Genomic DNA, 70,147 nt, shown 5'->3' on the forward strand with positions numbered 1-70,147 from the left:
ACAAGTCCCCATTATTTCTTCAATTCATCGTACAGAATAGCTGTTACTACTTGGCTTTCAACGGTGAATCGTTCCCGTGCTCTTTCTCATCCAGGCAGAATTCTGATAAACCTCTTGTGCACCCACCCTCTCCAAATCATCCACATCCTTCCTGTAATGGGGCAGCCAGAACTGCACCAAATACTCCAAATGCAACTTTGCCAACATTTTATAAAGCCCCAACATGACTACCTGACTCTTATACTCAATACTCTGACCGATGAAGCCAAACATATCATATGCCTTCTTTACTACTTGTGTTGCCACTTTCAAGGAGATATAGACCTGGACCCCATGATCCCTCTATACATCAAAGCTGTTAAAGGTCTTGCCATTAACTGAATACTTTCCCCTTACATTCAACCTCCCAAACTTGCTTGGATTAAACTCCATCTGCCATTTATCTGCCCATATCAGTAACTGATCTATATTTCAATGTATCCATTGAGAGCCTTTCTCACAGTTCACAACTCCACCAATTTGTCTGTCATTTGTAAGCTTACTAAACAATCCATCTACATTTACATCCAATTCATTGATACATCACAAACAACAGTGGTCCCAGCACTGATCCCCGTGCAACACCACTGGCCACAGACCTCCATTCAGAATAACACTCTTTTACCACAACCCTCTACTCTATATGAGTAAGCCAGTTCTGAATCCAAACCATCAAATCACCCTAGACCCCGTGTATATTAATCTTCTGTATACGCTTACCATGAGGGACTTCAACAAATACCTTACTATAATCAATGTAGATAACATCTACTGCCTTATCCTCATCAATCATCTTATTTCCTCAAAGAACTCAAATTGGGTTTGTAAGACATGGCCTGCTGCAGTCAGTCATGCTGACTGTCCCTAATTCTCCCAATCTCTTCCAAATGTGTGTAAATCCTATCATTAGGAATCGTCTGCAACAGCTTCCCTACCGACCAATGTGAGGCTCACCAGCCTATAATTGCCTCGATTATCTTCATTTCCCCTCTTAAACAAAGGAACAACAACTGTCCAGTCCTCCGCCATCTAAGTAATTTTACTTTGATTATAAAGGTGTAAATGATGTGAAAGTGAAAACAGAAACAGAAAATGCTGAAGGCAGACAAAAGTGCTGGAGAAACTCAGCGGGTGCAACAGCATCTATGGAGCGAAGGAAATAGGCGATGTTTCGGGCCGAAACCCTTCTTCCGACTGATGAGGGGTGGGGGGTGGGGGGGGGGGGGGGGGCGGGGAGAAGAATGGAAAAAGGAGGAGGAGCCCGAGGGATGAGGGAGAGTTAAGAAGGGGAGTTGACAGCAAAGGCAAACGGAATTGGGAGAATTCAATGTTTATGCCACTAGGGTGCAGACTACCCAAGCGGAATATGAGGTGCTGTTCCTCCAATTTCAGGTGGTGCTCACTCTGGCCATGGAGGAGGCCCAGGACAGAGAGGTTGGATACGGAATGGGAGGGGGAGTTGAAGTGCTGAGCCACCGGGAGGTCAGGTTGGTTAAGGCGGACCGAGCGGAGGTGTTCGGCGAAACGATCGCCAAGCCTACGCTTGGTCTCACCGATGTAGATCAGCTGACATCTAGAGCAGCGGATGCAATAGATGAGGTTGGAGGAGATGCAGGTGAACCTCTGTCAGGAGATGCAGGGGTGAAGGCACTGTCGGTCAGTCAGTAAAAGTGGAGAGGAACGCTGAAATAATGTTTCAAATTCCAGGCTTCCAGACCTGAAATGTTAACCATCTCTCTTTCATGGATGTTGCCTGACCTGCTGATAGTTTTCAGCACTTTCTGCTTTTATTACGGATTTCCAACATCTGTGTTTTCTTTCTATTTTCATTCAAACTGTACACAGATGTTAAATCACACGCAAAATATCTTCGTTTTATTCCACATAGGAACATATGAACTGCCAGACCAAAAACAAGACAAAGGTTGGCTTTTGCCATTCAGGTGGTCACACAATACAAACGTAATGGAGTTCTTTAGAATCGTAGTAATCAATACCAATCAATTATCCTACAATAGACCTAGTCACGACAACCTCTATGTGGTAAAAAGCTTTGCGAACCATTGTCACCTGTTCCTGCCAGGAATATTACACTCACCATATTAAGTTACTCAAACAGTGTATCAAATGTCTACATTCTAATTCTACTTGTGTGAGATAACCTGAATGGAAACCATTTGCATGTGTCACCAACTGATGGAAAAAGTACTTGTCCTTGTCTTTTCGCCATAGCAACCTCTCCTCTGCCTCAAAGCTGCTTAATTCAATGTAGCTGATATTTCATAACATTGCATTTTGATTCTGTTGTATTATATATAAAGCTTGCTTAATACACATCATGAGGTAACACTTTTGTACCTGCATGAAATAATTTATCAGGATTAGTGTATCCGTTACATTCACTCATTGCTTGTCTGAAGATATTTCCAAGGCCTTGATCTCTTTATCCCTGTGTACTTCCAATAGTACAACGACCATTTCCTGTATTTAACCATCACTAGCTGTGCTTTCAGCTGTCTGGATCGCAGGCTCAGGAATCCCATCCCTTAACCCTCTTCCTGTTAATGCACTCAATAAAATCACCTCTGATCAAGCTTTACACATTTGTTCTTTTCTCTTTGAATTAATTTCCAGAATATAGAAACTGGCCTGCCTTTATTGTCTTTGGTAATTCCTTCTGATCAGATAACTTGCATCAAGTTTTTGCCTGACAAGGCCCCGGTCATGTAAAAGGCAAGTTATCCTTTCTTTGATTAAAATGAACATTGCAGTAAACCCTCGTTTTAACTGACCTCTTTATAACAGATTTTGGTTATAGCGCTACCCACGCCATCCCTGGTTTGCGCTGCCTCCCCCTTCCACTTGCAGAACCAGCTGCCCGCACACCGCCCCTGGTTCGCACCCCCTCCCCGGCCACTTGCAGCGCCGACTGCCCCCGAGCCCCTGCGGCTTGCGACGTTTCCAGCCTGCGCCTGCCACTGATGAACCTTGTCTGCACTCCGGCTGCTCATGGGCCATGCTCATTGACTCCACTGATACTCCCCTCGCCATTGTCCACAAGCAAGCCGGGGCCGTCAACTCACCTGGATTCCACGCCAAGTTCTGGACCAAGCGTCTGAAGAAGGGTCTCAATCTGAAACGTCATCTATCCATGTGCTCCAGAGATGCTACCTGACCTGCTGAGTTACCCCAGCACTCTGTGTACCAGCAACTGCAACTGAAATGGGGGGGACTATGTATAAACACAGCTGTAATTTCTACATGATGAAACCAAAATGTATAAAATTGGCTTTTAATAACCTGACAATGTGTGCTTTAACCACATGTGATTATTGGGTCTGTCCCAAACATTATGGGGGGCACTGTGTACATGTGCGTGAAGTTAATATGTTCTATAAATAATCATACTATTTCTTTAAACGGCTTGGTGCCTTGTGGCTGACAGATCAGTAGAGGACAGTCAACACCCAAAAATAGGCACATTGACACAGTAGCTTTTGTGGACTCGGTGTTGAACCAATACAGTATTAGGATTCTCAACTTTTTACACACTCATTAAATCAGATCATACCTTATGTGAGTGGTGTAATAACAGGGGAGACAATTTAAGAACCGTTGCCTTTTAAAAGAATTAGAAGTTAATGAATAACATGATAAAAAGAAAACTGGCAGAATTTGGAAATCTTTCATCACTATTGCTAGGTATGTTGCAATTATTATTGTGGGTTATGTGGAGGAGAGAATGGATTTAGCTATCTGTGAACTAAGGGCAATGCACGAAAAACAATGCTTTTCTTGTGACAATACCTCAAAAAGTTAAAAACTAGATTTTCTTGATCTTTAAATATTACTGAACTAAAAAGTCAATTTTACATGTTTTAATTATTAATTTATTAAATTAGAAATAGATTGGAAACAGAATCGAAATGGAAGAGGAGGTTATATTGATGGGAAAAAATGGTGATAAATGTAGATTCATTTTTAATTGTGTACTGGTACCTTTATGTCCACAAAAAAGCACTGACAAAAATTAGAACGGATGATGTATTGCTGGCTATCATCTGCAGACTGGTAATTGGAAATGCGCCTCCTCTTGCTTAGAGTTTGTCCACGATCTTAATTAAATAAGGACCTGCCTCAATAGAGACATCTGGTTCAGTGCATACAGCACCAAGTCCTGCCTTACCACCAAGTGTTTACAGTGTTCAAGATTAAACGGAGTTCTTTGTGTTTAAAGGTCAAGGGATAATCTGATCTTGTTGTTTGAATGATAAAAGGTAGATACATAATCTTATTTTATATGGCGGGATAATTTAGAACAGTGCATACAACTAGTGGAGACACAAGAATCCGCAGATGCTGGAATCTTGATTCAAAAATAGAGTGTAGATACAAAATGCTCGAGAAACTCAGCATCTATGGAGAGGAGGAATTGGCGACTTTTCGGGTCGAGACCTTTCTTCAGACTGATGTCAGGGGAGGGGGTTGGACAAAGAAAGAAAGTGCGCAGAGAGAGTGGGACTAGTGGGAGGACTGGGAAGGGAGAGGGACGGAGAGAGAGAGAACAAGGGCTGCCTGAAGTTAGAGGTCAACGTTCATACGGCTGACGTGTAAAATAGTGTGCTGGAGGAACTCAGTGGGTTAGGCAGAATCTGTGGAGGGAATGGACAAACAACATTTCGGGTCGGGACCCTTCTTCAGACTCATCTTCAAATTCAATGTCAGAAGGGTCACAACCCGAAATGTCTGCCCATTTCCCTCCACAGTTGCTCAACCCACTGAATTTCTCCTGCACTATTTTTGTGCGTAAGGTTGTTGTCATCCCAATCAGGAAAACATAATGTAATGGCATCTGTGGAGAGAATGGATAGGCAGGTAGACTGTTAGTTTCTGAAAAAGGATCCCAACCCGAAATGTCACCAGCCCCTTCCCACCACAAACGCTGCCTGAAGTCCCGACACCCCTTTGCTCCACATGGAAAACGACTGCTGGCATCCATCCAGCCAACTGAGACAAAAGCACACTGGATAGCCACCAAGTGGTCACAGGAGTGGAAGGCAATCTCATCTCCATTACACGGCTACATCTCTTCACCAGGTAAAAGCTGTCCAGGGTCTGGCCTCCCCAGAGGAGCATGGGTGAAGCTCAACAGACTTCATACTGGAGTTGGGCGTTTCAATGCCAGCATGTGGAGATGGGGACTCTGCCAGAGCCCAGCCTGTGAATGCGGAGCAGAACAACAGACAGCCAACTGGTACCCGTTCTACCACCTACCAAATGGAGCTCAGGGCGTGGCAGACCTTGACGCAGAGACAACAATCTGACTGCTCAACACCCGGCTTGAGATCTAACTATTCCTTTGGTTTATTTAAGTTTCATTCGCAAGAAGAAGAAGATGCTGCCTGTCCTTCTGAGTTCCTCAGCACTTTGTGTTTTGCTCAAGATTTCAGCATCTGCAGTTTCGTGTGTCTCCACATTCTTCTTCATCCATGTGATCTATCTTCATCAGCGAGTCGAAACGGTTGACAGGGAAAAAGTATTTTCAACAATCGATGGGACGACAAATTGCATCCTTCACTTGCAGGGTCATCATAGATCCACTTTTCAGCTGAAGTCAGGAATGGGAATTTCAACCAAATTCCTGCTCCCACCCCCATTCTTCCCTTTCCAGGATCTTCTCACTCGAGGGCCGTTGAGACTAAAATAACGTCAGAACATTTTTTCTAATACAATGATCCAACTTCAAAAAATCATTGTTACCTTGCTTATAAAGCAAATGACAAAACTGTTTCTTATTTAGAAACATGTGCCTATAAAGTTTATTTTAGAAATGAAGTCAAAATAATTCAACTCATGCTAAAATATCCGCATTATAATTACTATCGTAATTTGGACCTTAATGATGCAGTGTAATACTCTGATCTAGCAAATACATACATGTCTGATAACTTTGTAAACAGTCCACAATGAATATTTTTCAGTCAATTATGTTGCAAAAACATATGTAGTAAATAGCTGCTTTTCCTTAAATAAAATGCTTCTCGTCTCTTTTGTAGCTTGGACTTGCATCCTGAGAAACTGTGGAATGTCTTGGTCAGCCATTACGATGCTTTCTCATGGCCAATTTGTTCGGGTTGCTCTTCCTCCTCAGAGCTACTCTCGACATCGCTTCGCTCATCTTTAGATACCTGAACATGAAGGAGATCACACTTTAGGTATAAATCAAGAGGCATTTATAAATTCTTCCAGTGTTTCAGCGTGATTTCAAAATGAATGTTCCATCACTTAGTCAATCATGTTCAAGTTATGGATAGGAAAAGTTTAGAGGGATATGGGCCAAACACAGGCAAATGGGACTAGCTTAGGTCAGCTAGTACGAGTTGGGTTGAAGGGTCTGTTTCCGTGCTATGTGACTATATTCTGCACCGCATTCCATGGGCCCTATATGCTCTTATTATACTATCAATTTTTTTTTCCAGTGTTAGATTAGATTAGATATAATTTATTGCCACACAGCCAGGCTGGTGGAAATTTGGGTTGCATTTAGAATGCATCAAGGTAAGAATGGCAATGGTACATTGCCATCAATGACCTGGTATGTGGCAAAGAAATCAGAGAGGAATTGATGGGAATGCTCTGGTATATAGCTAAAAGAAAAACAAGGAGAGGGGGAATGAGCTGATGGGATTTCTAAGTTGGGAGCTGGTACGGATGAATCTGTGGGCCAAACAGCCTCCTGTGCTATAATAAGTAATTAGAGAGATGCTATATGTTATGTGACAAAAGAATATGCAGTTGAGAGGTGTTGACACATTCAAGGGCTTTAAAAAAGCAAGTGCAATTTTCGGACCATACAGAATCTACTCAGAAAAATGAAAATGAATAAACTGCAGAAGCTGGAAATATGAAAAACAAAATCTGTTGGAAACACTTAGCTGGTACTTGGAGCTTAGAAGAATGAAGTGTGACCTAATTCAAACATATCAGATCCGAAAAAGGCTTAATGGGGTTGATGTTGAGATATCTTCACTCACGTCACAAACAAGGAGACATAATAACAAAATAAGGGAGCAATGATTTAAAAGGAGGTACGTGGACATTTCTTCTCTCAGAGGGTGGTGAATCTCTGGAATTCTCTGCCCCAGAGGGTGGTGTTGTCAGATCATGAGATATATTTAAGTTGGAGATAGATAAATATTTGAAAAACTGAAAATTAAGGGTTTTGGCGAACTGGCAGTGGAAGGAAAAGCCTCCCACCTTGTCTCATGGAAGGACGACTTCCCTTTCTCTCATTTTCCTCTTCCTCCACTGCATGTGTTCTTGAGATAAGGCTTTCCTCTCAAGAACATCAGGAAACATGGATTACCCAACCCCCACTGTGATTGATGGAGCCCTCACCCGCATCTCCTCCATTTCCCGCACATCTGTTCTCACCAGCCTTGTCACAAACTGAATAGTGATGGAGTCTCTTTCATCCTCAACATTCACTTCACAAACCCTTGCATCAAACACTTCATTCTTCGACATTTCCGCCAGCTACAATTTGATCCCACCACTTGTCACATTTTCCCCAGCCTACCTCTTGCTGCTTTTCGTAGGGACTGCTCTCCCCGTGACTTCCTGATTCACTTCCCATCCCTATGCACCTCCATGTTCACAACCATCCAGCCACCTAGGTACCCAAACTGCCCATCCAGGTGAGGCAAAGATTCACCTGCACCTCCTCTAACCTTGGTACACAAAATTGCTGGGGAAACTCAGCGGGTGCAGCAGCATCTATGGAGCGAAGGAAATAGGCGACGTTTCGGGCCGAAACCCTTCTTCAGACTGATGGGGGGTGGGGAAAGAAAGAAGGAAAAGGGGAGGAGGAGGAGGAGCCCGAGGGCGGGCGGATGGGAGGGTGGGAGGAGACAGCTAGAGGGTTAAGGAAGGGGAGGAGACAGCACGGACTAGCCAAATTGGGAGAATTCAATGTTAATGCCATAAGGACGCAAGGTCCCCAGACGGAATATGAGGTGCTGTTCCTCCAATTTCCGCTGTTGCTCACTCTGGCAATGGAGGAGACCCAGGACAGAGAGGTCGGATTGGGAATGGGAGGGGGAGTTGAAGTGCTGAGCCACCGGGAGGTCAGGTAGGTTATTGCGGACTGAGCGGAGGTGTTCGGCGAAACGATCGCCCAACCTACGCTTGGTCTCACCGATGTAAATCAGCTGACATCTAGAGCAGCGGATGCAGTAGATGAGGTTGGAGGAGATACAGGTGACCCTTTGTCGCACCTGGAACGACTGCTTGGGACCTTGAATGGAGTCGAGGGGGGAGGTGAAGGGACAGGTGTTGCATTTCTTGCGGTTGCAACGGAAAGTGCCCGGGGAGGGGGTGGTGCGGGAGGGAAGGGAAGAATTGACGAGGGAGTTGCGGAGGGAGCGGTCTTTGCGGAAGGCAGACATGGGGGGAGATGGGAAGATGTGGCGAGTGGTGGGGTCACGTTGGAGGTGGCGGAAATGGCGGAGGATTATGTGCTGTATTTGCCGGCTGGTGGGGTGAAAGGTGAGGACCAGAGGGACTCTGCCCTTGTTGCGTGTGCGGGGATGGGGAGAGAGAGCAGTGTTACGGGGTATGGATGAGACCCTGATGTGAGCCTCATCTATGGTGGCGGAGGGGAATCCCCGTTCCCTGAAGAACGAGGACATTTCCGATGCCCTGGTATGAAATGTCTCATCCTGGGAACAGATGCGGCGTAGGCGGAGTAATTGGGAGTAGGGGATGGAGTCTTTACAGGGGGCAGGGTGGGAAGACGTGTAGTCCAGATAGCCATGTGAGTCAGTGGGTTTGTAATGTATGTCGGTCAGGAGTCTGTCCCCTGCGATGGAGATGGTGAGGTCAAGGAATGGTAGGGAAGTGTCGGAAAGCGTCCAGGTGTATTGGAGTGCCGGATGGAAGTTGGTGGTGAAGTGGATGAAGTCAGTCAGTTGTGTGTGGGTGCAGGAGGTGGCACCAAAGCAGTCGTCAATGTAACGGAGGTAGAGGTCGGGGATGGGGCCCTGGCTACGCCTCTAACCTTGTCTATTTCATTCTATGTTCCCGATGTGGCCTCCTCGTCATCGGTGAGATTCTTTCCTACATGCACCACTCCCTGTCGCCCTCTCACCCAGCTTCTTTCCCATCAGCCACACACTCCTCCCATCAGCCCACTGTTCCCATCCACCCACCCCACTGCCTTTATTTGGTCCCACACTCTACCTTCCTTTCCCATCAGTTTACATCATCAGCTGGTTACTCCACGACTCACGGCCCAGCCTGTTGTTATCTCCACTCTTCACTCCACTGCCTGACCATCCACCAATCCATCCCTCCTCACCTGCATCCATCCATCGCTTCCTAGCTCCTACCCCACCCCTTCTCTTTATCTTGCCCCACCGCTCACCTCTTTATATTGGGTACCTCCCCTCCACTCTTTCAGTCCAGAGGAAGGTTCTCAACCCAAAATGTCGACTGTCCATTTCCCTCTACAGATGTTGCTGGACCCGTTGCGTTCCCTCAACACTTTGTGATTTGCAATGGACCAATAGACAATAGACAATAGGTGCAGGAGTAGGACATTCGGCCCTTCGAGCCAGCACCGCCATTCAATGTGATCATGGCTGATCATCCCCAATCAGTACTCCGTTCCTGCCTTCTCCCCATATCCCCTGACTCCGCTATCTTCAAGAGCCCTATCTAGCTCTCTCTTGAAAGCATCCAGAGAACCCGCCTCCATCGCTCTCTGAGGCAGAGAATTCCACAAACTCACCATTCTCTGTGAGAAAAAGTGTTTCCTCGTCTCCGTTCTAAATGGTTTACTCCTTATTCTTAAACTGTGGCCCCTGGTTCTAGACTCGGAACATGTTTCCTGCCTCTAGCGTGTCCAACCCCTTAACAATCTTATATGTTTCAATGAGATAGCCTCTCATCCTTCTAAACTCCAGAGTGATCCTCAATAATTGGCCAGCTGTGGAGTCTCAAGTTATCTTTACCTTCCCATTGATCACAAGAGTAGTCTTTTTACGAATCACAATGTCAATTTACATTGGTTCAGGAGCTGGAATGGAAGGACAGATAGGTAGGCAGGAAAAACGTTTAGAGGGATATGGGCCAAGGATGGGCAAATGGGATAGCTGGGATGGAGCATCTTGGTTGGCATGGATGAGTTGGGCTGCAGGGCCTGTTTCTGTGCTGTATGGCTCTTTGATTTCACTAATGAGGTATTATGAAAAGATTAATAACCTCCGCAGAAGAATGGGTATATGACACCTCTACACCTCTTGGGATGGGTTTGAAACATTGCTGAAGTACAAAAGGATATATTTTTTAATCCAGAGAGAAAAAATATTTTTTTAAATCGTCCATTCCATAGTACAGTTACCTCTCGTCATTATCAGTGCATGATTACACTCTGCTCTGCAAATGTACAATGACAACTCAGTGTAAAGAAGTTCATATTTTGAGTTTTTTTTAAACTTTCACACCTATCCCCAAAGGTAGTAATCCACTAAAGATTATAAACTCATCATTATCCAGGGAAGATGATTTACCTTTCCTTTATGAAATGCTTTCAGCACCATACGGATGATCAGGTAGGACCAGTAGACATGCATAATCAGCAGCGTGATGAGCAGAAGATTGATAAAGCCCCAGATTTTGAATGGTCCTATGATCTCCCAGCTTTCAAAAAACACAGACCTGATACTCCTGTAAAGAAAACACATCACTGATTTGGAAATAGTTCATAGGTGCCACTAAATTTAAACCAGGATGAGAAAATGGGGCAGATTTTGATCCTTGCTAATCGAGCTGAGTGGATCACTTGTTCTCTATTGAAATCAATAGAATAAAAATCAGACACTTCCTGTGTAGTTGGGGATATTTGTGGCCAAGTTGCTGCCCAGGCAGCGATAATGACAATTTGTGCTCATTATTTGCTTCCTAGTCATTATGCAAATTTCTTGTGAAAATCAGATGATAAACTAAAATCTCACTTCCTATCCCATGAATGAGACTTATTTACCAGTGAAATGTTCAAAATAAAACACATGAAGTCATTAAAAATGAACATATATGCATTATCATCTGCTAAGTTTGAGGCTATGGCATGTCATTAGGCTCTTGAGAATAACAGGCTTCTTGCAGTTCCTAATGAACGGTTACGAGCTTTCAGTGCAAGAACAGATTCGCATGATTGCTTTCCCATCTCAATTGCTGATCACGTGGAAATAAAGAGACTCATGCAACTTTGCAACAGTTGTTCATTGGCATGCAACTTAAGGAATAGCTTAAAAACACTCATAAAAATGGAGCAACCTAATAACAATACGCCCAAGAACTAGTGAAACACAAAGCTACGGCAAGTGTATTTTCCTGAACTCAAAGTCACAAACGTACTCTTAAATTCATGGCAACTTTTGAATTTCGTTCACGGGATTTGAGGATAACTTTTTCCCCTCTCCAGTTGTGAGAATTCTGGAGTGGGCGTCGTGGGAACCACTGATTCTTGAGTCAATGTGGGAATCTTCCACAAAAGATGGCTACAAACTATAACAATCACATTTAGTACATGTGATGAATTATAATCTCATTGGCTTTTGTAGCTTTTCACCAAACCTAGTTTATTTTAAACCAGTCACTTGCTCCCACTGGGTCTGCAGAGGTGCCATCATACTTGAAGTACAGAAACAGGACGATCCTACAGTCTGGCAGAATATGTACACACAAAAAGCTGGAGTAACTCAGCGGGACAGGCAGCATCTCTGGAGAGAAGGAATGGGTGACGTTTTGGGTCGAGACCCTTCTTCGGAATATGTGCTGAATTAGCTAATTTGGGGTGGGAAAAAATAGCGCTGTGCTTTGAGCCTTGAATGCCGAAGAGTTGATGTGTCTGCAAATTGGATGAGATTTGGATTAGGCCCAATGTGACATCATAGTCAAATAACCTGATAATATTCAGATGTACATGAAGTCTGAACATTTGTTCAAAGTATGATTCAGCAGGTGGGGTTTATGAAACCATATGCCAACACACTCAAAAGGGGAAAGAGAGACTTAAAAAAAGGAATAATCTTACTTCCCTATTGCATGACATAGTCTAAATGTGAGAAGTAAACTTAGGAGGATTTTACTCACGTGATTGGGTATATTACCAGACGGGTCACAATGAACACCACAGCAAACATCAGGAAGAAGATGTTGCAGAGCTTTTGCCATTTAGCATAGTTTGCCATTTTAGCAAGCTAGGTTGAAAGGAAAATGTAATTGGTATCATGAACCTATCAATAAATTTGAAAGAAACATGTTCATGTCCAAGCACAGAAGCATACAACTGGCAGGAATTTATCATCCTGGAAAAACATTCTTCCCAACAGCCATTAGGCTATTAAACACTACAACATCCAAATAAGCTCTGAACTAAATAGACTATTATTGTTTGTTTGTTATGTGTGTGCGCCACCGTGCGCATATATGTGTGTATATATATATATATATATATATATATTATAATATATGTGTGTGTGTGTGTGTGTGTGTGTATATATATGTATGTATATATATATATATATATACTAGACCAAGTGCAGACCCGTTGGGTCTGTTCCCCCAACGTGCGGTTGTGGGGGGGGGGGGGGGGCGGCATGCAGCGTCACACACACTAACTATCTCCCCCCCCCCCCCGCACTCACGCTAATTGCCCCCCTTGATATTATATTAATATTATTAATTTTCTCCTTTTACCCAATAAACACCCTATCTACTGACGCATAGCCCCCAACTTGCAGTTACACCTAGAGAGGGGGGGGGGGGGGGTAGAGAGTGAGGGCAGAGAGAGAAGGGGCAGAGACAGAGAGAGAGAGACAGAGACACAGAGAGAGGGGCAAGAGGGAGAGGGGGGGTGGAGAGGAGGAGAAGAGGGAGGGTGGGGTGAGGGGGGAAAGGTGGGGGAGGAGGGGAGAGAGAGAGAGGGTGGAGTGAGGGGGAGATAGAGGGGGGCGAGGAGGGGGGGAGGGGGGGGGGGGGGAGAGGGGGAGGGGGGGGAGGGAGGGGGGGGGGGGGGGAAGAGAGAGGGGGAGGGGGGAGGGAGGGAGGGAGGGGGGGGGGAGAGAGAGAGGGGGAGAGAGAGAGAGAGATGGGGGAGAGAGAGAGAGGAGAGGGGGAGGAGAAGGGGGAGGGAGGGGAGGGGAGGGGGAGAGGGGGAAGGAGAGGGGGAAGGAGGGGGAAGAGAGGGGGAAGGAGGGGGAAGAGAGGGGGAAGAGAGGGGGAGGAAGAGAGGGGGAAAGAGAGAGGGGGAAAGAGGGGGGAGGGGGGAGAGAGGGGGAAGGGGGAGGAGAGGGGGAGGGGGGGAGAGGGGGGAGGGGGGAGGGAGAGGGAGGGAGGGGGGGGGGGGGGGGAGGGGAGGGAGGGAGGGAGGAGGGGAGGGGGGAAGGGGGGGGGGGGGGGGGGGGGGGAGGAAAAGGGGGGAGAGAGAGAGGGGGGGGAGGGGGGGGGAGAGGAGAGGAGAGGGGGAGAGGAGGAGGGGAGAGGGAGAGGAGGGAGAGGAGAGGAGGAGAGGGAGGGGGAGAGGAGGGAGGGGGGGAGAGGAGAGGAGGAGGAGGAGGAGGAGAGGAGGAGGAGGAGAGGAGAGGGAGGAGGGGAGAGGGAGAGGAGAGGGAGGGGGAGAGGAGAGGGGAGGAGAGGAGAGGAGAGGGGGGAGAGGAGAGGAGAGGGGGGAGAGGAGGAGAGGGGGGAGAGGAGAGGAGAGGGGGGAGAGGAGAGGGGGGAGAGGAAGAGGGGGGGGAGAGGAGAGGGGGGGAGAGGATGAGGGGGGAGAGGAGAGGGGGGGGGAGAGGAGAGGGGGGGGAGAGGAGAGGGGGGAGAGGAGAGGGGGGTGAGAGGAGAGGGGGGGAGAGGAGAGGGGGGGAAGAGGAGAGGGGGGAGAGGAGAGGGGGGGAAGAGGAGAGGGGGGGGGGAGAGGGGGGGAGGAGAGGGGGGGAGGAGGGGGGGAGGAGAGGGGGGAGGAGAGGGGGGAGGAGAGGGGGGGAGGATGAGGGGGGGAGGGGAGGGGGGGGGGAGAGGGGGGAGGAGAGGGGGGGAGGAGAGGGGGGGAGGAGAGGGGGGGAGGAGAGGGGGGGAGGAGAGGAGGAGAGGAGAGGATGGGGGAGGAGAGGGGGAGAGGAGAGGGGGGAGAGGAGAGGGGGGGAGAGGAGAGGGGGGAGAAGAGGAAAGGGGGGGGGAAGAGGAAAGGGGGGGAGAGGAAAGGGGGGGAAGAGGGAAGGGGGGGGAAGAGGAAAGGGGGGGAAGAGGAAAGGGGGGGAAGAGGAAAGGGGGGAAGAGGAAAGGGGGGAAGAGGAAAGGGGGGGAAGTGGAAAGGGGGGGAGAGGAAAGGGGGGGGGGGAGAGGAAAGGGGGGGAGAGGAAAGGGGGAGGGAGAACCTGAAAAACATTTTAGAACCAAAAAAGACACATTCTGCAAGCATTGTAGAACCAAAAGAGACACTTTTTACAAACATTTTAGAACCAATAAACACTTTTTGCAAACATTTAAGAACCAATAGACACATTCTGCAAGCGTTTTAGAACCACTAAGGACATTTGAGTAGACATGTGTTCAGTGTTATTCACAGCTCAGAGAAACGTGACCCTCTGCCTTCCTCCATCTTGAAGAGACTGTGAGGCACACCACTTCCTGGTTTTATAGTCCCTCCCCCCTGCCGCCAGCAGGGGCAGCAGAGAGAATGGGGAATTTTGTAAAATCATTAATATCTCTGTCATTTTTCATCGACGGGAAAAATCCTCGGCACACATATGGCGGAGGGGGGCTCTGAGCAAGGTGGCCAAAAATGACGGCCGTAGGTGGCGCCGTTCTCTTGGAAATCGCAGCGCAGATGGCCAAAACCGGTCAAGAACAGACTTTTAGTAATATAGATATGTGTGTGTATATATACATACACACACACACACACGCATATACATGTATATTTACAGTATTGTGTGTGTGTTTGTATGAGTGGGTATGTGTATATACACACACTGAACTTTTTTTTCTCGTTTATTATGTTGTTTACAATGTAATATGTTTATATATTCTGCTGCAAGTAAGAATTTAATTGTTCTATCTGGGACATATGACAATAAAACACTTGACTCTTGACAATACTCAAATCATAGAGCCTGAGGTGAACAATTTGGACTTTTGCGAACCACAGGAAGTACACAATTGCACTGGAGACAAGATTCACAAAAACATTGTAGAAACAAGGACCTGCAGATACTGGCTCATGAAAAAAAGACCCAAAGTGCTGGAGTAACTCAGCGGGTGGGTCAGGCAGCAACTGAAAAACATAGATAGGTGACATTTTGCTTTGGGACCCTTCTATAAATTGAAGAAATTCAATTACTTGTGTCTTTCACAAGAACATTGCCTCAGGTAGAGCATTTCAGTCGTGAGGGGAGAGTGGATAGATGGGGTTTGTACCTCTGGGCAGAGGAAACGTAAGCAAAATTATGAAGTGCATAGGCATAAGCGATAGTAGGAGATACAAGTATAGGGCCTGTCCCACTTAGCGATTTTTTCAGCGACTGACGGTGTCATATCAGTGTCGCCAAAAGATTTTGAACATTTCAAAATCCAGCGGCAACAAAAAAATGTTGCGACACTTGAAAAAACACCGGGCGACAATATGTCGTCACACCGCATCACGCCGCAAATTTTTCGGTGACCTGATACGTCCGTCAATGATGCCGGCAGTGGCCAAAACAAATCGCCAAGTGGGACAGGCGATATCTAAAATTAGAAAGCCTTTGTTTAGGGGAAAATATAATAGGATTAGAAGGATCCAAGTTACAACTTCTTTGCCGCATTGCCTGGCGGGGTGGTGGAGACAGATTTCAGAAGTATCTAGACAAACACTTGAACTGCCGAATTATGGAGGGCTATTGTCAAAGTACTGATAAATGGTTTTAGTATAGATGGCTACCTGATGTTCAGTATATGCCGGATGGGCCGAAGGACCCATTCCCATGTTCTAAGGCTCCACACAGCATGGTCTTTCAGCAGATAGAAAGAATGGAGCGACTGGGCTTGTATACACTGGAATTTAGAAGGATGAGAGGGTATCTTATTGAGACATACAAGATTATTAAGGGATTGGACAAGCTAGAGGCAGGAAACATGTTCTCGATGTTGGTGGAGTCCAGAATCAGGGGCCACAGTGTAAGAATAAGGGGTAGGCCATTTAGAACAGAGATGAGGGAAAAAAATTCCCCCCGAGTTGTGAATCTGTGGAATTCTTTGCCTCAGAACGCAGTGGAGGACGATTCTCCAGATGCTTTCAAGAGAGAGTTCGATAGAGCTCTTAAAGATAGCAGTCAAGGAATATGGGGAGAAGAACGGGGTACTGATTGTGGATGATCAGCCATGATCACAGTGAGTGGTAGTGCTGGCTCGAAGGGTCGGATGGCCTACTCCTGCACCTAGTATCAATTGTCTATAGACACAAAAAGCGTGAGTAACTCAGCAGGGCATGCATCATCTCTGGAGAGAACGAATGGGTGACGTTTCGGGTCAAGACCCTTCTTCAGACTGAGAGTCTGCCGTGGTCTTTCAGTAACCAGAAATCACTACTGTTTTTGGACAAATTACATTCTTCCCAAACTTAAAGCCAGTGGATGACCCAGCTTTCAATTTTTTTCCCCCACTGATGGTGACAGAAATCAACCCTTATTACATTGGGTGTTCATGAAGCCTCTAATCTCAATTAAATATCAAATAATACTCAGACTGGTTAAATATGCAACCTAATTCATAAACCATCTGTCAATGATGCCCTCTCTCAATAACCAATTCAGTAATGCACCTTTTTATTGGGCCACTTCTACTGTACTTTTTGAGTTGATGCAGGAAGGACAATACACTGCTGAATGAAGTTGCTGATCAAATAAGCAAAGCAAAGACTAGCGTGACAAACAGGAATTCAATGGTTTCTGATAACTGCCCTCTCATATGCTCTAGCTAACCACTCAATTTAATTAGATTAATGGTGTGATGAAATCAATTCTCCAAATCTATTGTTAAAAACGGCACGCACAAATGCATCTATCTGAATAGTTAAATACATAGAGTCTCAGGTGTCTGAAGGGTCTCGACCCAAAACGTCACCCATTCCTTCTCTCCAGAGATGCTGCCTCTGCCGCTGAGTTACTCCAGCATTTTGTGTCTATCTTCAGTTTAAACCAGCATCTGCAGTTCCTTCCGACACACTCAATTTAATTATATTTAGCGATGGGCAATAAATGTTGGCCCAGTTCAGCAAAGTCCGTGGTTCACAAATAAAAATAACTTGTATCTATGCCATGCCTTAAATGTGACGTCTCCGGCTATTTTACAGTAATATTATCAGTCTGACTTCCATGTAAAAAGCTGTAAGGAACTGAGGATCAAAGACTAATTCAAGAAATTAGCATCTTAAAGGAGGAAAGAGGGGAAGTAGGGTTTATGCGAATGTGATAAGCGATTTAATGAAAAGGATTAGAGCAGTCGAGCTATAGATTAAATATCAGAAGAAGTGGATGAGTTAATGACTTCCTTCGAAAACATCATAAACAATGATTTTTTGAAAAAGTACTTTAAAGGATTACATCTTCAGTTTGGTTGAATGAAATCAACACCTGGGACTATGTATTTAACTATTCAGGTAGATGCATTTGCGCGTGCCATTTTTAACAATAGATTTGGAGAATTGCTTTCATCACGTCGTTAAACTGCAAGTGATACGTGTAAATGCATGTGCCATGTATACCTCTGTGGGAGTATCTGTAGCGCATCAATGCAAAAGCTGCCGTGGGGAAATGCTATGAACTGAATAAGAAATGTTACTAAACGATCCCCATTCATTTACCTACCTCTAGGATTATGTCAGCAGCATCGTGCAGGAGGAGAATAACTGTTCCTGTCCGTGTCATGTTAGCAACATAGGCAATTGTCAGCAGCAGGATGGTGACATGATGATGGACACACATAACCACAAAATCCTAAAAACAAAGAAGCAAAACTTATCCTGGATTATTTGGACGTAAAGATTATTTCCAGCAACATTTCATGGCAGGCACTAAGTGATGCTCCCGCAATAAATGTCACGGACAATAGACTGTAGTGAAGCCTCGTGTCCCGAGTTGGTCACCAGTTCACACGCTCTTGGCTCGACTTGGTGCTTTTATTAAATTAAAAGTTGAAGCACATTTTACAGAAATGTCCAGTCATAGCATGGAAACAGGCCCTTCGGCCCACCGAGTTCATCGGCCATCGATCTCCACCAAACCCAACACCGCTAGTTTGCCCCAACTCTCTGCCAAATGTGAACATTTTTTAGTTTAGTTTAGAGATGCAGCGTGGAAATAGGCTCTTCAGATCACCAAGAGGTGTGTTATTACCTTGTCTGAAGAAAGGTCTTGACCTGAAATGTCACCCACCCATGGTCTATAGAGATGCTGCCTGACCTGCTGAATTACTCCAGCATTTTGTGCCTCTCACTAGACATGTTGTTTCCTATGGGAAATACTAAATATTAGTGTTCTAACTTTTTTGCCCCTTCATTAATCTAACGGTTTAAACTTTAACCAAAATGAATGCCTCTGCAGATGTTAGCTAATTCAGTATTGACAGGAATCAGGCCAGGAAATTCTTGGTCTACATCACACACAACCCTACTAGAATATTAATTATCACATTTATACATGTACTATATAAAAGTAGCTTTATCAGAATAAATAAATTCATTTGAGGGCAGCACTGACGTGAGCAGTATTAAGATTATGGTGATATTCGCTCTTTTCTGGGAAAATCATCAATTGGTTCGCTAGACACTGGATTCCTGCAAATGACAATTGATTCCCTACCCTGGTTTGTGGTAGAATACTAAAGTATTTAAAGAGATGGTAGATATATTTTTGAAAGGTTGTGAAATTGAGGGTTATAGAGTCATAGATTTGTAACACACAAAAACAGGGCCTTCAGCTTACTTTGTCCATGTTGTCCAAGTTGGCATAATGGAAGTCCCATTTGCATGCATTTGGCCTCTAGTGTTCTAAACCCTTCCTATTCATATATCTGTCGAATTGTTGTTTAAAAGTCGTAATTGTATCCGCTTCTATAGCATTGTCTGGCAGCTATGGACCACCCTGGGAGTGAAAAAGTTGCCCCTAAGGTCCCTCTTAAATATTGCCCCTCTCATCTTGAAGGAGACTGAGGGGTGATCTGAAAGAGGCGTATAAAATCACGAGGGGAATGAGTGGGATAAATGCACAGAGACAATTTCTCAGGGAAGGGGAATCAACAACTGGAGGGCATAAGCTTCAGGTAAGATGGGAAAATTTTCATAGGAACTAGAGGGGCAGCTTTTTCTCACAGAGGATGGTGTGTACATTGAAAGAGCTGCCAGGTGAATTTGTTGAGCCACGTAAAATAACAACATTTAAAAGACATTCAGACAGGTACATGGATAGAAAAAGTTTAGAGGGAGGTGGGTCATAGGCAGGCAAATGGGACTAGCTTAGACGAGGCATCTTGCTTGGCATGGATGGGCCGAAAGACCTATTTCTCTGTTGTTTGATTATGAATTATGGAAGCTCCACTGGATATCAACTGTGAAGTGAGTGACTTAGTGATCTTAATGCCAGGCTTGTCCCTAAGTCAGTCAACAAGGTGCTTTAGTGTAGGAAAGAACTGCAGATGCTGGTTTAAACTGAAGTTGGACACAAAATGCTGGAGTAACTTAGCGGGACAGGCAGCAGTCTGAAGAAGGGTCTCGACCTGAAACATTACCCATTCCTTCTATCCAGAGATGCTGCCTGTCCTGCTAATTTACGCCAGCATTTTGTGTCTACTAACAAGGCACTTTACATGGCTTTACTAAGCATCCCTTTGAGTTACGTTCCTGGACAGTGCTGGTAAAACTCAGCCAAAACATTAGAAATGAGAGCTATTAAACAACAGTCACTTTCATCATTATGTCAGAGGAATGTGAGTCTTACCTTTCTTTTAACATCAAAAAACTGTGAAAAAATCAGAGACCCATAAAAAGCAAATTCCATCATGAAGTGTATGTAGACTTCAAATGAAAGTTCCTTTGAAAGAAAAGATGACATAATTTAACTTTCAAATCAAGCAACCTTTGTTTTCATGAGAAATGCTAATATTTTCATTAAAATGGAAATTTAAAATAGCATGCAAATTGTCATATATAATTATTGCCCAGAAAGTCACACCAAACGATAGCAGGAGACTATCTAAAACAGTGGTAATGCATTCCAATCTGCCTCTAAAATTCTGCTCGAAATACTTCAATAGAACTGAATTGGGTCAGTAGGGTTGAATGTGAAGCAGCTAGCTCGTAGCCTAACCAGAAATAGGTGCGAGTCAAACCAGGGCTTTTGACTACTGATCTGTAAAACGCTAATCATACAAATGTTAAGTAATCAGTAGGTCAATAATCACCTGACATTGTATTCAGTTTCTATTTGATTTCTGATTAAACAGACATCAAAATCAGATTAAATCTCTTTCTTTTCATTATGTTCCAATTTTTAAATTGCAGCACTTTTCATGCATGAAATGCAACATCAGCATTTAATGCAAATCCCAGAGTACATGCCCCATAGAAGACAAAACTCTCTATACTGAGGTCACACAACATTCCCATATTGTACAGCTTTCAGTTGTTGACATGCTTGCCCTTGAGCCAAAAGTTGAGGAATCAAGCCCTACAATGTGAAGCATTCAAGCTTAAAATATAATTAAGTTGGCACTTCAATGAGATGCTGTGGAAGTGTTCAGCCAGTGGCATTTACCATTGCAACTAACATGGAGATCAGTGCAATCCTGAAAATACAGTGATACTCCAACTAACACTGACAAGCAGATTGCGTGGTTTGCCTTAATTGCTCTTTATGGGATGTTGGTGTGTTCAAATTGGCATTGGCCTGATTACTTAACAAAACTGACAACACTTCAAAATTATTTCATGTATGAAATATTTTGTGATGTACTGACTACACGATAAGATGCCATTTTTATTGTTTAAACTCAGACAAAAATACTTTATGAGTATATATATATATTTTTTAAATGTTATGCAATCTTACATTGCCAATGAAGAGTGGTTTTGTGGTGTTGGCTTGGCATTCACCATAATCTATTGTGAAATTACTTCACATAAAACCAAAATAATCACCTCTAATCTATTGCTTCACCTCAAGCCAAAACTGGTTGATAAAATGAAGACACTTTCACAACGCCATCCGGATTGATCACACACCATTTTTCATAAAAGCATAAAGTCACCCAGTCCCTTCTGCGTTTGATCAACGTGAACAAAGCTGCATAGATGAGGATTCATCAATACCATATCCGGTGAGCAAGCGTAGTTATCCGATACTGCTTGTTTGCGAATTTATTCTATACTACACTCTTGGACAACCACATTAAACCCTTTCTTGGATTTTGCACAGATGTTCTTGTCACCTTTCATTTGTATTTAAATGATGTTAATATTAACATTAAATTTATCCTGCAGAAATAACATGTTAAATATAGTCTCATTAAAGGGCATTGTTTATGCAGTTGGGAGGGGTTGGAACAAGACAGCTAAGCAGCCCACTGCACTTGATGTTGGAAGCTATAGCAGGTAAAACTTGCTAGTTCAGAACGAGTTCAACAATTAACGTTTTCGTAGGAGCACAAATTGTTTGGAAAGTGGACACAGGAGGTGTCCTTTTGCAGATAAAAAGAAAACTCCATGCAGAACAAAAATATCAATTTAAGTATAAATAACAAGCTGAAATCTCTGAAGGGGCAATCAACAAATGATCAATAAATTGGGAAAAGTAATGTTTATAGTGCACTGTGCAAGTATACGGAGAAAGTACAATTCTAACTTGCTTGGGTTGAGTTGGTAGTAGTTCTTTATTAGCAGGGCTGGATTTACGTATAAGCTAGACAAGCTTCAGCTTAGGGCCTCGAGATCTCGGGGGGCCTACTCACCTCATTGCCTCACCGGACCCGTCGAACCTCGCCGCCCCACCGACCATCCGCCCACCGGGACCTCCTACTCTTTGCCCGCCGACCCTCGCCACTCCACCGCCCTCCAGCAGCCCACAGCCGTCACCTTACTTGCAGCCTGGACTCAGCACCGGGCCTGGAGTTTCCACGCTGCAGATTTCCGCTCCCCTGGGTTTGACAGCACTGGGTCCTAGTGCTAGCCCCCCCCCCCCCCCAACTCTGGTAACCTCAGTGGCTGTTCCACTGGGTCTTCCCCATTCCCCTCAAACCATGTGACCCCAGCTCTTCCCCACCCACACTACAGTCCTCATACCCCCCTACCCCCTGACCACCCACCACCAGACATCGCCTCGGCCTCAGTCCACTCACCTGCCTTCCTCTGGCCCCAACCCCCATCCCTGCCATGTGTTCACCATCCCCCCTGACCTCCCCCTCTCAGATACCGAATGGCCTGTCCTCGGCAGAAGCCTCACCTTTGTCCCCCTCCGTCCCCACCGCGATTTGGAGTTCTTCTTCCGTTGCCTCCACCGTTCTTCCATGGGAAGGAGTCCTCGCCCCCATTGATGATCCCTTTTCCCATCTCCAATGGACCCCATCCTCTTGGACCCCCCCCCCCCCCTTCATGGTCATTGGTACAATGAAATTTGGAGGTCACCATCTGACGTTGGAACGGGAGAACATTCTCAGCGACTTGGACTTCCGAATCGGCCACTTCCTACCGGAGACCGCGGCTCCCAAAGTCCACAGTCTGAGCTGTGTGGAGATTCACGCTGGCGGCCCTCGGCAAAGGGTTCCCATGGCTCCGCGATGTTGAAATCAGCGCGGCCCGAGGCTGGGAGCTCCGCAAACCACAGCTCCATGATGTTGAAGCAGCAGGCCCAACACTCCAGAGCTTCAAACGGCGATCCAGGTGAGGCATCGCCCGCTCCGCGGTGAATCCAATATGTATTTTAAAACCAACTGTTTAATGACAACATACAGTAGGATCTAAAAGTGTCACACTGTCACTGCCGGGTAGTCATGGTCCTCTAGTCGTGGGGGTGGGGGATTGGGAGGGGGGGGGGGGGGGCCTCACAATTGAAATAGCTTAGGGCCTCCCTTCATCTAAATCCAGCCCTGTTTATTAGACTTAATGAGCATGCAGAGGTGACCGCTCTGATTAGGTAATGAAATACAATTTGCACATTGGACTGACCTGGATTTAAGCTGCACTAAGCAAAACCAGATCACAAATGTGATAAAAGCTCAAATTGTTTGTTTTAGAAATGCGGTTCAATAGGGCAACAACACTGCTACATTCTCTGTCTCTTGTTCTCATGAGCTTGCAGAGTGACATATAAATTCATAATTCTGAATCATCTTTTCCAGGTTCAAGAGAATATCGAATGATTCTCCTCCCAATGTTCATAATTTCCTCTATAATCATAAAGCCATTAATAGAAGCCCATTCTCATCCAGTGTCACAGGGTGCAGTCCTTCGACATTATGTCACTTATGTTAATTAACGCATAGGAAGACAATTCTCACGTGAAAAGGATAGTTGTACCAGCACTCTCTGCTATCCCACAGCCAAGGACTCTGGAAAAGTATACAATGAAGACGAATTTTAAGAAAATCGTCACATTTCACTCGGTAAAGTACATTTAATTCAAATAATCTTTTTCTAAAAGGCAGTTGCAAAAACAGACACAGGAATAACGCTGAGCAAAACGAACATACAGTACTGGCTTCAAAACTAATCACAAGACAAAGGATTAAAATGATCAAAGAAATAGGACAGTGTCTTAAACAATGAAGATTTTTTGAGGCCCACTTGTTGCTTGCTCAATGAGCACCATCAAGACTTAAATCACTAGGACAAGCTGCCCCCCTTCCCACATGCCAAGTCTAGTGTTTGTATTGCAGTTGCAATTTGGAGAGTGATTATAAATTAACCAATTTGTAAATTTGTGTAATTGCCCTGAGTCGATAATAGTGTAGCTTTAAAACTTAGAGATTCTTAGGGAATTTATACAGGGAGTTTACTGAACCTGATGGCCCATAAATTTCCAAATTTCCGTATTGAATAGCAGAAATCCATATGATAAACAGGAGAAAAAAAAGTCCAAGGTTCCCAGTAACTTGATGAGTACAGGTGTCAGAGGTTATGGGGAGAATGTAGGAGGATGGGGTTAGGAGGGAGAGATAGATCAGCTATGATTGAATTCTTAAGGGGTTGGACAGGCTAGATGCAGGAAGATTGTTCCCGATGTTGGGGAGGTCCAGGACAAGGGGTCACAGCTTAAGGATAGAGGGGAAATCCTTTAAGACCGAGATGAGAAAAACATTTTTTACACAGAGAGTGGTGAATCTCTGGAACTTTCTGCCACAGAAGGTAGTTGAGGCCAGTTCATTGGCTATATTTAAGAGGGAGTTAGATGTGGCCCTTGTGGCTAAGGGATCAGGGGGTATGGAGAGAAGGCAGGTACGAGATACTGAGTTGGATGATCAGCCATGATCATATTGAATGGTGGTGCAAGCTCGAAGGGCCGAATGGCCTACTCCTGCACCTATTTTCTATGTATCTATGTATCTATGAATGGCGGAGTAGACTTGATGGGCTGAATGGCCTCATTCTGCTCCCATCACTTATGAACTTCCAATAACCACTGTGAATAAGAAGTATGAGTGAAACTTTCTGTGGTGGCACCCTGGCCATAAAACAGCTTGGCAGACAATCACCATGGAGACATAACGAATCACAACCAGAGCAAGAAACAAAGTTGTGAGGAACTCAGAAGGTTAGGCAGCATCTGTGGATGAAATAGACAGATGGTATTTTGAGTCAGGACTTTTTTTTCAGACCCAAAATGTCACCTATCCATTCCCTTCACAGATGCTGCCTGAACCAGTGATAGGTGAGAACCGGAGAAAAGTGACAAGAATAATTTCAGAATTGCGTAATACGTCCATTTTCCATACAATTTCATTACACTGCCAATACATGTTCCAATGTGAATCATGGGAATCAAAACTATGCTTCCTTACCTTTGACAGGTGGTAAAAACTGAAGGAGAAGGCCCAGAGATAAAAAGTGAACTTCCACCTGCAAGCAGAAAACCAAAGCTTTATTAACGCTGTAAAACATTTGTAGGTAGAGAAATATTTTTATTTATATGCCTCCCTTTGTGTTTATTTCCAAATTAAACTGCTGCTCAGAGCTTATCTGCTTATTTTGGGTACTGCATGCCACAAAATGATTTTATTTTTTTTAACTTAGCATCTGAAAATGAGTTTTGATACACTATTTCTCAGCCTCATGAAAATCCAAGTCTGGTTGGACATATGCCCAAAGATGTGATTACATATCTTGCCTCCAACCTCCTTGTCCCTCAGTTATTGGTCAATCAGCATCTTCTCATGTCAAACAGATAGCTAATATCTGTTCATTATCTGTTTTTATTATTTTATTAACCTTTCACTATAATTGGCATTACAATATCTAAACAAAAAAAAGGCGCCGATGACAATATTAAAGGGACTAGCAACCACATTTTTAACATTACCACATTACTTCAAAGATACCTCATTTGTTCTTAAAAAACTTGGGGATATCTTGAAAGGGACTATATAAGTGCTAAGATTTATTTCTTTATATAACAAAGTGGACAATTAATTCAATGTTCTGCCTTTCTTTCAACATCTACAAGCAAAATCATATCTTTCCATACTTCCATCAAATATTTACACACAAAAGAGACTTATTAAAAACTTTCCAAATTTGACTCATTAATTATTATCTCATTAATTTTCTCTGCTTTCCAAACCTACTATTTTATTTTCAATTTCATCTTCAGATCTAATTATTTTATTTTCAATTCCATCTTCAGATCTAATTGGAAAACAGATCTTCCACAGATCTAATTGGAAAACAGATCTAATATCAGAAATAGTCATAATTATGTGTGACTGTTGCAAGGACACATGTCAGCAAATCCTTTCCAGAACTCTTCTTCCAGTTAGACACAAACTGCTGGAGTAACTCAGCGGGTCAAGCAACATCTCTGGAGAGAAGGAAAGGGTCCTTCCTCTCTCATTCTCTCCAGATATGCTGCCTGTCCCGCTGAGTTACTCCAGCATTTTGCGTCTACCTTAGATTTAAACCAGCATCTCCCAGTTCCTGCATGGCGCGGGGAGCAAGAGATTCAATCTACACCAAATTTTATGTAATGTTGTCCCTTGTCTGGAACCTTGAGTCCAGACAAGGGACAACAAATAAAGTATATTATTATTATCATCATCTTAATTTAAGAAACTTTTCCATCGTTGCATCTTAATTTGAGACACAATCGACACCAAACATAGCACCATAAACATTCTATTCTACCAAAAGGCACAAATGCAATCATAAGGTCATAAGTAATTGGAGCAGAATTAGGCCATTCGACCCATTGTCTACTCCGCCATTCAATGATGGCTGATCTATCTCTCCCTCCTAACCGCATTCTCCTGCCTTCTCTCCATAACCCCTGACACCCATAATAATCAAGAATCTATCTCTGACTTAAATATATCCACTGAGTTGGCCTCCACAGCCTGCTGTGGCAAATAATTCCACAGATTCAATAAATTCCTCCTCATCTCCTTCCTAAAATAACGTCCTTAAATTCTGAGGCTCTGACCTCTTGACCTAGACTCTCCCAGGCATGGAAGCATCCTCTCCATATCTACTCTATCCAAACCTTTCGTTATTCTGTACGTTTCAATGAGCTCCCCCTCATTCTTCTAAACTCCAGTGTATACAGGCCCAGTGCCGTCAAACGCTGGAAATGTAATGCAGATGCTTTGCTATGGAAATGCTATGGAAATCAATGTTAGAAACATGAGTATTATTAAAGCAGTGCTGGCACAGTCATTGTGAGACAGAAGCCATTCTCATACCTTTTTGGTTGGAATGGAATACTAAATGCGCTTGGGATACAGGGGAAGGCTGAATAGGCTGCAACCTTTTTCTTTGGAGTGTGGAGGCTGACGGGTGACCATACTGAGATGTACACAGTCATGAGGGGCAGTAATAAAGTGAATAGACTTTTCCCCCAGGTTGGAAGATTCTAAAACTAGAGGACCTAGGCTTAATGTGAGAGGGGAGGGATTTAAGAGGGACCTCAGGGACAACCTTTTCACTCGGACTTCAGCAATCCATATCTGGATAAAGCTGCCAAAGGAAGCTATAGAAGCGGATCCAATCATAACTTTTAAAAGACATTTGAACAGATATATGGATAGGAAGAGTTTAGAGGGAAATGGGCCAAATGCAGGCAAATAGGACTGGCCAGTATGGCAACAACGAGTTGGACAAGTTGGGCCGAATGACATGTTTAAATGCTAGGTAGACAAAAATGCTGGAGAAACTACGCGGGCGAGGCAGCATCTATGCAGCGAAGGAAATAGGCAACGTTTCGGGCCCTTTTAAATGCTATACAGCTCTATGACCAAGTCGGAAATAAAAAGTTTTAAAAAAAATTTACAGCATGGGAGTTTGAATTTAAGAATCAGTTACATGCTCTCGCAGAACTTTGTCAGGAGACTTGGTTTGTCCTGGTATCTTCGCAGCTTGAACCATTGTATCACTTTCTTTGTATCCCAATCCAGCTGTTTTGCCAAACGAGTCAGATGATTTTTACCAGGTTCCTAAAAGATGATTAAATGAACAGATAAAATTGGTAATGATCAAACAATTTATCTGGGATCCGAATTCGCAGTAAACACAGTTGTAGATCTTTGATACAGCATTGGCATGTAACTTGAAGCGTAGGATCCTCAGAATATGAAGTCATTGTTTGTTTGTGGGGGTCGGTGAAAATGAACTACCTGTTTATTTGCCCTTTATAGCTCATAATATTGGGTAGTTCCATCAGAAACTCCCACAATGTTTCACTTTGCTTATGCACAACAATTGCTGAAATACTCAAATGCCTTTGAAACATCCAGACTTAATTATTTTGTTTTCTTGCCTGGCCTCCCAAATCTAACAGCTTCTCCTCTTCCTCATTCTCCTCTTCATGTTAGCCATATCATATCCCGCTCAACAAATTCTCCTGTCCTTGCTGACTGACATTGTTTTCCCAAGACTTCAATGTGGAATCAAGCCTTGTCCATACACATTTCTGAATCCTTCTCCTATCTTAACATCTCTTTCCTTCTTTACCTCCTCATTCTGTTGTTTGCCATTCTTTGTATCCCTATAGTATTGTTAGCAATGCCGTCAGCCCCGAGGCCCTGTCCTCTGATAATCCCTTTGTCACTCTTGTCCCACAATGATCTGTGCAAAAAACAACTACTTTGTTTCATTCTCTTTGAACAAAACCTATTTACTGTCATTTCCTTTGATTTGCTATTCACCTTTTTTTAGAGATACAGTACTGAATCTTTGCCGACCATCGATCACCCACTCACACTAGTTCTATGTTATTCCACATTTATAATTAATATATCTCTCTTGAGTGCCTTGGGATAATATTAATATTAAAAAAGCAATAATGCTGAGTATTGTGTAAAATAAGAATTAATTTTGGGCACAGTTAATTTTGCTGTTTGCAAATATTTTCACTCACCATTTTTATTACAATGAGTTGTCATTTAAGGCTCGATCATATAATCTTACCGTGGTTATATCTTTAAACACCTTTTCCAGAACAATGTTTTGCTGAGCCTTCTGGATAGGCCTACAATCTACTCCAAGGAGTTTTGCAAATGGTGATGCAATAAACCTACAATGTGAAGAATTGTACATATACCAATAAACAAAGGTAAAAATCCACACACAACCATACAATTCAACACATTCAAACAGACCCCATAAGTGTGCAACTTCAACTTGATGGGACTGAATTTAATCGTTTTAAAGTGTGACCACAGCCAGAATGGACCAGTGATTGCGTCAGATAGTGCTGATTTACATCAACCTAATAAACTGAAACCGTAATGTTGTATGTAATATATTTATATTTGATGCTTGTACAAACAGCACTCCTATAGAATGATGACACATTCATGATTTATTGTGTTTCAATTGTGTACCATGTAGATTTACAACACATGTTATTGTGGGCACAATATATTTGAAGATTATGACCCACTCACAAAAAGGAATGATAAGATATTGAAATTACATGCATGGGGAAGATAATTCCATGAGTAACATAAGATTAAATTCTACTATTTGCTGAGAGACATTTCGCAAAAATAGGTAACGGCAATTTGCAGAAACATTTTGTCTGCTATTGAAGAACTTTTACAACTATTTATGAAAAGATTTTTATAATATGGTTGATAGTATAAAGCGATTTAAGTTACAACTCTCCAATAATCTGACGTGCAAGGCGCCGAACAAGTGTTTTCCAAACCACCTCCCTCACCTACGAAAGGACAGGTGTGATAAAAGGTGCAGATTAAGAGATTAGGAAAACAATTAGAAACTGTCTAACCAAATTTAAAAACATTACAGAGAGAAAAACAGGTGAGTTATCGGCATGGTCATGGTTCATAACTATGCTTTAATCAACATTGTTAGAATAGATTTTTTGAAAACATTAATTAAAAAGAAAAATTAAATTTAAGCAGGTACAGGTGTGATTTCTCAAAATTTCTGTGGGAATGACGAGCAACTGGAAATAAGTGATTTTCTCATCTGTTCTGAGGAGATTCTGAGAAATGGGGAAAATATATAACAGTTGGATAAGCTAGGTTGTAAAGAGAAAATAATTCTCACTTGACGGAGGGCTAATACTTATCTAGAATAAGCTTAAGTTACTGAAACTGGAGGAAATATTTGAAAGTGCATCGACTGCTAAAACTGAGAATCACTTCACTGCCACTTCCTTGGCCTTAAGCCCCTTCCCAAATAACCCTCCTCTCTTCCTTAAAGAATCTTCTGAAAATGTACCTATATCACCAATGATTTAGCTTAGCTTTAGTTTAGAGAAACATGGAAATAGGCCCTTAAGCCTACTGAGTCTATGTCAACCTGTTCACACTAGTTCAAAAGTCAAGCGTTTGATTATCATATGATCCCAAAACGGAACAGTGAAATTCTTACTTGCAGCAGCACAACAGATATGTAAACATAGTACGCCGTAAACACCGTAATAAACAACAAAAGATAAGTTACTCCACTTTCACATCCACTCCCTACACACAACTGACTATTTTCAGAGGCCAGTTAACCTACAAACCTGCACATCTTTGGGATGTGGGAGAAACCGGAGCGCCTGGAAGAAATCCACGCGGTCATAGGGGGAACGTGCAAATTCCACACTGACACCACCCGAGGTCGGGATCGAACCAGAGTCTCTGGTGCTGTGAGGTCGCAGCTCTACCAACAGCGCCACCGAGCTACCTGTTTCAATCAAACTGTATAATGTAGAAACAAAGAACTGCAGATGCTGGTTTACACTAAAGACAGGCACAAAGTGCTGGAGTAACTCAGCATCTCTGTAGAAAATGGATGGGTGACATTTCTAGTCGACTCTGAAGAAGGCTCCCAACCCGAAACACAACCATCCTTTTTTTCCGCTGACCCGCTGAGTTGCTTCAGCACTTTGTGTCTATCTTCATTTGATAATGCTCCCATAAACCACCTTAGGAAATGTTATCAACTAAAAGGCACTAAATCATTGCATATTGTTGTAGAGTAAGTTAAACAGGGTACGAGGAGTTTACAATTGGCTTTCTCATTCAAAAATGGATGGGATAATCTCCTGCTCCACTGTCAATTTCTGTGACTGTTTGTGTGTTCTGAAATTTGAGGTTACTTCTCCTAAACCTCGCTCAGCTTAGGTCACTGAATATATAATGATTTTACTTGAAAATGGGAGGAAAATACTCCTCTGAACCCTATTATAATTGGTGCACAATTGATAGTATATTAAATTTGCAGGACGATTTTCTGACATTTTCAAGTCTTTCTATATTTTCTCTCGCTCTCTCAACTGTTTTCTATTGTGCTTTGTATATTGTGCTATTGTGATTTTAATACATGAACCTGGCCAAAAAAATACCAATTACATGTACAGTTGACAGACACCAAAATAAACACAAAAGCCTTTACCACACACCCTTGACACCATGTCATTTGTTGTTGCCACTCAGTAGTGTCCTTTCTAATTTTATGTAATGTTCTCTAAACATCCACATAAATCTCATGTACATTCTGAAATTGATAACCTGCCATGTGGACTCTGACTAATAACTCATTGCTTTGCACAGGCAAATGGGCTTTGACCAGGCATGTACCTTGACATTAATCAGCATTGCAAACTTTATGGCTCTCAATGTCTTTGCAAATCTACACGGGAATTGGAAGGGCTTGTAAAGGTGGGTTTCTGATTCCTATTCAAGGATTGCTGCTCATGTAATTGTTGATAATTCAAATGAGTATTCTAGAGCTTAGTGCAAGGACAGCTGAAAGCTTTACTTCCGATGTGGAAAGATTAATTTCTACACATTTCTAGTATGGCACTGTGCTGCAGCAGTAGAGCTGCTGCCTTACAGCGCCAGCAGACCAGAGTTCGATCCTGACTTAGGGTGCTGTCTGTATGGAATTTATACGTTCTCTCCATGACCGTGTGGGTTTTCTCCGAGATCTTCGGTTTTCTCCCACATTCCAAATATGTACAGGTTTGTAGGTTAATTGGCATGGTATAAGTGTAAATTGTTCCTAGTGTGCGTAGGATAGTGTTGATGTGCGGAGATCGCTGGTTGGTGCGGACTTGGTGGGTCAACTCTAAACTAAACAAAACAGCTTTGTGGTGCCTAAATGTCTCTGAACAAGTCAAGAGATTGGGGATCATTGTTGTCTGATAGTTTATGAGGTTGGATCCTAGTTTGAGATATTGGTTTTTATTCCTCAATTGATCAAAAGCTGTACCAACACACGGGAGATTGTGATGAAATTCTTCATTAACATTTGTCTTTGCCAAGTAGTGTCCATGTTTTTTGAAGCATTCCACAGATCTAGATTGCCGTGGCAGTATTGTGTAACCCAGGGACAGATTAATATAGGATCTCTGTTTTATGGATGTTTAGTGAAAGGTATATTCCCTCATCTGCTTCAGATAAGGAGTCAACAATAGTTTGGAACGCAATCATAAAATCATAATCATCAAAGAATGCCCAGCAATGCCTCTACTTCCTTAGAAGATTGAGGAGATTTGGAATGTGACAAACACTTTCTTGAACTTCTGCAGGTGTACAGAAGAAAGCATATTGACTGTTCGTATCACAGCCTAGTTCGGCAACTCGAATACCTGGGAACGAGGAAGATTGCAAAAAGTGGTGAACGCTTCCCAGTCCATCATGGGTACTGACTTCACCACCATCGAAGGGATCTACAGGAGTTGTTGCCTCAAAAAAGCAGCCAGTATCATCAGACCCACACCACCCCGGCCACGCTCTCATTTCACTCCTGCCATCAGGAAGAAGGTAAATGAGCCTGAAAACTGTAACGTCCAGGTTCAGGATCAGCTTCTCCCCTACAACCATCAGGCTATTAAACACTACAACCTCCAATAAGCTCCAAACTACATAAACTTGTTTTTGTCTTTGCACAACTATTGTTTTAAAAAATATATATTTACTAGTTCCATTTTGGGACATTTGAAAAGAAAACACTCTTGACTCTTGAATTATTCCTCCAAATCTACATGCACTTATGTCATGTACCTACTGTAGATTAATGGCCGTGTTTGGGATGATCTTAAGATGCTCTGGAGATGGTCATAATTGCAGTAAGTGAGACCCTTTGGCTTAAGAACATCAGCTGTAGGAGAAGGAGGCCAACCAGTCCTTCAAACCTGTTCCACATGCAGTATATTAAAATCATGGCTGGTCCTTCCTGTACCAGAGATCATTTAGTTTGGTTTAGTTTCGTTTAGAGAAACAGTTCCAGGACTATCCCCATAACCTCAATTCTATCATACATACCCTTCCTAGTCTTTAAAGGGTTGACGGTGGATATGCAATGGAAGGCATTTAAACGCTGCATGGATGAACTACAACAATTGTTCATCCCAGTTTGGCAAAAGAATAAATCAGTGAAGGTAGTGCATCTGTGGATAACAAGGGAAATCAGGGATAGTATCAAAACAAAAGATGAAGCATACAAATTAGCCAGAAAAAGCAGCCTACCAGAGGACTGGGAGCAATTCAGAGTCCAGCAGAGGAAGACAAAGGGCTTAATTAGGAAAGGGAAAATAGATTATGAAAGAAAACTGGCAGGGAACATAAAAACTGACTGCAAAAAAAAGTTTTTATAGATATGTGAAGATAAAAAGATTAGTTAAAACAAATGTAGGTCCCTTGCAGTCAGAAACAGGTGAATTGATCATGGGGAACAAGGACATGGCAGACCAATTGAATAACTATTGGTTATTTCATAACTATTTCATACCAGGGCATCGGAAATGTCCTCGTTCTTCAGGGAACGGGGATTCCCCTCCGCCACCATAGATGAGGCTCACACCAGGGTCTCATCCATACCCCGCAACACTGCTCTCTCTCCCCATCCCCGCACACGCAACAAGGGCAGAGTCCCTCTGGTCCTCACCTTTCACCCCACCAGCCGGCAAATACAACACATAATCCTCCACCATTTCCGCCACCTCCAACGTGACCCCACCACTCGCCACATCTTCCCATCTCCCCCCATGTCTGCCTTCCGCAAAGACCGCTCCCTCCGCAACTCCCTCGTCAATTCTTCCCTTCCCTCCCGCACCACCCCCTCCCCGGGCACTTTCCGTTGCAACCGCAAGAAATGCAACACCTGTCCCTTCACCTCCCCCCTCGACTCCATTCAAGGTCCCAAGCAGTCGTTCCAGGTGCGACAAAGGTTCACCTGTATCTCCTCCAACCTCATCTACTGCATCCGCTGCTCTAGATGTCAGCTAATTTACATCGGTGAGACCAAGCGTAGGTTGGGCGACCGTTTCGCCGAACACCTCCGCTCAGTCCGCCTTAACCTACCTGACCTCCCGGTGGCTCAGCACTTCAACTCCCCCTCCCATTCCCAATCCGACCTCTCTGTCCTGGGTCTCCTCCATTGCCAGAGTGAGCAACAGCGGAAATTGGAGGAACAGCACCTCATATTCCGTCTGGGGTCCTTGCGCCCTTATGGCATCAACATTGAATTCCCCCAATTTGGCTAGCCTGTGCTGTCCCCTCCCCTTCCTTCACCCTCTAGCTGTCTCCTCCCACCCTCCCATCCGCCCGCCCTCGGGCTCCTCCCCCTCCCCCTCCCCTTTTTCCTTCTTTCTTTCCCCACCCCCCCATCAGTCTGAAGAAGGGTTTCGGCCCGAAACGTCGCCTATTTCCTTCGCTCCATAGATGCTGCTGCACCCGCTGAGTTCCTCCAGCAATTTTGTGTACCCCCAATTGAATAACTACTTTGGTTCTGTCTTCACTAAGGAAGACTTAATTAATCTGCCGGAAATAGCAGGGGACCGGGGGTCAAATGAGATGGAGGAACTCGGTGAAATCCAGGTTAGCCGGGAAGTGGTGTTAGGTAAATTGAATGGATTGAAGGCCGATAAATCCCCAGGGCCAGATAGGCTGCATCCCAGAGTACTTAAGGAAGTAGCCCCAGAAATAGTGGATGCATTAGTGATAATTTTGCAAAACTCTTTAGATTTTGGAGTAGTTCCTGAGGATTGGAGGGTAGCTAATGCAACCCCACTTTTTAAAAAGGGAGGGAGAGAGAAAACGGGGAATTACAGACCAGTTAGTCTAACATCGGTAGTGGGGAAACTGCTGGAGTCAGTTATTAAAGATGGGATAGCAGCACATTTGGAAAGTGTTGAAATCATTAGACAAAGTCAGCATGGATTTATGAAAGGTAAATCATGTCTGACGAACCTTATAGAATTTTTCGAGGATGTAACTAGTAGAGTGGATAAGGGAGAACCAGTGGATGAGTTATATCTGGACTTTCAGAAGGCTTTCGACAAGGTCCCACATAAGAGATTAGTATACAAACTTAAAGCACACGGTATTGGGGGTTCAGTATTGATGTGGATAGAGAACTGGCAGGCAGACAGGAAACAAAGAGTAGGAGTTAACTGGTCCTTTTCAGAATGGAAGGCAGTGACTAGTGGGGTACCGCAAGGCTCAGTGCTGGGACCCCAGCTATTTACAATATATATTAATGATTTGGACGAGGGAATTGAATGCAACATCTCCAAGTTTGCGGATGACACGAAGTTGGGGGGCAGTGTTAGCTGTGAGGAGGATGCTAGGAGGCTGCAAGATGGCTTGGATAGGATGGGTGAGTGGGCATGGCAGATGCAGTATAATGTGGATAAATGTGAGGTTATCCACTTTGGTGGCAAAAACAGGAAAGTAGACTATTACCTGAATGGTGGCCGATTAGGAAAAGGGGAGATGCAACGAGACCTGGGTGTCATGGTACACCAGTCATTGAAAGTAGGCATGCAGGTGCAGCAGGCAGTGAAGAAAGCGAATGGCATGTTAGCATTCATAGCAAAAGGATTTGAGTATAGGAGCAGGGAGGTTCTACTGCAGTTGTGTAGGGTCTTGGTGAGACCACACCTGGAGTATTGCGTACAGTTTTGGTCTCCTAATCTGAGGAAGGACATTCTTGCCATAGAGGGAGTACAGAGAAGGTTCACCAGACTGATTCCTGGGTTGTCAGGACTTTCATATGAAGAAAGACTGGATAGACTCGGCTTGTACTCGATAGAATTTAGAAGATTGAGGGGGGATCTTATAGAAACTTACAAAATTCTTAAGGGGTTGGACAGGCTGGATGTAGGAAGATTGTTCCCGATGTTGGGGAAGTCCAGAACAAGGGGTCACAGTTTAAGGATAAAGGGGAAATCTTTTAGGACTGAGATGAGAAAAACATTTTTTACACAGAATCTCTGGAATTCTCTGCCACAGAATGTAGTTGAGGCCAGTTCATTGGCTATATTTAAGAGGGAGTTAGATGTGGCCCTTGTGGCTAAAGGGATCAGGGGGTATGGAGAGAAACCAGGTACAGGATACTGAGTTGAATGATCAGCCATGATCATATTGAATGGCGGTGCAGGCTCGAAGGGCCAAATGGCCTACTCCTGCACCTATTTTCTATGTTTCTATGTTTCTCCTTTTTATGTTCTTATAAAATCCCTTGCAGTCTGTTTATATATTTTTGACATTTTCTGCTCATATTCCGTCTTTCCATTTTAAATCAATTTCACTGCTACTGCTACTTTCTGGCAACTTTATAAACCTCTAGATTAGATTTTATAGTATGTTAAGTTCTCTGATCGTCCACAGATGAATCACTTTTCCTGTTGGGCTTTTGCACCTTAAAATAGAATATATATTTATTATAACATGTAATATTTCTTTAAATGGTAACATTATGTGTCATTTGCAATACCTTTCAATGTATTCTCCACCACATCTAATGCTCCTCTCATACAATAAGCCCCAAATTATTATACCTTATGCTTTCTTCTAAGTTTAACACCCAATTTTTAAATTGGGTTAAAAAACAATCCACTTCAATGTAAAACCATACCATATTATGGTCACTCTTCCCTAACGGCCCTTCACATGAAAAATATTAATTAACCCTTTCTCAATGCACAAGATTCAAATTAGCTTTTTCCCTATTTAGTATAATCACATATACATTCCATGATAACATTGTGCACTTTATTAACATAAGTTTGATTAGTCTTATCTTCATGTAGATTGGAGTCTCAAACTGTCTTATCCCTATGATACGCACTTTTATTCCGAGGGCAAATAGCCTGCTGTGGAATGGAGTATGGGACACTCAAATGCGAGTCTCAGTTGCATAGTTCTTTGAAGTGCCCCTTCCAGCAGAGTCTTGCCTCCATACTTGGCTATTAGCGGAGTTTATCCTAGTGCCATACATGTCCATTATGGGTCCTGACCTCCCTACCAACAAAGAGTTCTATAGCAGGTGCTGCCTCAAAAAGGCAGCCAATGTCAAAGACCAACACCAGCCTGGCCATGCTATCATCTCGCTACTACCATCAGGGAGAAGGTATAGGAGCATGAAAACCATAGCCACCAGGTCCAAAACAGCTTCTTCCCAACAACGTCAGGTTCTTGAATGCTACACAACACTAATCTCAACAACTATAAACTTCAATGGACTGTGTCTTTGGTTGCACTATGAACTTTGGTTTTGTACCATTATGGTTCATAGTTTATTGTATTATTGATTATTGCATATTTATCTGTGGGTAATTGTGTTTTACAAGCCTGTTAAGCCGCAGCACTGTGTTGTTCTGTTGCTGGTACATATGGCAATTAAAAACTCTTGATTCATGATTTTGACAGAGATGTAAAGTTCACAGGTGATTATCTGCTAGTTGATGGATGTTTGTGCTCTTTTCACCTACTGACACTAGTCCTTTCGGTCACAGATGGTGGAAAGGGTCAATAACTTCAAATTCCTGGGCGTGCATATATCAGAAGATCTTTCCTGGACCCAGCACACTGATGCAATTGTAAAGAAGGCACATCAGCGACTCTACTTCCTGAGAAGATTACGGAGATTCGGCATGTCGAAGAGGATTCTCCTAAACGCCTACAGGTGCAATACCTTTCAATGTATTCTCCACCACGGTAGAGAGCATTCTGACTGGTTGCATCGTGGCCTGGTTTGGCAACTTGAACATCCAGGAGCGAAAAAGATTACAAAAAGTTGTGATCACTGGCCACTGGCCACCTCCCCACCGTCAAAGGGATCTATCGTAGTCGCTGCCTCAAAAAGGCAGCCAAAATCATCAAGGACCCACACCATCCTGGCCACACACTCATCTCACCATTCCCATCAGGAAGAAGGAACAGGAGCCTGAAAACTGTAACGTCCAGGTTCAGGAACAGCTTCTTCCCTACAGTCATCAGGCTATTAAACACAACAACGAATAAGCTCCGAGCTCTGAACTGCAAAAGACTATATTATATTTGTTATTTGCACTATATTTGGTATTTATTGAACTTTTTCTTTTTTTCCCCCGTTATGTATTATGCTGCAGCACATATTCTGTTGTGCTGCAGCAAGTAAGAATTTCATTGTCCCGACCGGGACATATGACAATAAAACACACTTGACTTGACTCTTGCAGCTACCAGTAGATCTGTTTTTCTTCCCACCGAGATATGGTTATATTGAAAATCTTAGAACATTTAGTATTTACAATTAACTAGCTCCTGTATCTCTGGTGATTCTCATCAAACCAGTTTCAGTTAGGGAAACTAAGAGTTTCTTCAGAAGTAATCATTATTATATTAATTATAGCAGTCCAGTAACCATGGAGAGAGAGTCTGTGGCCGGTATTGGTTGGACGTTGTCAGGTTGTGTGCGAGATGTTGACTGAGAATGATCCCAAGGATGACGAGAATGATTGGGTTAACATATGATGAGCGTTTGATGGCACAGTTTGCAGGAATTTAGAAGGATGCGGGGACACCTCATTGAAACTTTCCGAATAGTGAAAGACCTGGATAGAGTGGATGTGGAGAGGATATTTCTGGGAGAGTCCAGGACCAGAGGCCAGGTTCAGAATAAAAGGACATATCTTTAGAAAGGAGATGAAGAGGAATTTCTTTAGTCAGCGGGTGGTGAATCTATGGAATTCATTGCCACAGAAGGCTGTGGAGACCAAGTCAATGGATATATTTAAGGGGGAGATTGATAGATTCTTGATTAGTATGGGTGTCAGGGGTTATGGGGAGATGGCATGAGAATGGGATTAAGAGGGAAAGATAGATCAGTCATGATTGAATGTCATGACAGATTAGTTTAGGAGGTGATCCATTCATCGGACATTGAAACCTGATCACACTTGATACATGCAACTCTGTAGTCCCCCCCCCCCCCCTTGCGACAATAACGTAATCTAACCGATGCTGATGCTTGGAGCATGGATGTTACCAGGAGAATTTGTATCTCAGATGAAACAAGCTGCACTTAAGACCATGTTCCAACAATTTGCCAGGGGGAGAACTCCATTGGTGTTAGCTGTCTGCATTTCTTCTTTAATAATGACAGTGCTCTGGAGCTTCATGTCCTTTCTGAACATGCTGATTCCTATTACAAAGGTGCGAGGTACTACAACGGTACAAAGTTAACCTCTCCTTGTGACTCTGGCCAGGAGATTGCTAGACATTGTAACAGAATTTCTCTTTGACCTCACCTACCCCGTTTTGCAGTGAGTTGGAAGGTAATGAGAATTGCTGGGTTGTCAAACTAGCTTTGTTCTTAACAGTGGAATTTACACCATGAACTATTCCCCTTCCGGATTGCTTCTCCCGGGGAACACATAATCATGATTATGTTTAGGAAGGAACTGCAGATGCTGATTTAAACTGAAGATTAAACACAAAAAGCTGGAGTAAAAGAAGGGTCTCGAACCAAAACGTCACCTATTCCTTTTCTCAAGAGATGCTGTCTGACCCGCTGAGTTTCTCCAGCTTTTTGTGTCTACCATGATTATGTTCTTTAAATGAACCTTATCCTGTCCCTAACTTTGCACAGCTGACCTAGGGGTTCTGAGAACAGAGCAACATTCATGACTGGGCCTGCTGAGGTTATCCACCCGAACGATCCAGTTCCCACATGTCATACAGTAGTGTGGAAGATAGGCATGCTATATGGATTATTTAACGCACAGTGCCTGCTGCACATATTGTAAGAGCCAGGTATTGGTCCAGTAGCAAGTTGTTCCAATATGCCTGGAGACTAGGGTCACTGCATAGATCTAACATACTACATACATGGCCATGTGAATATGTTCACACACCAACTCTCCTTCCCCTGATCCCCTTGGCTCCTCCTTAACTCCTCTCCGCACCCCATTCTCATTTCCCCTAAATAACTCCATCCTCTCCCTCTTCTCCTCATTGACTTCTCTCCGCTCTCCCTACTTGCCTACTCAGCTATCCATCCCACCGATATCTCAAATTACTGTCCCAGCGAAACCCCACCCCGCTACCCGTCCCCTGCTCTGCCTCCGGGCTCCTCAAACTTCCTCTGTACCCGCCAAACGCGGTGTTTTGCTATGAATCATAATCGCTTGGCGACGTCTACCGGCAGCACATTGCCTCGATGTCTCTCAGTGAAGTCGGGAGTTCAGATCTGATCTGACAGCGTCTCTTTTTTTTAATTAAATATGAAGATTGTTTAGTAGGTGCTGATGTCACTTTAAGTGAAATTACAGAAAAACGCATTTTTCAAAAATCTTTCATCACAACTTTTACAAACACGAAAAAATCGTTAGCCCGGCAGCAAAAGAAAAATCCACGTATACAGGATTGCCTTTCCCCTGTCTGCTCGTTGTAAACCCCTCTCCCTTTACCTCTCAAAGAGAAGCCGTAACACGTAGATAGCCCATGTCCAGGGCAAAAGAAAGTACAGATCCTTGAGCCGGGGGTAGACTGGATTCTGTGAGTCTTCCAACTGTGCTCTGCTGACGTTGTGTGGAAGCCAGAAGCCTTCGTCCCAGATTGAAATAGAAAGCCACAGCGGCAGCCAAGCGCTGCCCTCCATCGCCGGAGCTGCCAGACACACACACACACTCACACACAGCAAGTCTAAGCCTTGCAACGAACGTGACCTCTGCCGTTCTGTACCATCGATTGGTTAAACATATTCGAAAACAAATTCCTGCCTCGAGTTCCACAAACCAGCGCACCATTTTGTATCAAAACACTCCGGGTCAGTATTGTTCTTAAATTAAAGAAAGACGGGTGTATGATAACAGATTAGATTAGCTATCTATGAAGTTAGATAATACAAGCAGGTAAGAGGAGTCTAAACAGTGGGTAAAATAAAATGTTCGTGAAAAGGAATAGTCTCGTTCCCCCTCCCCTCCCCCCTAGTTTTCAAAATTAAAAGTTACATACTTGGTTAATTGAAAAATAATGTTTTTTTCCTTAAGGCATTACGGGGCGGTTAATGAAATTGACTACAGAGCGGTTCCAATTTAACATACAGGAGTAAAACTTCAACACGAGTAGACAGATTAAAAATATACTGAACGGTCCCATAAAGACGATTCATTCACTGGGCCCCATAAGTTTCCAACGGTTACATTTTTTGAACTGTAGTATATATATATAACTCTGGAGTGTCACTTCAAACACTTAAAAATCGAATTTTTGGACGTATTATAAACATGCTTGGGTATTTTTAGCAAGAGAATATTTAATATAAAGTCCAAAACAGCTATTACACCACTGGCTGAGAAGCAGTTTTTTTCAACCAATAAGCACGATTTAATGCTTCAAAATAAAACACCAGAAATATAATATTTTTCCTATCTGTAACTTTAGGCTTTGCAAGTCAGTTCTACGATCATTCTTATTTTGTTTAAATCAGCCTCTTCATAGGGATTGAAAGGTGCTAAACTGAACCAATCCCATCAACTGAACAGCGAAAACTGTCAAAACCAATCAAATCAGTTAGTGGCTGGGAACCGCTCTGTAGTCAATTTCATTAACCGCCCCGTAATGCCTTAAGGAAAAAAACATTATTTTTCAATTAACCAAGTATGTAACTTTTAATTTTGAAAACTAAGGGCTTTGGTCAGGGAGGTGACCAAGAATCCGATGGTCACTGACAGAGTTCCAGAGTTCCTTTGTGGAGATGGGAGAACCTTCCAGAGGTGCAACTATATATGCAGCATTCCACCAATCAGGCCTTTATGGTAGAGTGGTCAGACGGAAGCCGCTCCTCAGTAAAAGGCACATGACAGCCCACTTGGAATTTGCCAAAAGGACACCTAAAAGACTCTCAGACCATGAGAAATGAGATTCTCTGGTCTGATGAAACCAAGTTTGAGCACTTTGGCCTGAAGGAAACCAGGCACCCACCGCTCATCACCTGGCCAATATCATACCATACAAGTTTTCCTTGTTGGGGAAGCGGGATGGGGTGCAGTAGATATGATTGAGGTTCACTCAATTGTGAAGATTGTAGGTAGAGGGAAATATTTCCCTTCTGTGCCGATCCATGCAATGCAATGTTGTATTGTATGTCCAGAAGGAACCAAGTTCAACCAAACCCAGAACAGCAGATGTTCTCTCACATGGCCAAGGCTGGAAATTACTTGTAGATATGTACTTTAAAGAAAATACCTATCTTGACTTCCACAATCTGAGTTACACTACTGCATATTTTGAAACCACAAAAAATGAGTGCAATCTATCACATCCAGAAATACAGTCAAAGCCACAAGTTGCTCAACAGTAACATTCTCCCCCGAGTCAGAGGTTTGTGGGTTCAAATCCCACACCATTACAAAATCAAGGTTAACATCTGAGTGCAGTGATGACTGACTGACTGATTATCCATTTAGTTTGAGATACAGCGTGCAAACATGCCCTTCGGCCAACCGAGTCTGCACCGACCAGCGATCCCGCACACTAACACTATCCTACACACGCTAGGGACAAATTACATTTATACCAAGACAATTAAGGAGCCTCGGCAGCAGCAGGAACCTCGGTGGCGATGGAGCATGGGGGGGGGGTGGGGGGATGACAATGGAGGACCTGCCATGGGGGGGACCAGATGGTGGGAGACCAAAGGGAGACCCGGTGTAGGGGAGGGGGGGTTGGGGGAAACACTCTAGTTTTAGAATCCTCTGCCCAGGGGATAAGCCTGTGTTCATTTGTTTGTTTGTTCGGTGAAGGCGCTGTGCACACGGCAGCCAACCAATAGTCGCTTGTCCTTTTCTTTCTTTTTTTACTTTTAATTTCAAGCATTTGTGTACCTTGTTATGTGTTGTGACTGTTGGCAGACCAATTGCCCTCCGGGGATGAATAAAGTTTTATCATATCGTTAACCTACAAACCTGTTGCCTTACCAAAAATGCTATGCTTTACATGAAGTGTTATACTGACATTCTGTATGCCATTTTAGGTGGATACAGAAAATACTATGGAACTACTTAAACTAAGGACAAGGAAGCTCTGTCTGGTGCCTTCACCAGTATTTATCTTTTAAACATGACCAAACAGGTTGTCCATTCATTGCTATGTGTGATGTGTGTAAATTAGCTGCTGTGTATTCTACATTACAATAAAGAATATATTTCAAACCTATAAAGTGTTATAGACTTTCAAGTAAAGTGCGTTCAAGTAAATGATCCATTTTGATGTCTGATCTACGATGCGGGTAAGTTGTACTACATGTGGACTCTGAATCCTTGGGCAAATGAAAGAAAAACAAAATTGGCACGGTTTCCATTCCTGATTGCTGTCCAGAGACTGCACTGTTAAGTGATTGTGTGACAATAAGATCAGCTTGCTGCTTTCCTGCAGTAGGAAAAGATGGGGTTGGGCTGTTTCGCAATTACATCATAAACCTTGACGAAACTTAAATTCCTCTGAGATCAACATTGCTCCCTCTGGAGGATGAGTGAATAAACGACAAAGATGATTCCAAGAATTCAAAGGTCTCAGAGAAACATATTTTCAAAGGGGGCTAGGGATATCTTATATTACAGAGGTGTAATCATTTGCAAAAACTAATCCCAGAAGATTAATTTTAAATAAGAGTACATGGCCATCATCCAAAACATCTGAATAGACCTTGCAGGTTCCATTTAGGCACCAATGCGATCCAGGTCTGCAGCATCACAATCTTGTCCGACAACTGCAAGGTTTCTGATTAATCATGCTGCTTTCCTAGATCCAGATCTGGATAAGCACATATTTCCTTAGGTTAAGTATCTGAAATTTGTATCATTCCCCGAAGCAAACTCTGATCCTTGGAGAAATCTACCCCTTTACCTTAAGTTTAATTAGGCTGTTCACAACATCTTTGAATACAATCTGTTTCTGATCCCACATCTTCATCCCCAAGTCTGTCTTCTAACATTAACCATTCTGCATCAAAGAGGGAAGGGATAAGTACGTAGACATTGTGATTCACAAGGCAGTTATACCCTCCAGCAGCATAGGAAGTGTTTAGAGTCATACTGTGTGACAACAGCCCTGCTCATCAATGCCAACCAAGATGCTCCATCTAAGCTAGACCCATTGACCAGAGTTTGGCCAATAACCTTTCCTATCCATGTACACGTGATAATGTTCTTTGAATGTTGTTATTGTGCCTACCTCAACTAATTACTCTGGCAGCTCATTCCATCCACGCACCATCCACTGTGTGAAAAAGTTGTCCCTCAGGGTTCCTATTAAATCTTTCCCCTCTTAACGAGAGTGTAACTGTGGAGGAGGTAAACAAAGAATTCAAAGAGCAGTCCTGAAGGGCTCAGCACTCACTCTTGCTAGAGGATGTGAATTCCTTGCTTCCTGTTTGGATGAAATTGAATGGTTGCACAGGGGATGTGCAAGCTATTCAAGGTACATTGAAATGGTGGCCATTCAAATTGGTGAAGGGGAGAAAAGTCATAGGACATAGTATGATTAGGGGAACAGGTAGCGTTATTTGCAGTAAAGATAGAGAGTCCTGAAGGAGAGGGCCCAGTTGCCATGGTCTATGTAGGCACTAACAACACTGGTGGGCCTGTAGGAAGAAGAATTTTAAGCAATTGGGGCAAAATTGAAAAGCAGAATCACAAATGTCCAGGTTATTACCCGAGCCACATGCAATTTGAAAGAGGCTACATAAGCTTAGAGAACTAAACGCATGGTCCATGTAAACATGTTGAAATGTAAACACACGCAGTAAACAAAGCAAACATTGATGTGGGAGAAATTAGATCAGATTTGTGGGGTTGTGGCACCAATGCTAGGGGAGGGAGGGAACTGTTCCTCTAGGATGGGCTTCATCTTAATTGATGAGACCAGTGTCAGGGTGAATCATTTGAAGAAAGGGCTATAAAATAATTAGATGGGAGGGTTCCAGTGAGAAGCTCAATAAATCAAAAAGAACTGTGGTATAGAAAGGGTAAATGCAAGACCTGATAGAAGTTTATAAAATGTTGACATGTATAAATAGCGTAGACAGTCAGAACCTTTTTCTGAGGGCAGAAATGTCAGTGACTAGAGGGTGTAGCTTTAAATTGTATGGGCTAATGTTTAAAGCAGATGTGCAGGGCATGGTCTTTTTACACACAGAGTTATGGGTGCTTGGAATGAATTGCCAAGTGTGGTGGTGGTGGTGGTGGAAGCAGGTACAATAATGGTGTTTAAGAGGCTTTTAGACCAACATGTTTAAATGGAGGAATATAAATCATGCGCAGGCAGAGAAGATTATCTTAACTTGGCATCATGTTCAGCACAGACATTTGAGCAGAAGGGCCTGTTCCTGTGCGGTACTGTTTTATGCTCTACATTCCAGACAAGAGGAGGCAGAAAATATAAGCCAAATTGATCACCAAAAGGTAAACTGGGAAAAATGAAAAAGTGTAAAAAGTTAAAACTTAAAGTTCTTAATCTGAACACAGCACCGGTAACAAGATGGATGAGTTGACAGCACAACAACATACGCACATGATCTAATAGCTGTATAGAGATGAGATTGTACGATAACTTGGACCAGGATCTCCATATTCTAGGTTATTTGAGATTCTGATAGAAGAGGCAAAAAAGGAGAGGAGCTGGGGAGCTTTGTTAATAGTGGAAATGATCAGTGCTGTGTGAGTCGAGACATAAATGCTGTGGACAGTGATGTGGAGTTGGTTTGGGTGAATAGCAGGAGTAAGAAAACTCAAGTGGGAGTAGTCTACAGACACCAAAGGCTTTGTTTCTTGACAGGACAAAGCATAAACCAGGAACTACCAAGGGCATGGAAGGAAGGAACAGTAATTATAGATGATTTTAATCTGTACATTGACTGGACAAATCAAATTGGCAAGGGGAACCAGGGAGATGAATTTCTGGAATACCTCAAGGATTTAAATACACTACTGAACCTACCTGTTAGATGTTAGATGTTAGATTTGGTCATGTGTAATGAGCTAGGAATAATGAAAGTTGTTATGGTTATCAGATCTCAAGGGAGAAGTGATCCTAACATAGTAGAATTCTGGTTACAAGTCTGAGAACAAACACCTTCATTAACAAATGAAGAAACAAGGAACTGCAGATGCTGGTTTACACAAACGGACACAAAGTGCTGGAGTAGCTCAACGGGTCATACAGCAACTCTGGTGAACCTAGATAGGTGACATTAAGGTTTGGGACCCTTCTTCAGCCTCATCGGGTTTTGGGGGGGGGGGGGGGGGGGGGTGAGAAGCCTGGGAGAAAGGAGAGGCAGGACAAAGTGTGGCAAGTAATAGGTGGACACAGGTACTGGTGAAAGGCTTTTTATGGCAGGCAGATGGTTGGAATAAAGGCCAGAGAATAAAGCAGAAGGTGTGAGCCAGGAATGAAGAGTTGCAAATTGTGTAGTCAGAGTAAGGAATGTAGGAGGGGAAGGAAAAAACTCAGCAAATGGAGTTTAATGTTGGAAAATGTTAAGTCTTGTGCTTTGGAAAGAGGAATGTAAAAAACACTATTATCTAAATGAGGAAAGACTACAGGCAAGCAAAGGGATCTAGGTGTTATTGTGCACAGACTGCAGAAAGCTAGCAGGCAAATGAAGCAAATGGTTAGATAGGTAAATGGTGTATTGGATATATTGCAAAAGGTTTGGAGTTCAGAAATAGGGAACAGATTACAGGCAGGGCTCCACCTGGAGAATGAGGTTTAGGTTTATTATTGTCATGTGTACTGAGGCACTGTGAAAAATTGGATAATACATGCTATCCAAAATAATCGGATAATATAATTAGGCCAAACTCGTGCAATGGGTAAAACAAACCGAAAGATACAAGGTGCAGAATACAGTTTAGTTTAGAATACAGTATGGAAACAGGTCCTTCGACACACCGAGTGCATGCAAAACAGCGATCACCCCATACACTAGCACTATCCTACACACTAGAGACAATTTACAGAAGCTACGTAGCCTACAAACTTGTACGTATTTGGATGGTGGGAGGAAACCAGAGCTCCTGGAGAAAACCCACGCGGTCACAGGGAGAACGTACAAACTCCATACTGACAGCACTCGTAGTCAGGATCGAACCCGGGTCTCTGTGGCTGTAAGGTAGCCACTCCATCACTGCGCCACCATGCTGCCCACTCAAGTTAGAGTTCTAAATGGAGAGAGAATCCAGAAATCGGAGGTGCAAAGGGACTTGGGAGTGCTGGTGCAGGACTCCCAAAAAGTTAATTTGAAAGCCGAATCAGTAGTAAGGAAGGCAAATTCAATGCTAGCATTCATATCAAGTGGACTGGAATACAAAAACAGAGATGTAATGCTAAGGCTCTACAAGGTGCTGGTCAGGCCGAATTTGGAGTACTGTGAGCAAATTTGGGCCCCATATCTGAGGAAGGATGTGCCGGCTCTGGAGAGGGCCCAGAGAAGGTTTGCAAGAATGATTCCAGGAATGAGTGGGTTAGCATGTGATGAGCATTTGGACTGCACTGGGCCTCGACTCACTAGAGTTTAGAGGGTTGAGGGAGGACCTAATTGAAACTTACAGAATGATGAAAGCCATAAATAGAGCGTATGTGGTAAGGATGTTTCCACTGGTGGGAGAGTCTCGGACCAGAGGTCATAGCCTCACAATTTAAGGGCACTATTGTAGAAAGGAGGTGAGGAGGAACTTCTTTAGTCAGAGGGTATTTAATCTGTGGAACTCATTGCCAAAGAGTGGCAGCCAAGCCAGTGGATCTTTTTAAGGCAGAGATAGACAAATTCTTGATTAGAACGGGTGTCAAGGGTTATAGGGAGAAGGCAGGAAAATGAGATTAGGAGGCAGAGATCAACCCTGATTGAATGGTAGAGTAGACTTGATGGGCTGAATGGCCTAATTCTACTCCTATAACCTGTGAACTTGCAAACTTGTGAGTTATCAGCATTGTAGTGCACCAGTTTCAGAGACAAGGTTCAATGGCCACAATGGGGCAGAGATTAATCAAACAGTAAAAAGGTAGACACAAAATGCTGAAGTAACTCAGCCGGACAGGCAGCATCTCGTCACCCATCCCTCCTCTCCATAGATGCTGCCTGTCCCATGTGTTACTCCAGCACTTTGGGTCTAACTTCAGTGTAAACTAGCATCAGCAGTTCCTTCCTCCATCTGGGACATATGGCAATAAAACACTCTTGACTCTTGAATTGAACAGTACCCCAACTTACAGAAGGGCCATTCAGGAGCATGGTAACAGAGAGGAAAAAGATGCCACAATAATTATTGCTGGAACCAGACAAAGGGTGAACGAAGACTTCAACACAGCGAATAACAGCTTTTGGAGAATTACTTTTGAAATGAAGCCAACCTCTGAGGTGGACCAAGTGGGTCGTGCTCACCTGGACTTACCTGACGACCGGTTGTTACGCGCTTACGTCACCGCGACGCCGTGCGTGCGTGCGTGCGTGGCGCCAGGCGGAAGTCGAGTCCACAAGATGGCGGCCGGTCAGTCGGTGTTGTGAAGTAAGCTGCGCGCCGCCAGAGTGAGGGGAATGGACGACGCGTACCTGTCTGACTCGGAGCGGCTGTGCGGGGAGCGCTGGGCTCCGGTGGGGGCGGTGGCCAGCCCCGAGGATGAGGTTAAGGAGGCCAGAGGCGGTGGCGGGGCCCAGGTGCAGATGGCCGACAGCATGCAGCGGCTACAGGGCGAGCAGGAGCTGCTCAACTCGTCGCTACTCGCTCTCACCTCCCACTTCGCCCAGGTCCAGTTCCGCCTCAAGCAGATCGTTAACGCGCAGAGCGACGAGAAGGAGCGCCTGCTGAAGGAGCTGGAGGATTTCGCCTTCAAGGGCTGTCCGCAGCCCTTCGTCGCCCGGGCCCTGGACGGACCACAGCTGGACAACGCGGTGAGCATCTACCCCCATGGCAGTCTGGTGTAAACACTGTGCACGCCACAGTTTATGCGTCCGTGCCCAACTTTTTCTCGAGTACCCATTGAGAAGTTCAACCCCACAACTTCCCACAAACTTTCCTTCCCTATGACATGGATAGGTACAGTCAAGTTAAGGAGCTGCAAATACTGGACCATTCTACATTTTTTAAATCAACGCCTGCTTTGATTTGTCATTTTCGCACTTTAATTCACTTTGTGTAACTTCCATATCTCTCGTTTCACTCTCCCCGACTCTCAGTCTGAAGAAGGATCTCGATCTGAAACGTCACCCATTCGTTCTCTCCAGAGATGCTGCCTGACCCGCTGAGTTATTCCAGCATTTTGTGTCTAACTTTGTTGTAAACCAGCATCTGCAGTTCCTTCCTATGCAAATGCTGTAAGCTTGTTCAAAACACAAAGTGCTGGTGGAACTTGAAGGTCAGGCAGCATCTGTGGAAGGAATAGATGGTTGTTTTAGGTTGGGGCCTTTCAGACTGATCAGTCTCTACTGATTCATCTACAGATGTTGCCTGATCAACTAAGTTCCTCTAGCATTGTGTTTCGTTTGGGAAAGGTCAAGAGTGTTTAATTGTCATATGTCCTGACTGGACCACAACATTATTTATTGCTGGAGCTTAACTGGCTTATCAAAGCTACAGATAATAATAATAATAATAATAATAATAATAAATACTTTATTGGTCCCCTCAGGGAAATTCAGATGTCCAGAAGCTCCCAATCAACAAACCCACAGATTCAAAACGAACGCAGACAGAAAATACATAAAATACAATGTGGACACTACCTGAGAGCAATAAATACTTAAAAAGACCAATAATTAACAGTTAAAAATTAATAATTGCAAAATGCATCCCCCTACAGCCTAGCGGTCCGAATTATAAAATATAATGGCTGCAGGGGTGAAGGATCTCCTGAACCGCTCCGTTCTACAGGGCAGGGAGAGGAGCCGGTTGTTGTTCCGAGTGCTCTTTTGACTCTCCAGAATTATATGGAGGGGATGCCCGGGGTTTTTCAGGATGACCTGCACCTTGTGCCTCATACGCCTCTCAAGCACCTCCATCCCAGAGTCTACTCTCCCCTCCAGCACTGAGCCAGCTCGATTAACCAGTTTGACCAGCTTCCTATTGTTTTTTGCACTAATGCTGTTGCCCCAGCAGATTAAACACAGATAAATAGTTTATAATGCAAAATATGATAAATTGATAACCATAGCGCAAGGTAATCTTAACATTGCAAAACCAAACTGTAGTGCAATCAAAGACACAGTCTAAAGTGTGGTTCAAGAGCATGATAGTTGTTGGGAAAGAGTTGTTCTCTTTAGCCATGGTTTTCAGGCTCCGGTATCACTGTCTTGATGGTAGAAGTGAGATGAGAGTGTTACCAGGGTGGTGTGGGTCTTTACGATTGATTGCCTTTTAGAAGCAGCACCTCGTGTAGATTCCTGTGGTGGAGAGTTCAGTAGCTGTGATGGACCAGGCAGTGTCTGTAGTTTCCTTCATTGTTTGGCATTTGTGTTGCTAAACCAGGCAGTAAAGCAATCTCTCTACTGCACACCTCTAGCAAAGTTTAACATCCCAAATCTCTTCCATCTTCTTGGGAAGTAGAGGCATTGATGAGCTGTTTTTGTGATTGCATTGATGTGTTGATCCCAGCTTATGAGGGATATGGACCAACTAGTGGCAAATAGGACTAGCTTGGATGCCTATTTGGGCCAAAGGGTCTTTTTCTGTGTTGAATGACTCTATGGGATATTGGCCTCACAACCAACAAGCATATGGCAGAGTTCAGCCTGAAGTAGGGTCTTGATGTGAAAAGTCACCCATTCTTTCTCTTTGGAGATGCTGCCTGTCCCGCTGAGTTACTCCAGCATTTTGTGTCCACCTTTGATTTAAACCAGCATCTGCGGTTCTTTCCTACACATTGTATTTACATCGCCAGATACACAATGCCTTACAAACCTGCAATGTTGTTTGTTAAAAAATCTAGGCGGTGCCATAATAATAGTTTATGAATGTACAGGGAAATTGGAGATGGATTTCAACATCTCGGAGTTACAATGCATCTTGTGCATCTGGCTAATTGTGAAGTAAACAACCAAATGATGAAAGAGTGGATATGGAGAGGATGTTTCCAGTAGTGGAAGAGTCTTTTATTCTGAGGGCACTTCCTCAGAATAAAAGGGCGTACCTTTAGAATGGAGATGATGAGCAATTTCTTTAGCAGGACGGTGGTGAACCTGTATAATTTATTACCACAGAGCTCAGTGGAGGCCAGGCCATTGAGTATTTTTAAAGTGGAAATTGATAGGTTCTTGATGTGTAAGGGTGTCAAAGGTTATGGTGAGAAGGCAGCAGAACGGGGTTGGGGGTGAAAAATAGATCAGCCATGATCAAATGGTGGAGCTGACTCAATGGGCCTAATTCATTAATACAGTTAAGAATCTTCTTGTTCCATTTTACTTTAAAGATATTGCAGTACAATTATTGAGGCACTTGGGCAGTTCTACAGTCACTACTCATAAATTTTGTTTGCCTATGGTTCGGTGGACTTGAAATCAAGTTATGAAATCAGATTTCAAAATCAAAAACATACTTATGTTTCTACTTTCCTATTGTTTATTTCCTTTGGTTCCCCAACAACTTGCCTGACAAATTACTCTGCTGACAAAGTTTCGCAGTTAATCAGTTACTTCTGTCACATAGCACCTTTTCATACAGTGAAACTACTTGTCTTTGATTAATATCCTCTTAAGATCCTGAATGTGGCACATGTGAAATGGTATGCCTTCATTGTGGATACACTTGTTCATGTACCAGCGCTAACAAAGATTACTATTAAATGTGAGTTTAAGCAATACTACCTCAAACTGTATCAAGCATAATCAATATCTTGCCATTAAGACTATAATCTCAAGTATAAACTAGAAGATTGTATAAACGCACAATATGTTGAAACAAAATATTTCGATACTTCTAGAGTCTGCAAATTCCTCATGAAGAACAATACAGAAATTTAAGACAGTTGTGATAGTACTAAAACTTTACAATTTTATGATATTCAGTTCCCTGTTCAAGTAATATTTTCTTAGATATGTTGGCTTTCTGAATGATCAGGTAGATCAGGTTTAACATTTTAAGCTAATTCATTTGGGAGTGAAACAAGATATAATTTGAATATATTTGTTTTATGTAAATTAAAATTGTACCAACATGATCAGAATAAAATAAGATCCTCCTCTGCAGAAAATGGGGGGAAACCAGAGAGGTTGGAAAATTAATACATTTTCATATCTGAATAGCAAAGGCAAATTCTGACTTTTGAATGTTTTCCATTTATTTGAATAATTAACCAAATATTCCTGCTAAGTTTTGACATTTAATTGCCAATCTCTCTACCTTTTATCCTGCCTCAAGCCATACCGATGAGTATAAGGTCATGTGATAGGAGCAGAATAAGACCATTTGGCACACCAAGTCCACTCCTCCATTCAACCTTGGCTGAGCTATCTCTTCCTCCTAATTCAATTGTCCTGCCTTCTCCCCTTAACCCCTTCACCTGTACTAAGCAAGAATCTATCTCTGCTTTAAAAAGATCCATTGACTTGACCTCCACAGCCAATGAGGTGCCTTCTCATCCTTCTAAACTCCAGCGAGTACAGGCGCAGTGCCGTCAAACGCTCACCATATGTTGACCGCCTCATTCCTGTGATCATTCTTGTAAACCTCCTCTGGACCCTCTCCAGAGCCAGCAAATCTTTCCTCAGATATGGTGCCCAAAATTGCTCACAAACACCAAATGCGGCCTGACCAGCACCTTATAGAGCCTCAGCATTGCATCCCTGTTTTTGTATTCCAACCCTCTTGAAATACATTTTAGCATTCCCTTTGCCTCCCTCACTACTGTTTCGATTTGCAAATTAACATTTTGGGAATCCTGCACAAGCACTCCCAAGTCCCTTTGCATGTCCGATTTCTGGATTCTCTCCCCATTTAGAAAATACTCCATGTCTTTATTCCTACTACCAAAATGCATGACTCCACAATTTGCTACACTATATTCCATTTTGCCACCTCTGCTCACTCTCGTAACCTGTCCTAGTCCTTCTGCAGAGTATCTGCTTTCTGTACACTACCTACCTGCCACCTATTTTCATATAATCTGCAAACTTGGCCACAAAGCCTTCAATCCTCTCATCCAATTCATTAATATACAATGTGAAGAGTAGCGGCCCCAGCACCGATCCCTGCGGAGCTCCACTTGCCTCTGGCAGCCAACCAGAAAAAGCCGCCTTTATTGCCACTCTTTGCCTTCTGCCACCCAGCCAACCTGCTATTCATGCTAGTATCTGCCCTTTGATGCCATGGGGTCTCATCTTCCTTGGCAGCCTCACGTGTGGCACGTTTTGAAAGGCTTTCTGAAAGTCTAGGTAAACAACATCCACTGACTCTCCTTTGTCCTGCTATTTACTTCAAAGAATTCCAGCAGATTTGTAAGGCAAAGGCTCCCCTTCACAAAACCATGCTGACTTTGGCCTATTTTATCATGACCCAAGTATTCCGTGACCTCATCCTTCATAATGGACTCTAAAATCTTACCACAACTGAAGTCGGACTAACTGCCCTATGGTTTCCACTATTCTACATTGCTCCCTTCTGGTACAGCGGGGCAATATTGGCAATTTTCCAATAGTTTGTTACTTGTATTTGTCACCTATGTGTTACTATTGGCAAATCCCATCGTAGTGGAGTTGATGCTGTGCGTAACATTGTGGCTGAGAGTGGATAATCATCTGAAAATGGATAATTCTATGGAATCTTTGTTATTAAATGTTTCTTTATAGCCATTGTGTTTGATATTTGAATTGTGATACATTGTGATATTAATGGTGTGTGGCTTTTTGTCAGTTCCAGGAGGTATAAATTACAAAGGCCTTTGGATCAAAGAAAAGCAAGTACAGCAGGTGTGAGAAACAATGCATTTACAAGCTGAATCAGCAGAATCCCAAAGAATAATCAAAGCGGACAAATTAGAAAAGGCAAAGTTTATCATTTTGATTTGTGTTGGGATTGAAAAAAAAAAACCTTTGCATCATGGCTCAATAAATAGACTGGAAGATATAGTTGTATTAAAACAGACTATAGCGACCTGAAATTTGAAGCAATTAATTCTAACATTTCAAATTAATTTTATCTCTGTTAGGATCACTCAAGCAACAGCATGTTTCGGCATGTTTACTTTAAAAGATTTTTTTTGCATAATGAATGGAACATTGTGAATGTGAAAATTAATTCATTTGTTGCAATCACATGAATTAATTAATGTGAATGAACTCGGCAAAGTAGAGAATGTAATGCCAAAACACGGTAATTGAACATTAATTAAGCTGCTTTGATTCAAGACTGGTTTGTGCATGGCTCAAATCATAAAGTATAATTTGTACACCATCTTGTGTGCTTTGAAATTAAAGCTGTAAGCCTAATTCATTGCCATTGCTCCACCATTCATCTGTTTTTTATTTTCTCAAAAAATCTCAAAATGATTTTATTTCTCAAAAACATTGTACATTGGTCAACATATTTTGTTTACTCCCCGCTCCCCAACCTCCTGTCCTTCATTTTGTTCTATCAATTAGAGATTTGTTTTCAGAATTGATTTCTATTTCGCTGAAATAAATCTTGCAGGTATATATGAAGGTACAACAACAGTACCATTTGTTCTTCCTCATAATGCAAGGTGAAACACTGCAAGATTGATTATTGTGTAGGAAGGAACTGCAGATGCTAGTTTAAACCAAAAATACACAAAAAGCTGAAGTAACTCAGCGGGACAGAGAGCAGAAAAAGGAATAGGTGACGTTTAGGGGCAATACTGAAGAAGGGTCTTGACCGGAAACATCACCTATTCCTTTTCTCCAGAGGTGCTGTATGACCCTCTGAGTTACTCCAGCTTTTTGTGTCTAAGATTGATTATGGTATTAAGTTAGGGTCGACAAGGGTTGACTGGACATGAAACCAAACAGCATAATATTGGTGTTTAGTGCCTCTGCAAGTGATATTGTCAGGGTTTGAAGTTGTGTTTTATAACAATTTACCAAATAAACGTAGGATTGATCTTCTTAAAGTTACTTGAATATTCAAGATTGATTGGATTATGGGCAACAAAACTACCATACATCATTTGGTTTAGCTGACAAACTTGCTTTTACTTTGATTGCTTTAACCAAGTCCAATAATTTGCGTTTATTTGATTATTTTTTTTCCCCTCTAGGAAGTAGCTGTATTTACATTTCTAATCATCGCTCAGCATTCTCCAACCTGGTTCACGTGATTTGTTTCTGTATTGCTCTTCAGCTATTCTGAATTTCATTTTCCAACAGTTCTATTTAATGAAGCAATGTACTTTCAAATTGTTCCTTTGTAATCTACTATGTATTTGTTTATTGACAGCAAATATATGGTCCTGAATGGGTTTGGACTTTTTCTAAAGGACATTTTAAATAGACACTGACAATGGGGAATTTTTTTTTTTAAATGTTTGCTTAGAGTGAAAGGGAGAAACTGGAACAACTCAATGCCCAACGTCAGAAACAGAGGGAACTGATTATACAACTTAAGACCCAGTTGGATGATTTAGAGAAATTTGCTTATCAAGAGGGCAACTACGAATCCCTCCCACAGTCAATTGTCCTGGAACGCCAGCGGGTAAGTCCTAAAACAACGTGCTATGGATCATCAAGGAGTACTTCCTCTATGATCATTTTCTTTTAAAGGTATAATGGATCAATATTCCCAGTTTCCTCAAGCAATAATTCTCCTGAGCTTCGAAACACCAGGTGAATTAAAAATAAAGGCATATAGTGTCTTCACACAGTGAAGAGAGAAACAGGGTTAATGTTTCAGACCTTTCAACGAGTCACAAGAATCATCTCCCCAGGAAGCAATTGAGGAGTCTGTCAATTGAAAATGTATTAATTCATTTTTGTTTGCAATGATATTAAGGGATACAGAACTGAAGAGGTATATGGAAATTGAGGGAAAGATTGATGATAAACTGAATGTGGGAGCAAGCTAAATGAGTTTTTTTAAATTATGAATTGAATCTGAGAATTGTAGCCAATGTTTATTGCCCATCCTCAGTTGTCTTGAAGTAGTAGTCATGTGCTGTCTTTTTGAGCCACATAGTGTTTTTGTATCTATGCGAGGTGTTCGAGCAGATTCAGAGTCATTCATGTTCTTCAAGGTCTTAAATCTTGAATAAATCAGGCCAATAGGTCCGGCATATCAATACAACACTGGAAAAACATCACCAATGTTGTCTTAAAAATCCTCCAGATTCAATGGAAGGCTAAATGGAGGCCCTAATTGCATTCAAACTGTTATGTTGAGCGTTCACATTGTGGGACTGTTTAACACCAGGCGGGCACTGTAGACCACTGCTATGCAGACGATACACAACTCTATCTCCCCCTGAAACCCAACAACAGATCTAATCTACTCAGCCTTATCCACTACCTTGAGGATATAAAGTGTTGGATGGCCCAGAACTTCCTCCAACTAAACGAAAGTCTGAGGTCATCTTACTCGGCCCCTCGGACTCAATCAAAATGATAGCAGGCAGCCTTGGAAGCCTTCCCCCATTACTTGGACCTCACGTCAAAAATCTTGGCGTGATATTTGACTCTGCGTTGATATTTGACAAACAAGTCAATGCCGTGGTTAAAGCTAGCTTCCAGCTTCGGACGATAGCTAAAATAAACCAATTCCTCCAATTTAACGAAAAGATCATCCACTGATTTATCTCCTGCCTTGATTGCTGCAACTCCCTTTACACTGGCATCAGCCATTCATCCCTGACCAACCTGCAATTGGTCCAAAACGCCGCAGCGAGACTCCTGGCGGGCACCCAAAAAAGGGAGCACTTCACCCCGATTCTGGCCTCTCTCCGCTGGCTCCCAGTGCGTTTCCGAATCTATTACAAGCTCCTTCTTTATGTATACAAAGCCCTTAACGGGCTTGCCCCCATCTACATCAAAAATCTGCTTACCCACCATACCACCTCCAGGTCCCTCAGATCTGCAGACTTGGGGTTACTGACCATCGCGGTCTAGGCATAAGCTCTGGGGCAACCGCTTTTGCGGTTGCAGCTCCTAGAATATGGAACAGCATCCCTCTTCCCATCAGAACTGCCCCCCTCCATCGACTCTTAAGTCTAGACTTAAAAATTATTTCTACTCTCAAGCCTTTCTTGAGGTCCTCTGAGGGAGCGCTGTATTTATCGATGTACATATGGTAGATTTATGTAGCAAGTTAGTACCTGAACCAACGTAAAGCACTTTGGTCAACGAGAGTTGTTTTTAAATGTGCTATAGAAATAAAATTGACTTGACTAGACCCTTTTATTCTAAGCTGCGTTTTAGGAATAGAAACCAAGTGATCATGGGGAAAGATTCTATGATGTGCTCTTGGAGAAATGCAGCGTCGCTACTAACTCCTGAAACCCCCTGAGGTACATCTGCTAAAAGTGGAGAAAGAGCATTCAAGATGCTACTGGGAATGCTAGTCCATGTGTTGGATACACATGTGGATCCCTGCAGAATTGCTCCACCACGCAAATCACCCACCTGTGTCCTTTAGGCACCTTCTGCCATTCCTATATTAGCCCAGTCAGTCACTTCAGAACCCACAAAATCGGAATGGGAGCAAATCAATCCAGGGGTTGCCAAAAACAGTCCACAGAACATTAAAAATACTTCCTCAATTGTAGCCACAGATGTAATGTAGGAAACATAGTACAGGAATTCTCAAAAGCAGCAATGAAATACACTGCCAAATTATCTGGTTAAAAAAAGTTAGAGGATTAAATTTACACAGGACACCACAAAAACTACTGTTCTTTCAATACAGCTATAGGGTCTTTTATATTTTTCAGAAAGACAGCTGTGGCCTTGATTTAATGTTTCAAAGGCTGGTACATTTGACATGGAGCACTCCTTGGTACAGTACAGGATTGGCCATCTAACTTTCATACTCAACCTTGTATGTAAGTTGAACACTCTGCTTTCTGGCCCAGAGACAAGCGAGCTCATGCCCATTGTACCCGGAGCCTCAAAGTTGTGGAAGAAATACTTCATTGGTTTTTTTTCCCCCCCCCCCCTTTAATTTTTTAGGTGATCATAGACGAATTGATTAAGAAGCTAGATGTGAACCTCAATGACGATTTTAGCAGCTTGTCAGCAGATGAACTCCGACATCGTGTTGATGCGGCAATTGCTCAAATTGTGAATCCAGCCAGAGTGAAAGAACAGCTGGTGGTCCAGTTGAAAACCCAGATCAGTGACCTGGAAATGTTCATCAACTTTCTCCACGGTGTGTATAACGATGGAGCCACATTCCTTTAGCTTTAGCTCAATTACTGTCGATGTGTGCACGATATGCTTGTTTCAAAGTTGTGTTAAATACTATATTTTGTGCACTTGTGAAGTAGAGCAGACTGTTCCTCTCTGCTTGAATAATATTTATAAACAAACGGAACTAAGCATCTGTAAATTCTCCTGCATTTTTGTGGTATTGCTTATTTAGTTACTATAACTAACGTCCACAGAATGTTGAAGTTGCATATACAAATAATTAGTGTATGACAGCAGATATAATATTGTTACAAAAGACAACCCCACATTTCCCCACCCATAAAATTCTTCACATCAATTTCAAGAAAGCTGCATACAAATCAAAACCAAACATCTAAAATTAAACTATTCCCTCTGAAATATCATAAATCACATTCTTCATTTCCCCTAGGCTCTTTCTCAGTCATAATCTGATTCCATCTAAACTATAAACGGAAAAGAACATTCTTTAGTAATGTATATTTCATCCGTTTAATTTACCAGGGTCAGGAGAAAGATTCGTTTTTTGCCCATTCTATGTTGGCAGTTTAAAAAAAAAATTTGCACAATGTGCTAGTGTAATTGGGCAGGCCAGGCAGCATCTTGCTACCTGACCTGCTGAGTTACTCCAACAAACTTTGTGACTTTCTTTGTAAACCAGCATCCGCAGTTCCTTGTGTCTCTGCATAAGCTGGTGTCAACAGCACCTACCAGGTTGTTTTATTAGTCTCAATGGCCATACATGGTTCACCTGTAATTCTAATTGTAAATTATCGTAACCAGCTGTAAGATATCAATGTAGTGTGATGATTACTGGAATGGGAGTCTTAACTCTTCCTCTCCTAAATAAAATAAATTTTAAAAAAATCTGAAAACTTCACTGAAGCAAGTGCCAAAGAATTTCATGGACTTTACCCATACCTATCACACAGGTGAAGTTGGCAGTCCCCCACAAATTGAGAATGGGAGGTGCACATGTCCTGTGCATGGAGCAAGTGGGTCCAACGCAACAAGTTCAAGATTGCCAAGTGGAAGCCACCATGGTAAGGTCCAGCTTTTCTTAAGCATTGTCTTTGTTTTGGATTTTTGGGGCTGTATGATATTCCAGACAAACTATTTTCAGCAACACGCAACATGCTGGAGGAACTCAAAGGTCTAGTAGCATCTGTGGGGGGAATGGCTCGATGACATTTCAGACCATGATTGTTCTTCAGGCAGTTTTCAGCGCTATTATTACCACAGAGCTTTTTGCCACTAAGACAGAGGTTCCACAGATGTTCTAAAAAGCCTCTCGATATACATGGGAAAGTTATCCTGATTACAATCAGCTTATTCATATATTGGCTTTTGTATTACAAAGAAAATATCAGCAACATTCGACCATGATTGAGTTTACTTTTTAAAAATACTTAGACCTAATATGAAGTTATCTGACTCTGCAGTAATGATCTTGTGTCATATTTAATTCTTTCCCCATTGTTTTTCTGTTTTAAAGTAATTACTTGATTTTGGAAATATAGTGTTATTTATGAAAATATTTTTTAAAGTCCAGTTTCCACATTTACAGAATCAACTTGGGGAAACGTAAGTTACCTTTCGAGGTCCAAATGATAATACTCCTTAAATGAGTCATAGAGCACTACAGCATGGAAACAGGCCCTTCTCCCATCTGTCCATGCAACCAAGTTGACATAATGGCCCTCTAAACCCTTCCTATCTATGTTTTAAAAAGACACGTAGTGCTGGAGTAGATCAGCGGGTCATGCAGCATCCTGGAAAACTTGGATAGGTGATGTTATGGGTCAGGACCCTTTTTCAGACTAATTGTTTGGAGGGGTGTGGAAGAAAGCAAGAAGGCAGGAGGGGCAGGACAAAGGTTCTTATCTGTATATCTATCAAAATGTCATACTGCAACAGCTATATTTTATTGTCATTAGACTTAACCTAAACAATTTTGAGAGAGAATAATTTAACTACAAAATATATTATTGCCTACAAAATATATTATCCAAGAAGTGCTTTGGAGCTAATTTATAAACATAAAAAAAAACAAGTTTGACTTCTCTGTTTTGCAGTTGATCCAGAAACAGCAAGGAAAATAAGAGCAACTGGGTTGAGCCTCATGCGCCGAGCACTGGCTGTGCTGCAGATATTTGCTGTTAGTCAGTTTGGGTGTGCGACTGGTCAGATCCCGCGTGGATTGTGGCAGCCTGATGAAAGCAACAAGGACTATAGTCCATTGGTGCTGAAACTAGAAGGAGCTGTGGATAAAGTTAAGCGGCTGGCGTTAAGTCAACAAGCAGAAGACCATGTGATCAGCAGCCATGATCTTTCTCTTGGTCGGAAGAACGAGCTTACCACAGCTGTGCGTAAAGAGTTGGCAATATCTCTCCGAGACCTGATGAGCCACGGTTTGTATGCTTCCTCTCAAGGGATGAGTTTGGTTCTAGCCCCGATTTCATGTCTCCTTCCCTCGTTCACAGCCGCTCCACGAACCTTGCATCCTTGGCAACTGTTTGTGAAATATTACAATACCAGAAATGGTCGAGCCTTTGTAGAATCTCCTGCTCGCAAGCTCTCTCAGTCTTTTGCCTTGCCGTTGACCGGGAGTGGTGTTGTGACTCCTAAACAAAGCTTACTCTCTGCTGTTCATACTGTCCTTATTGAGCATGACCCTTTCAAGCGGAGTGAAGATTCAGAATTTAAGGCCTTGATATGCATGGCATTGAATGAGCAGCGTTTGGTTTCCTGGACAAACCTGATTTGCAAATCCGGGACACTTATCCGGAGTCACTACCAGCCGTGGAGCTACATGGCTTCAACTGGGTTTGAGAGTACACTTAACATTCTTAGTCGTCTCAGCAACCTGCACTTCAATCTGCCCTTCGACACTGCAGTCAGACAATTAAAAAACATCAAAGATGCTTTTTAAAGTTTTCTGATCTGTTTATTTTATTCAGAGGGTTTTATTTTGTTCTATTTAAGATTAATTTACTTGTTACAATATCTTGCAAATTAAATTATGCTGCTCTTTTATGAATATAAAACCTCAACTAAATGTTTGAGGTATGTGTCGAATCAATACAATCTTTTTATTTTTTCACCCAGTGGTCAATTACAGTTCTATTTTAATTCAAATTTAAATGGTGACATGTAAGTTTCTATAAAATTACTTATTTATAAAATACGATAGATTGCTCATTGGATTATAGGATGTGCTTCTGTGTAAAGCTTCTGTGTAAGGTGAAAAGAGATTACATTACAAGGAATGTGACATTTGGGTGAAGTGCATACATTATTGCAAATCTCAATCACTATTTAAATTGATCATCTCGTATAAAGGAATATTTCCTGCTGTTGGATGAAGGACGTGATTGTGGATTTTGTATATGTGCTAACTTACAAAAAATGCTTACAGCCGTGTGAAGACTGACCATAATCATTCACATGATCTTAGTCATCAATTTTTAATAGTTAGCCAGACGAATGTCTGTTATAACAACCCACGTTCCCATTGCTGCAAACTAGCTAAGAAGCAAATGAAATGCAAGCTGTGACAGGCAGCATCTCTGAAGAGAAGGAATGGGTGACGTTTCTTCAGTCTGAAGAAGGGTCTCGACCCGAAACGGTCACCCATTCCTTCTCCAGAGATGCTGCCTGTCCCGCTGAGTTAATCCAGCATTTTGTGTCTACCTTCAATTTAAACCAGCATCTGCAGTTCTTTCCTACATGAACTGCAAGCTGTAAAGGGTATGCAATAAGGTTCCTTTGTTAGAAAATCTTGTCCTAAAGAAAATATTGTCATGGGATTGCTTTTGCCCAACTTATTGGAGAAATCTATTTTTCCTCAAATGTGGGTTAGATGTTTGCATTTAATTGTTGCCCTGTTTTCACATCAGTCTTAAGCAAAGCTTTGGATTTGTAAAGTGAGTTTTTTGTGCCCCGCTGACTGCTTCATTGTATCGTCCATTTTTTAATTACAAAGGACCTGCCCTTAAGCCTAATGGTTTGGCTTACTTAGCATCTCACGGGGGACATTGATGTGGGAACCCATGATCTACCAATCCATGGCATTTGTGCATTACAGCATCAACAAGCTGTGCACCGAATATCTCCAGTCTTCTTGCTGTATCATTCTGTACTTTTGCCTTGCAAATTAGCTTTGTACATGTCAGCATATTGGGCATGGCATATGATGTAACTGACTACTGTAAGCACCCTGTGTTTGATCAAGGGTGTGACATTTTCTTTAATTTCTTAAGTATCAGTTGCTCTTGCTAACAAGAGGATCTGTTACGTGATTGTTATGAGCGGATTGTTACATGTGATTATTTAAAATATCTTTACTTCAAATCATTTATTTGTTTATATATATATATATATTCAGATGTAATATATTCAATTAATCATATGTTGAATGTCGAGGATGTCATGGGAAATCTATTTTATCCTGGCTTTTTTTGCTTAAGTATTATTCATGTTAGTATTTTACTGTTTTTTGGTAAACACTGTACTCTCATCCATAGCATTTTAAGTGAATATGTAGGACAGAGTATTTTGTGTTTTGGGTCATTTTCTGTACTGTAATCCTGTCTCTCTAAATTATTTTACAAACTCTATGTCTTAATCGTTAAGTGTAATTAATGGCTTCTTTGAGAGGTCATTGAAAATGGAATCAATTGATAATGGTCATGCACTGGTTATCCCATAACCTGAGGTAAACTCTGTCCCTCGGTCACTAGATAAAATGTTCACATTTTCAAAGTCCATGGTTATGCTGAGCAAAATATGGGTGAGAGATATACCGTTCTTTTGAAACATATGAAATACATATTACACTAGGACACTGGAATACAAAAAACCCTTGCAACATAGCAATGCCCAGAAGGAACTGCTTGATCATTGGCACGTGTCGGGTCCACATCCTGACTCCTGTCAACACAACCAATATGGCCACCTAGCATCCTTGGATATTACGTTGCCCTTTAAAAAGCTTTTTTTTTAAATGTAGATTATGACTTTGCATCTAGATTCAAATCATATTTCAGGCCATGGATGGCCTGAAATATGTTGGTTGCATATGTTGGAAATATGTAGGATGTTGGTTGCTTATGAGCTGCTTGAGATGAGTTCATTCACTCATAAGGGTTGTTCCCCCTTACTACAATTTTGCATCTCCCTTACGGATGTGTTTATTAACTTTAGTTACAGTGGTTGCTGCAGTTGCTGCTAATAGCGTTGGGTGTGCTTTCTGTCTCCTGCTGATAATGTCCCTGCTGCTAGAAGTGTATGTTGGCTTTACCTATGTGGCTGCTGCTCTATGCAACCCCTTCCCTGCCCCCAATCTCCCCCGTCCCACCCAACTTCTGGGATTGACAATAGAGGAACAAGTGTGCAATATTCAATGTCCTTGGAATGGTGACATTTTTTTCCCCAGGTAGTGGCTGCTTGTTTTGCAGCACTAATAGAAATGTCAACCTTTGTATAACATCCTCTAGTAGTTTCTCCAGGTTGCCATTTAAGTCTGTTTGATTGATTTTGTTTGCAGTGCAGTATGAAACAGGAAGGCTATAGTTTGAGCTCCTGATTCCGCAGGTTAGAGGTTACTGTGTTTGTGTCCTAAACCATCAAATCATCTGGATTTTTAAAGCATATTAAATTTAAGGATGCAATTGAGTGAGGTTGGCACTGATCCATGTAGTTTATATTGTACTTTTGCTGCTACTCTGGGTCTTGAAACCAATTATAGACAAACCATCGAGCTGTCACTGTGAGACTGCTGCTCTTTGAGATCTATAACGACATGCCTCCATCTGACTGTCTAGATTAGCATCAAAGGTCCCTGGTGTTCAGACCTGTTTTTCCCACCAGTCAGCACCATCTAAACACATTAACCAGTTAAACATCTGTTTGATGTGTGGAAGGGTTTGCTGTTACTAGTTTACCACACCTCAACAGTGGTTCATGGTTGGAGAGTGCATTGGATGTCATTTTTGATGAGAAACTCTGCAGATTTTCTTTCCAAAGATGAATTGCAGTGTTGTTTTCAAGCTCAGTAAGGAAAGATTGTCTGAAATATTTTGAACTGATTTTGTTGATTACAGATGCTACCATGCTCCTACATTAGAAAAAAAAACCCGTACTTGCATTAAATCCTCGGCATACAGTTTTCCTGTCCAACATGGTTTAGCAATACAGTTGTAATCCGCAAAGCATACGTTTGGAACACAAAAACAGAAAATGCTATAAATACATTGCAGTTCAGGCAGCATCGGTGGACACTACCACACAATGTAGACGTGGGAGCTCTCCAAGCCTCCTCTACCATTTAACCTATGCTTCTGTGAATCATCAGCCTGTCCTGGATCCCTTTGTCTAAATATATTGTCACATCTGGGAAAGTTTCAAGTTGATAACCCGTAGCCTTTGATCAGTGCTGTCTAATCCAAGTACTTCCAGTGTTTTATATTTAGATTTTCCAATGTCCACATTATTTTGCCTTGGTTTAAAATGGAACATTAAGCTAATTCTTGTTTCCAAAAAGAAAAGTATGTGTTTATTTATTTAATTAAATGTGGTCAACTCGTTCTACTTCATTCTGCATGAGAGTGAAGACCAAATTTGGCATGGTGGTGTACTATGGTTGTGAGGCGATGGTTCGGTAGTTCAAGACTTTAACATTTTTGCTCAGTTTCTACTTGACAGCCCCAGAGTTAATAATCACAAGTTCATTTTATGCTATTAGTTTCAGTAATTTAGTTTAGCTCCATTACATATCGAGATAGTATCAAGGGAAGACTATAACATGCCTTGACTCACCAAAAGATAAGTAACAAAATCAAGATAAGATAAATAAGCAGTGCTGCTTTCTTTAAATTTAACTATGCAGTCAGTATCGGAAAACTTTTATCAGAGACCTTTGCTAATAGTTCCATCCAAAACAAAAACTTGACCTTGCATTCTTTGCAAATAAATGTTTATGAAATCAGCACCTCACCATAAAATGGCAACAGGACCAAGACCAAATGACTTTGTTGCAATTCTGGAATAAACTTAATTTCTCTGACATTCAAATCTTTAATCATATCTAGGTTATGAATTTCAGGATGATGGTGAAAGTTGTGGAATGTAATTGTATATACATGAGGTAAATGTATATTTTGGGGTTTATTGTAAAATTATGCAGCAGTGTATCTGGCATGAATTATAGTTGTATGTAATTCTAAATGTAAGGAATAAAATTCTGAGTATCACATTATTTGCATTCTGTTTGTATTACTGTAATTAATGTTTGATCTATTTCTAATGCACAATAAAAATCAGGCAATGGGTGCCAGTCTGCCCTGGTTGAGTCCAGGTGTTGTGAATTGATATCTCGTGACACTTCCTTTCATTTGAAATGTCAGGCAGATGTTTGACATTTAATACTCTCCACATTTATAATGCATTGCAAATCATTTCCAAAATCACCTGTAAAGTTGGCTTACAAATGGCAGAGCTTTCACTGCAGGTTCTCTCTTAATAAAAGGATGACACTCCACCTATTCCCTGATTTCACAAACAAATCCATGTCTTCTTCCTCTTGTTCCAATTATGTAGGTGACATATTTGTTGAGTTTGGATTTTTACATCTGTGTGCATTGCACTGCACAAATGCTCTGGAATCCAACAACATTAACTACAAATGGCAATAGTGCAGTAGTTCAGGACTCCCCTTCATTATTTCTTCAGAAAAATTGTTTTCTTTCATGCAATCATGATTGCTGCTTGGATTTTTTTACTCTTGTGGATTTTTTTTCCCCAGTCGTCAATCGACTTCAGCACATCCTGCAAACAAATAGGATTCCAACCTGACCTCCCGGTGGCTCAGCACTTCAACTCCCCCTCCCATTCCGTATCCAACCTCTCTGTCCTGGGCCTCCTCCACGGCCAGAGTGAACAACACCGGAAATTGGAGGAACAGCACCTCATATTCCGCTTGGGGAGTCTGCATCCTGGTGGCATGAACATTGAATTCTCACAATTCTGTTATCCCTTGCTGTCTCCTCCCCTTCCTACCTCTCCCTCAGCCCTTGGGCTCCTCCTTTTTCCTTTCTTCTCCCCTCACCCCCCCCCCCATCAGTCTGAAGAAGGGTTTCGGCCCGAAACGTTGCCTATTTCTTTCGCTCCATGGATGCTGCTGCACCCGATGAGTTTCTCCAGCATTTTTGTCTACCTTCGATTTTCCAGCATCTGCAGTAACTTCTTAAACAAATAGGATAGATTGGTGGCCTGCCCATGCCTTTTGAAAATCATGTAAAGGACTTAAACAATGTAAATTCTGAACTGTTAAAGTTTAATTGTCAGTGTAAAGTTTTATTGCTGGGGAAAAATCTTTTTCCAAGCAAAACCTCAGCTATATATTGTTTAAGAAGGAACTGCAGATGCTGGAAAATCGAAGGTACACAAAAAAGCTGGAGAAACTCAGCGGGTGCAGCAGCATCTATGAAGCGAAGGAAATAGGCAAGGTTTCGGGCCGAAACCCTTCTTCAGACTGATGTGGGGGTGGGGGGGCGGGGAGAAGAAAGGAAAAAGGAGGAGGAGCTTGGAGGATGGCAGGAGGGCTGAGGAAGGGGAGGAGACAGCAAGGACTAACAAATTTGGGTGAATTCAATGTTCATGCCCCAGGATGCAGACTCCCCAAACGGAATATGAGGTGCTGTTCCTCCAATTTCCGGTGTTGCTCGTTCTGGCCATGGAGGAGACCCAGGACAGAGAGGTCTGATACGGAGTGAGAGGGGGAGTTGAAGTGCTGAGCCACCGGGAGGTCAGGTTGGTTATTGCGGACTGAGCGGAGGTGTTCGGCGAAACGATCGCCCAACCTCCGCTTGGTCTCACCGATATAGATCTGCTGACATCTAGAGCAGCGGATGCAATAGATGAGGTTGGAGGAGATGCAGGTAAACCTCTGTCGCACCTGGAATGACTGCTTGGGTCCTTGAATGGAGTCGAGGGGGGAGGTAAAGGGACAAGTGTTGCATCTCTTGCGGTTCGCCGAACACCTCCGCTCGGTCCGCAATAACCAACCTAACCTCCCGGTGGCTCAGCACTTCAACTCCCCCTCCCACTCCATATCCGACCTCTCTGTCCTGGGTCTCCTCCATGGCCAGAGTGAGCAACACTGGAAATTGGAGGAACAGCACCTCATATGGGGAGTTTGCATCCTGGGGGCATGAACATTGAATTCTCCCAATTTTGTTAGTCCTTGCTGTCTCCTCCCCTTCCTCAGCCCTCCTGCTGTCTTCTCCCATCCCCCAGCTTTCGGGCTCCTTTTTCCTTTCTTCTCCCTGCCCCCACCCCCCATCAGTCTGAAGAAGGGTTTCGGCCCAAAACGTTGCCTATTTCCTTCGCTCCATAGATGCTGCTGCACCCGCTGAGTTTCTCCAGCTTTTTTTGTGTACCTCAGATATATATTACTGTTTAAAATTAAAACGTGATGTAAATGTATGACTTAATTAAATATTTCTGTTAAAACAGGAAATTCTTCTTCTTGCGTATGGCGTGCACAGCCTAAAGTTGTAGGACAACTTGTTCTATTTGATCTTATTTGACTGTGCACACCGGGTTGATTGCATTTGTCAAACAGGGCGGACCACGTGAAGGTTGCAATCTCCCACCCCAACAGGAAATAAAAGCAATGGTGTGGTCAAATCATTTTGTCTTGGTCAATCTTTCCTGCTACAGTAATCCATAATAATAATTTTAAAAAGGTAAAGCAAAATGTTTTAGTCAGAGCAATTAACTTGCTACCATTTGAAACTGTTTGGAAACGGCCACTGTAAGTGCCTGGAGGTCTCTTCCATATAACATTTCAGAATAGAGGGAGAGTAAAGATCACTGGACACTTTAGGCTTGTTATTTGACAAGTAAGTTATAATAAGAAAATATGCTGCAACTGTTTATTTGCTGTGGTTGTGATGTCAGATTCTGATGTAATTCCTTGAATCTAAAGAACTATTGTCAGTTTCAAGCTAGTCTTTATAGCAATTTTGTTTCAAACAAAGACTTTTTCACTAATTTTACACTGCCTTTAGGCTAAGCTTTGGTCAATTGTGATTCCTGTCGGTTTAATTTACCCGCTGAATCTGATTTGTTTTATAATGCCCACTGTGTGGAATTTAGTGTTGTTGCTCAAGCTTGAGCTGCATTGTACACGCTGTTCTCCTGAGGGAATAATCTCTGCAGTTGTGAATATCTGCTCATATGCTGTCTCGTGATTATTTTTACAACATTTTAATGTTATTGTCATTTAATGCAATCGCCCACTGTTGAGAATTTTGTTCTTCAGCGACCACTACCATCTGCTGACTGATGTACTGTAGGTAATACCAAGATCTAGTTCACGTGGGAAGGGCAGCAACAACATTCAGAAACTTACTGAAAATGTTTTTTTTAAACTGGATCTGTTGTATCCAGTGAGAGATGAATATTAATATTTCAGATCCAGGGCCTTAAATCAGAACTTAGTTATAGTTAATCAGTCTGAAGAAATGGCCTGAAACATCCTGTTCATTCCCTCCACATATGCTGCCTGACCTACTTCCTCAAACTTTGCTTTACTTGCATTATAGTTAACATTAGCTACACTCAACTATACCATTTGTTTTGCAGTTAAAAACATATTTTATTGCTGTTGGAGACTATGGCATATCATTGTCCTTTAGGTTGCTTACTTTTTGCGCCCCACCCAAGGTTTCTGTGCGGTTGCCGGAGGTTGCGGGTGGTTGCCGGAGGTTGCAGGTAGTGGAAGCAGGTAGGAAGACTGACCAAAAACCTCTGGGAACCGCACGGAAACCTTGGGTGGGGCGCAAAGTCTCCAGAGGTTTCAGTTCAGGTTTCCTAAGTGGGACAGGGGCATAAGGTAATGGTAACTTAATTTTAAGTCCTAAAGTTAAAAAATAATTTTTGTAATAAAAATTCAATTTTATTCGAGGTGCCTGTATGCTTATACCATCACGAAAAATGCATTTACTATATTAATGATTTGGCTGAGAATGTAGTGGACATAGTTAATGACTTTGAATGACCCCCCAAACTTGGTGGAATAAGGGACAGTGAAGAAGGTTATCGAAGATTACAACAGGATTGAGGCAAACTAGGAAAGTAGGCCAAGGAATGGCAGATGGAGTAACCAGGACAGTGTGAAGTTCCCTAAATCAAGCCAGGTCTTTCACAGTAAATGTCAGGGCCAGGGAGAGTGATGTTGAACAGAGGGACCCGAGGGTACAAGTATGTATAGGAAGGAACTGCAGATGCTGGTTTTCATCGAAGATACACAAAATCCTGGAGTAACTTAGCAGGCCAAGCACCATCTCTGGAGAAAAGGAATGGATGATATTCAGCGTTGAGACATTTCTTCAGTTCAAGTTCAGAGTTCTGTGAAAGTGACAGCACAGGATCATGAAAGTGTTTGACAGATGGCATTCTCAGAAAGCACTGCTTAGTGATTTTCCATAACGTTAAGCCACATTATCTGTGCGTGCTTCAATAAACGTAATATACTTGATATACATTGTTGTTGACCTGACCTGCTGTGTGTGTGTATGTAGATTTTTTTTTTCTCGTTTACTATATTGTTTGCAATGTATTATGTTTACATATTCTGTTGTGCTGCTGCAAGAAAGAATGTTACCGTTCTATGTAGGACATATGACAATCAAACAGTCGAGTTCCTCCAGCGCTTTGATTTTCGCTCAGGATTCTGGCATCTGCAGCTTCTTGGTGCAG

General features: G+C 42.6%; 3 protein-coding genes across 3 annotated transcripts in view; 2 read left to right on the forward strand and 1 right to left on the reverse strand.

The window, feature by feature from the left end:
• Positions 1-5,831: 5,831 nt before the first annotated feature.
• LOC116981989 (ceramide synthase 6-like) lies at positions 5,832-40,724 on the reverse strand. Its single transcript, XM_033035248.1, has 10 exons — positions 40,470-40,724; positions 28,739-28,844; positions 27,635-27,765; positions 25,123-25,180; positions 23,623-23,673; positions 20,070-20,162; positions 17,943-18,071; positions 12,196-12,302; positions 10,611-10,767; positions 5,832-6,227 (listed from the first exon to the last, which is right to left on the reverse strand). Exons 1-10 carry the CDS (start codon positions 40,658-40,660, stop codon positions 6,141-6,143), a joined length of 1,110 nt encoding a protein of 369 aa, XP_032891139.1. The 5' UTR covers positions 40,661-40,724; the 3' UTR covers positions 5,832-6,140.
• A 7,786-nt stretch (positions 40,725-48,510) lies between these two features.
• Positions 48,511-65,722, forward strand: rundc1 (RUN domain containing 1). Its single transcript, XM_033035249.1, has 5 exons — positions 48,511-48,949; positions 55,539-55,697; positions 58,163-58,361; positions 59,314-59,424; positions 60,457-65,722. Exons 1-5 carry the CDS (start codon positions 48,596-48,598, stop codon positions 61,311-61,313), a joined length of 1,680 nt encoding a protein of 559 aa, XP_032891140.1. The 5' UTR covers positions 48,511-48,595; the 3' UTR covers positions 61,314-65,722.
• A 4,384-nt stretch (positions 65,723-70,106) lies between these two features.
• Positions 70,107-70,147, forward strand: part of rpl27 (ribosomal protein L27) — an 8,024-nt gene continuing 7,983 nt past the window's right edge. Inside the window, exon 1 of the mRNA XM_033035250.1 lies at positions 70,107-70,147. This exon is cut by the window's right edge and continues 100 nt beyond it. The gene's annotated coding sequence lies outside the window, so the exon portion shown is untranslated.

Source organism: Amblyraja radiata, chromosome 16 (genome assembly GCF_010909765.2).
Source record: "Amblyraja radiata isolate CabotCenter1 chromosome 16, sAmbRad1.1.pri, whole genome shotgun sequence".
In the NCBI taxonomy this organism is placed as follows: Eukaryota; Metazoa; Chordata; class Chondrichthyes; order Rajiformes; family Rajidae; genus Amblyraja; species Amblyraja radiata.

Bases quoted from the DNA above. Each gene is read 5' to 3' on its own strand.
- LOC116981989 (XM_033035248.1), bottom strand. From the start codon at position 40,660: ATGGAGGGCAGCGCTTGGCTGCCGCTGTGGCTTTCTATTTCAATCTGG. The intron at 27,766-28,738 runs GTAAGATTATAT...ATCATCTTTTAG, and splicing joins TGTTTAAAGATATAACCACG to GAACCTGGTAAAAATCATCT. The intron at 18,072-20,069 runs GTAAGACTCACA...CTTTGTTTTTAG, and splicing joins TTTTTGATGTTAAAAGAAAG to GATTTTGTGGTTATGTGTGT.
- rundc1 (XM_033035249.1), top strand. From the start codon at position 48,596: ATGGACGACGCGTACCTGTCTGACTCGGAGCGGCTGTGCGGGGAGCGC. The intron at 48,950-55,538 runs GTGAGCATCTAC...ATGTTTGCTTAG, and splicing joins GACCACAGCTGGACAACGCG to AGTGAAAGGGAGAAACTGGA. The intron at 58,362-59,313 runs GTGTGTATAACG...CCTATCACACAG, and splicing joins GTTCATCAACTTTCTCCACG to GTGAAGTTGGCAGTCCCCCA.